This window comes from Sarcophilus harrisii, chromosome 6 (assembly GCF_902635505.1).
Source record: "Sarcophilus harrisii chromosome 6, mSarHar1.11, whole genome shotgun sequence".
Taxonomy (NCBI): domain Eukaryota; kingdom Metazoa; phylum Chordata; class Mammalia; order Dasyuromorphia; family Dasyuridae; genus Sarcophilus; species Sarcophilus harrisii.
The window spans coordinates 25,687,153-25,759,241 of NC_045431.1; positions in this window are offsets into that span (position 1 = coordinate 25,687,153).

Here is a 72,089-nt window from a genome sequence, read left to right on the forward strand (position 1 = left end):
GTACAGGTTTGATAACAGGACTGATCAACCCAAGTCTGCCACTGCAAAATACAGAAAAACTCACCAGCTAATCTTTCATCCATATGAACTCTCTACGGAAACAAAGAGGCAAAAAGGGTTACGATCTTTATTGGTGAAAGGGGCAACCCCTTTCTGAAAATCAGGGCTCACTTGAAGTATCAATTGATATAAAAATGCCAAACTGAACAATTACTGGACCTAACCAAGTGGATATCATCAAAATAACCCTGTGTCCCTGAGTCATAGTTACCCCTGATGAACTCCTGTGATCCAACAAAAGTATGAGTTGACATTTTTGTGCTACAAAGACCTTCTTTCCATCCAGTACCAATGAAGAAGATTCTGCAGGATCCTAATTTTTACTATTGAGCTGGGAATCTGGGTACAGAGAGATAAAATTGGGAACCATGAATCTACTGTGAGAGTTTTTAGACTAGGTCTACCATCTCTCCAGACTGCCCAAAGATGCAGAGTTCTCAAAGATCTCAAAGGCAAGAATTCACTCATTTATGCTTTAGCATTTCTGAAAGGCAAGATTTTCATGAATCCCACTGCAAGTGACATTAAATCCAACACTAAAACAAATCTCTATTAGATGCCTACAATGTACAAAGCACTTCTCGAGTCCCTGGCAATACAAAGACAAAATGAAAACATTCCATGCCCTCAAAGAAATTACATTCTACCTTAAGAATAACACACAGTATGTAAATGAGTGAGACCAATGACAATTGGGGAGACAAGGAATGGTTCCCAGTGGAATCCCCAGTTCCCCCAATAGGGGAATGCATGAACTGAGCTTTGGAAGAAACCCCAGAATTTTAAAAGCTGCAGATGAGTATGGACATGGAGTCCTAGGTTCAGAAAAGAGCGAAGAGATTATTTGACTTTATTAGAATATGTAATGAGGAGTAATGTTCACTACATCTGGTTGGAGTCAGATTATGAAAGGTGGCAAATATCAAGTTATGGAGTTTGTACTTTTAGCCTTGAAATAACAGGGAGATATTGAAGCTTTTAGTAAAGGGTAGTGACATGATCCCCATGCCTTAGGAATAATATTTTGGCAGCTTTTTGGAAGAAGTATTAAAGAGGAGACTAGATAGAAGGTATCTAATTGCTAGGGATAAACTAATGATCATCTGTCCAAGACTGATGGCCACATTCAGGGAATGTTATAGAGCTAGAAGCAAGTAAGATGTGACAACTGATTGGATATGAGGAGTGAAGGAAAAGAAAGAGTTGAGGATAACTTCAAGATTATGAATTAAATGAGGAAAGATCGGGAAGCAAGAGACCACACACTAAGGCAACAAAGGGAAAACAGGGCAAAAAAAGGAAGTCTCAACATGGAAATGCTCCCAGGGAGGCAGTCATGAAATCAGATAGTTTCCCAAAGCTTCAATCACATTTGTGAGAGAAAGGCAGGGATGTTCTTATAAATGTGTAGCAACTAGCTCTTCAAAAAAAATTACCTACTGCAAACTTTTAAATTTAATCTGCATTATTAACATTTTCTTCATAATTTTCTTATATTGAGAAAATCAACAAAATAATTATGTTATTCTTTGTTTAGAGTATATTAATTTCAGGATGTAAATTCTCAATGTGAAAATTTAACAATCAGTTCCTGGGAGGCAGGTAGGTGGTGCATTGGGTAGAGTACAGCCCTAGGAAGAGGAGAATCTGGTTTCAAATCAGGGCTCAAGCCTCTAAAAAAGTCAGCTTTTAATCTAATAAGAGGTGACTCCAACATTTTCCTGGTTATGAGTGTTGCAGCTTCTACCTCTCACTGCTAATGTCTCATTTCCTCTCTGGGTTCAAATCAATCTGATGTTTGACCATCTCAGAGATGATTTCATTGCAGAACTTCTCTTTCTAATCAACTCCCCTTCATCCCACTTCAGCCTGAGCTGAGGAAAATCTCTTCTTCCTTTTGATTGACCTTCATCTCTCAGTTCCAAACTATATTCTTATGAGCTTTGTTTGAAGTAACTATAAATAAGTATGCATTTTAATAAGAATTACAAATTGAATATAAATACAAATAAGCAAATAAAGGAATAAGCTTCCACTTGGAGTATAATTGTATACATAATTTATTGTTGTTTCATTGATTGTGGATTTTCATGGGTTATTTTGTTACTTTTTAAAAGACAGAGATCAGATAAAATGTTTAATTGGATCATATCAGGTAATATCTAAGAAAACTCACCAACTTGGATATTCTAGCTGTTAGAAGGTGAGACCTGGTTAACAATATGAAGATGTTTTATACAACCAGTCCAGTTGCCTATTATAGAAAGTGATATTAGGTCCAATTGGGAAGTAGAAAAAAGGGGGGAATTCAAATTAAAGCCAGGGGAAGGCATGGACCCAAAGAAATGCATTGAAGAACATGAAAACTCAAGAGTGGTAAATACAACAAAGATCAAAACAAGAGTTCCAAGGTAAGATTTCATAATTAAGGCCTTGGCTAGCACAGAGACAAACAAACAGCAACTAGATAAGCAAGCTGCATCAACAGCAATCTACTGGAAAGTGGAATTCTTTGAAAGTTCACCAAGAATAATTCTTTCCCATCAGAAGCAGATGGTTTGTCCCTGAAAAGGTGACTTCTTTAAGTCAGGGGAGTTAATGACACATCCTCTGGCTAAATGGAACTAGAGTCTCCAAACCCAGTTTTTCTAGCTAGAAATAAGTCCGGATATCAAATGGATCTCATGAAACCAGAAGTCTTTGGGGCAAGGATTTAGGTAAGAGAACCATCTAGAAGGAGGGATATATAGATCTTCCTCAGAGGAAGACTTTAATGGTTTAGGATGTGAGATTTTGGAATACTAATAAGTGAAAAGATATTCAGAACCATAAAACCTTGACTGCTTTCATATAGTCTAGATCATCCAGAAACCAGAATGAATTATGAACAAAGATTCACATATCCACATACAAAAATAAACAAATGAAAAGTTTTTTTCTTTAATATTTCTTTCTCAGAGAAACAAGGAAGCATGGGAACCTTTTTACTTTAGACTCAGTTCAGTCATGCTCAAATTAAACAATCTAGAGCATATGTCATTTTCTTTCATATTCCTAGAAAAGTAACACTTGTCACGAAATGCCTCTCTACTGTGGTTCACTTTGGGGATATTTCTTGGGAAAAGAATCCCTCATATACACATTACTATTGCAATGCCAAGTGAGAAATACTGAGGAATTTTTTTTTTCATTTTCATCAATCTAAATCTCTTTGATGATCAAAGAGGGAAATACACACATTAGAATTAGAATAAAAAGTAATTGTGACCTGGTGACAATAATCATGACAGTAAAAGGAGAATAACACAAGTTCAGCTTTTTTTTCAGCTTCTTCTGAACATATGGTGTTATTTTCCTATCTGGAGAGCAATGTTCTTGACATTCTAGTTATCTGAGTGAGGGATGGGTGGGGACTAGAAAGGCAGTGTAGAGTGATACATAACTGAGCCCCAGCAAAAACTGCCTTTTGTTTGCCGGCTATGGCTAGTGTTAATTATTTTCTTGGAGCTCCCCCTCTTCTTTTTTGCTTAATAAATGACAGGTGTCATTTATTATTATTATTATTTATTATCTTCAGCTGTCTTCTATTATGGAAACAAAAGGAAGATGTCCTTTAAGGGTTTTAGCTAAAAATAAACTTGGGGCTTAAAGAACCACTCCCCCTCCTAAGTGGAATGAAGAGGCATAGAAGCCATAATTAGCTACCCTAGATAAATAATGCTATTGACACCCAGCGGCAATGCCAGAGACAAGTGTTCAATGATCATTAGCTTCTGGAAGTGCCAGTCATCTCACCTGAGCCAATGCATGTGGAGCCAGGAATTGGGAAAGAGAAGACATTTAATTATAGCCCCTCAGCTTCTGGGTTTACATGTATGATATTAAGTCTTGGGAATAGTTTCAAAGAATCGTATCTCATTTTGCCCTTGCCCCAATTTCCTCTAGGAAATATCAGAATATATAACTCAAATCTAGACCTATTTTTAGGGCTGCACAGATTTTAGTAAAAGTTTCCACGTGTTCTGAGTAACCACTCAAAGTGATAATGTATCCTGGGACAAGAAATTTTTTCATTTTGAGAAAACATAAAAATGACTTTCAGCAGCCTGCAATACTGATAGAATACTCTTCCTTGTCTAGTCAGTCATACCACCCAGATCCCAGAAGAACAACCCAATTCCCCAGTGCTACTATGTGACTCGGACTCCCTCCACAGGGGAAAGCAATTTTAGATTACTGGAGAAGGATTTCTCCTCCTCAATATTCCCAGTGCATTGGATTTTTAGATCTGGAATAGATACTCTACATTTATGAAATGATACTCATGGATTCCACAACTTTTTCTAAGATGAATTTAGGGTTTCCAGAGAGGCAGCTCCATCCCCAATAGACTTGCAATATCAGACAGCTTAAGCAAGTAGCAGAAATCAAGGTTCAATTCCTTTGGGTATGACAAGAACCATAAGATGAACCAAGAAGGACTTAGATTCAACGTAGCAAATATAGCAAAAATCAAGAACTCCAAGATGAGGCGGCTCATATTGTGGCTTAGTCCCTTGTTGCTCTTTTAGCTTCAGAGCCCTGTGTAAAATTTTCTTCTCTCTCCCACTCTCTGTCTGCCTGTCTGTCTCTGTCTGTCAGTTTGTCTGTTTATCTCTCTTTCTCCAGGAATCAGTTTTTAAAATACAATACTTCCTCCTCTGTCTAAGAGGATAGATCCCCAATCCCTATAGGAACTTAACCCTATTTAGAAAATTCCTTTTCCATCTTGATCCAGGAAGCAGTTTCCTGAAACTTTCAAGGATGAGTATTGCCCATAAAACCTTAACCCTTCTCTCCAGGAGTTGGGGTGATGGTTTCCTCGTCCAGAGCCAAAATCCCCTCGAGAAAAGTTATGCCCTTGCCTCTCCGGTGCTATGTCTAGGAACAAGGAATACTGGGACCTCTTGTTACTCCAGGTTGCTCTCAGCTTTCAGGTCCCAGATATCTCAGCATCTCTGAGAAATAATGCTCAAAGGAATCCAATCTTTACATGACCCTCCTTCTATAGTTCTGACCAAAGGGGTGGCTTTCAACTTCAATGGAGCCACAATTCTACAATTCAATAAAACCCCTTACCCTGGGACTTAAGGAGCTAGTAAGTTAGTAAGTTACTAAGCTAGTACTTAGTAAGGCACAGCTGACTTGCACTAGTAAATAGTCTGTCAACTGTAAAATGTTAAAGGTGGACATGGTCACACCCTACATTGGGATACACATTCCCAGCTCCCCAAAACTTGTAAACTCGTTCAGTGGATAATAGAGCTCCTCAGCCAATATAGCCCTTATGTAGCCTATAATAGTAAGGATAGGAAGAAATAATGGACTTGTGATTTCATTGTACCGGAACTCCCAGATGGGAAAAAGTCCTTTGCTAATGAATGCAGAAGGGCACTTTCTGTGCAAATTTCCCAGTACACCGAGTTAAGTATGTTGCCCAAGGTAACAGCCTGTATGTGTAAGAAATGGAACTTGGATCTCAAATCTCTGGCTCATGGGTCAGCTCTCCATTCACTATGCCATGATCCATTTTTGCTAAACAGGTATTATGTGCAGCTTTTTATATGCCATACATAAACTATAAATAAACTAAGGATCTATCAGGTCCATCACCAAATATTTAGAAATCCTATTATGTGTTTATTTTCTCTTTCTAATAACACAGTGGGCTCTGTTTTAAGAAAATCTAACATATAAAAAGCCACACTTTCCAAAGTCAGCCAATCCCTAATTCAATTTATGGTTTATTAAGTAGCTACTATGGGAGTTGCATCTTTTGCCTTATGATAGGATTTATTTTTCTGAAAGTTTTCTTTTAAAAATTACAAAAGAAGACAAAACGGTAGTACATTTGGAGTTAGTTAGGAGACCCGAATGTGAATCTTTCTTCTGCTTTTTATCACCTGTGTGATCCCAGGAAATTAAATCAACTTATGTAGCCTTCAACCTCCTTCTGTGTAACATATGCAGTTTGCTATTTTCCTACTGCGTCTATTATTTCAAAAGCCATTTCAGCCCCGTTATTTCCTAGTGTGTATTATTTCAAAGAGCCATTTCAACTCCAGACTTATGATCTCATCACCTGCTTTTCGAACACTAAAATGTCAAGGAGTCAGGAGTAATTTGAGTTCTTAACCACAGAGCTTGAGATCCCCACCCCCTCCTATATTCTGTGATTTGATTAAAATAGTCAGCCCCATTGTCAATGGATGAGCAATAAGAAACGAAGATTGATGAATCATATCGAATAGGGTTACAAAAGTTTTACATGCAAGTTCTCTGAGGCAATCTCTTGTAAATATACATACGTATTATATTTATATTCATATACACATACAATCCTATTGTCCTGGAGTGTCCCTCGAAATGCATCTAGTATCCCAACAACTCTACCCAGAGCCAGGAGCATTAGCAGCCATGGCTACGGCAGCAGCTTGACTGGGAGCAACCGGAGAGGGATTTCCTGTTCTTGCAACCCTCCCGGTTCTGGCAGCTGCCAAGTGAGCCGCCTCGCTGCAGATGCCCTTTAGTTTCTTGCTGCAAATCTATTCCAAATTTGTCCATCATTAAGGACAAGTTCACCGAGGGTGACAGCTTAGGGGAAATCACGCCATCCGTGGCATTTTATCCTGGATTTCCACAAATAGATCAGGTCAACTTCATTTCCTTTGCCAGCAGCGATCTGGAGGACAGCACTTCTTTTCATCAAGCATAAGTGGTGTCCCTGAGCACCAAGGGAGGAAACAAAATGCCCATCTGCCGTGTGTGACAGCGCCTTTTCCCTGAGAAGTTCATACTAGACGGACCTCGGCCCACCAACTGGCTTCAACTTGGCAGAATGAGGAACAGAAGGCATGACCATTGGGGGAAAAAGGCAAAAGGCACCTGCCAGGTCTGTAGGGTCCTATAGTTACACATCCTCTATTTTATAAAAGGTTTGATGTCTTTTTCAATTTCCATATTGATTTTCCTTCATTATAGAAGGGGGCAGCTATGTGGCTTTGGATAGAGCACCAGCCCTGAAGTTAGGAGGACCTGAATTCCAATCTGGTCTCAGACACTTAACACTTCCTAACTCTGTGACCCTGGGTAAGTCACTTAACCCCAACTGCCTCGGGGGATATATATATATATATATATATATATATATACACGATTCACTTACTCATACTTTTCATTTTTATTCAATTTATATAAAATAATACAAATATAAGTCTTATTATAACCAAGTTTAATCAGTTTTATCATTTTATTTTAAAATTTGTATTTTTTTAACAATCTCTCTTACTAAATAGAAATCTTCCTTGAAACAACAATCAAAAAACATAGTTAAGCAAAACAGATGGACATTTTACACATGAGTAACAATATATTTCTCATTTAATACTTATAGTCTATCTCATTTTTAGTGGAAAATGGAAGCATTCTTCATCAACAGTTGCTTAGATACAGGGAAAGTCATATATTAATCTGAATTTTGATGATCATTTTAGTGCTGGATTCCATTATTGTGTATTACTATTCTCTTGGTTTTGGTTTCTTCGTTCCAAAAAAAGATCAAATAAATCTTCCTAAATTTCTCTTAATTCCTCACATTCAATGTTTCTTATGACAGAGTTTGTTGCTGCAGGTGTTCTACTCATATCTCACTCTTTGTGGCTCCATTTGAGGCTTTCTTGACAAAGACCCTAGAGCGGTTTCCATTTCCTTCTTTAGCTCATCTTACAGATGAGGAAACTGAGGCAGACAGGGGTAAATGTATAGGGGGCCGACAATGCCCAATGCAAAGGGATAGATCTGTTCTGTCTTAGTTACTTAGTTGCTTACTGTTCTGCCAGTTGTAGGATGGCATGCCCTCTGAGGAGATACTGAGATATCAAAGAAAGCAGGGTAGCTTTGGATATTAACAGGTTTTATTTGGTTTGATCAGGTTAACTGGAGCATATGCACAAGAGCAGGTAGTCCTGAGTGACAGCACAACAAAGTACCTCCTGGATCTCCACACCAACCGCAGGCTAGATTAGTATTATTTAACAAAGAACTGTGCCCATGGGGATATAAAACTCTATGTATCCTTTGACCCCACTGTTCCACTACTAGGTCTGCCTCTGAAGGAAATCTGAAAGGAGGAAAAAGGACCCACATGAGCAAAAACATCTGTAGCTGCCCTTTTTGTGGTAGCAAAGAATTGGAAAAGGAGTGGATGCCCACTAACTGGGGAACAAGTTGTGGTACATGAAGGTAATGGAATATTATTTTTCTATAAAAATGATGAATAAGCTGATTTTTAAGAGATCTGGAAAGGTTTACATGAACTGATGCTGAGTGAAACGAGCAAAATCAGGAATACGTGGTACTTAATAACAGCAAGAATGTGCAATGAAAAACTATGAAAGATTTGGTTCTTCTCAGAGGTTCAGTGATCCAAGGAAATCCCAATAGACTTTGGCAGAAAATGCCATCTGCTTCTAGAAAAAGAACTAAAGAGACTGAATGTAATGTTATGTTCACGTCTTTTTCTATTGTTTTTTCTCTCCCCTGGTTTTTCCCTTTTGTTCCGATTTTTCTCTCTCAATATGACTCATAAATCAATGTGTATTAAAAATAAATAAATTTACTACAATAAAAAGGTATTATTTAACAAAGAAATCATAGAGTCAGGAATGGCTCAGGGTCTTGTTCCCATGAGATAGGTGGAGCTTCTTTGGCTGGGAGAGTCATAGCTTGCATTCCTATTCTGTCCTACACTCATTCAAAGTGACTTGCCCAGGATCACAAAGCTGCTAAGTGTCTGAGGCCAGATTTGAACCGACAAAGATGATCTATTTGACTTAGGCCTAGAACTCTATCCACTGTACCACCTAACTGCCCAGATAGCACAGAAGTCCTTTTTTTCTATGTTTTTGGTACCACAGAAATGCTGCCATGAATATTTTTGGACAAAAAAGAACTTGAATTCAGTTTTTTACTTTCTTGTGGATATATTTGCAGTCATAATATCACTGAGCCAAAGGTGATGAATGATTTACTAATTTTTTAAAAATGACTCCAGATTATTTTCTGAAACTCTTGGACTAAATACAGACCCATTTTGTATTTGTGTTCTCTCCTCACAGGATCTCTAACATCATTACTCTTTTGTTATCTTTGTCACTGGGTACATTGTGAGGTAAAAGTTATTTTAATAGATTTTTACATCATAGGTTTCCCATTTTGGAGTTGATTAGTCCGTATTTTCATGATTTCATGGATAATATAGTACCTGGACATCCAGAGTGTGTTGCCTAAAAGTTTTCCATTGTAGATGTGAAAATATACCATTTTACACAGCTTCCTGTTGAACAGGACCATTGCCAAAGATGCCTAAGTTTTCCATTTCCATCCTGGGAAGTAAGGGTTAGTTAATTCACTTCAGAATACACATGGAAAGTTGAACTTTATGCTTTAAACAAAGTTATTATATGAAGTCATATTGTGTATGTAATATATATATACACATATCATGTGAATATCTATCTGTTTATCTATTTATTCATTAGCAGAATGAATAGACATTTAAAATTTATCCAATTTAACTCCTCAACTTACAAAGGAAACATAGAGTAGAAATACAAGATATTCTTTCCTTTATAAAGTATTCATAACAAAATTTCTTTAAATAGCATGCTCCCCTGATATATGTTTTTTTTAATGATCCAATTTTCAAAAAATTGTTTGAACAGAACCTTATAGAAACTTACCTCTGTGGCTAAGTCAAAACTAGATTGTGTGTGTGCTGTAGATGCTTTATGTATTCAGTGAAAGCCATCCCACTGAGAAACAACATTTCATTTACAGGGATGATCTTTCAGGAGCATTAACAAGTTAAGACAAGAAGTTCAGTACACACAGTAACATAGATAATTAACACCTACACACAAGTCTGAGATTCTATTGTAAGAGTGTTTTTAAGATAGCATTGTGTGAAGAGACAGAAGAATTTCAAAATGATGGCTGCTCACTTTTGCTGAGGAAATTAGATGGTAGATAATTATGAATCATTATTTGGCCATCTCATAGATGTTCTTCAAAGGTTATAGGAAGTAGGAAAGTCAGAACTTACACTTGGATCTTCTGAATTAATCCAATATTCTTTTTCCATTGCTCTTTACATGATCCTTCATCTTTCCCCCCTTCTTTTTCCCTCCTCCTCTCTCTCTCTCTCTCTCTCTCTCTCTCTCTCTCTCTCTCTTTCTTTCTCTCTCTCTCCATCTCTTTCTGTCTCTCTGTGTGTCTCTCCATCCCTGTCCCTCTGTGTTCTCTGTGCCTCCTTCCCCTCTCCCCTCCCAAAAATCCTGATTTACTTGCTGGTCCCCATGAAATCCATATTCTATTTCCATGCTTTTGCATAACCTCTTCTTCTTGACAATTATGCAGTCCCTGCTCACTTCTGCTTTAGAATTCCTAGATTTCTTGAAGAACCAATTCAAGAGCTATGTGAGAACTTTTCTGATCTCCCTAGTTGTAAACTCCCCAGATTTATTTTCTATAAGATTTATATTTTAGGAGACAACTACAGGGCACAGTGGATTAAACATTGGATCTGGGAATCAGGAAGATTTGAGGTTAAACTGGCTTTAGACATTTAGTAGTTCTGTGATCCTGAGCAAATAACCTAATCTCATTTGTAAAATAGGAATAATAATGTAATCCAAGTATTTTTAAAGAATAAAATGATTATATTTGTAAAAATCACTTTGTAAACATTAACATGATTAAAAATCTTGTTACTATTGTTATTTATTATGATCACTGTGTGCCTATTAATTACTTAATGAAATCAAACTTTTAATTTAATTAAAATTTAAGTTGCTTGATAGTGGAGACTACTTAGTTGTTTTGCCATATTCCCAACGATTTGCACACAATAGGGTCATAACAAATACTGAATGATTGAATAGTTGAATGATATTCAAACTCAGAATATTTCTAGAACTCATTCAAATGATAGATGTATTTCTTGTAATTAGACAAGGATTGATGCCAAAAAAAAAAAACCTTAATGCTGCTGTCACTGACCATGACACTTTGAAATATTCCACTTGAAAAAATGTCCCCTTGATTCTTATTAAAATTGGTTCACAAAGTGGTCGTGAACAAACAGCTTTGAGAAAGAATAATATAAGGCAGACAATATATCAAAGCAGAACAATCAAGGTAGTAAGTACCCAACTTTCATATTTTTGAGAAAAGAACTTGAGGTTCAAGGAGTACACAAACATACATACAGATGCTTATAAATATATATAAAATCACACACAAAACAAATTCATCCCTTTTTTTAATAAGATTAGTAAAATTCCTATACTGTGCTACAGAAGTTTTTCCCTTTCATTCTATTTTATTTTTTTGTCTGTTTTAGAATTTTCATGGTATCTGGTGACTTCAGTCTCTCTTACAGTCAGTCACCCAGGGCCTCTCATCAGGATACCAAGACAAATCACCTTGAATTATGGATTGAATTATACAAACATGGAATTATACAAAGCATCTAGCACTCTCCCACTCTTGTTAAAATTAACTTTTCTGGGGGGCCTGGTTTTTTCAAGAGTCTGATCTCTGCTTGGTCACAGTGAGTTGGGAACAGATTGATTTAGTTACATGATTTTTGATTGGTAGCAGGAACATATATTAACACAGCTCTCTATAAAGCATTTCACATGTATGTCTTTATTTGATTTTCACAACTTCATGAGAAAACTGAAGATCATAAAGATAAGACTTCCAATACAAGGCTCTTTCTATTGTGCAACCCTACAGTTTCCAGAGTGACTTGACATGCTTCTCCTTAAAGGCAGGGGGACACTACATGACCTCTTTAGAATCCCTTTTCACTCTGCGATGCTTCTATGAAGTGTCATTTGATACCCTCTTCCTAGACAACAAGTCAAATATTTATAAAAGAGTGTCTCGTGTAATGATCTTATTTCATTTTATATTTAACTCAAGCAGTTGGTTTGAAAAGGCCTAAAGGTTCTATTCAAAATTTTATGAAAGCCTGAGACCTACATGTTTGTTAATTGGTTGGACTTTCACCATCAAGGAAGCAAGAAATGCTTGACATAATGTATAACATTTTGTTTCTGTACTCTCTGGGGATTCTCAAGGGCTTCATTAGCAGATGGTTCCTGAAAGCAGGCATCCTAGATTCTGGACTGGTGAATATCATTGCCCTTAATTATTCAATAACTAGTTTGTACAGGTCAGTCTTAAGGCCTGAATATTACACTCACAAAGGCATGGATAATAAATTACCACATGTCAAATTATGTTTGCTTCCTCTTCAATTAAATGCTAAGATTTTTTCATCTGAACCCATGAAAATCTTTGAGCAGTACTTACCATGGCCAGTGATGTAGTCTTGTTCAACACAGTTCTATAAACCAGATGATTTTGCTTGTACCTTGGGGACACAATCTGCATTTTTGTCATTATAACTGAAAATACTTAACTTAATTATGCATGGAAGAATCCCACCAGAAATCTCCTCCAGCCATCACTTCTGCTCAGACCAAGATCACAACACAACGCCCCCCTCGATCCTCTCCAAAATGTAATACTTGCTCTCCTTAATCCATCTGAAGGTTCAGATAGCTGGCCCCATCTCAGGGCTGGGGGAGCTTACCATTAAGTCAATCTGACAGTGACATTAGTAAGGAGGTTTCCTCCAGCGCCACCGGTTCCCACGCCCAAGCCTTATGTTCAGTTCCCAGTATCTGAACTCTCTGTTCTGCAGAGCCTACATTAACCATTTTGGGGCCCTGCGTAAGCAGTTCTCGGGTTCTTTTTTTCGCCCTGTGGCCCCTTGTGGAGGAAACTCTCTCAGCATTTCCTGGGCTCTGGGCACTGAACTGGAACTAAAAGTTTTAGCTTGGTAGGAACCACCTATCTCTATCCACGTAGTTCCATTGAGCGGAATCTGGGGCCATCAGCAACAATCTGGAATCAATCTCAGCCCTTGCCAGCTCTTTCTGCTCTATCACAATGTCTTATAAACATTTAAAAAAGTTTCACTGGGAAAACAGAATATTCCAGGCTTAAATATGAAACAAAAGTTGGGTAAAAATCTGAAATACATATACTTCCTTCCGTTTGACTTATTCCTTCATTTCTATTGAACCAAGCCAGATCCACTATTATAAGACTGGACCTAGGTTCTAAGATTGTGGCCTACATGCATAAATCTTATTTCCTTGACCTTGAAAGTATCTGTTAAGTAACATAACTATTTTTTTTTTGGTTTACTAAATAATTATAGAAACTTTCAAAATTATAATTGAAAAAACTGTCAACACACACAGCCTTAATGTGCATGGAGAAGTCATGCCCAATTACCTGTCTTGGTATCCTAGGAGGGTTTACAAATTGAAGAAGAATAAATTGACTACTTTGAAGAAGTAAGCTGATAATGCTTTCATTGCCTAGAATTCCCTCTCAAATAAGAGACAATAAGAGTTTGCTAGACTTGAAATCAGGAAGACTGGCCATCAGCTCCTGCCTTTGTGATGGTATGTGTTTAGGTAAGTTACAATTTCTTTGTGTCTTAGTTTTCTCACCTGAAAAATGGGGATAATAATACCTCCAGTGCCTACTTGATGAACTGGTTATGAAGTTTTGATAAGATAGCATATATTATTTGAAACTTTGAAGAGATAGATAAGCAATTTTACACTATCTGTATTGTATTGTATTATATTGTATACAAAGTATATAATAGCATTCAAAATATTGTATACAGATTATTGTATACAAAGCCTTATGGCATTATTACTTTGTCCACTTGACTTTTTTAGCATATGAGCATTGGAAGAAAAATCTCCTTAACATAAATCCTGAAAGGGTCATGGAAAATTAAACTCAATATGCTAATGGTACTAAGTAGTATAAGAAATTGGATGATTTATTATTTTAAAAGCTTCTTTAACCTAGCTTTTATATTCCAAAATCTTTCATTAGAAACTAAAAGCTTCTTTTGTGAATTCAGCAGTGGTCTGTTTTTCTCTTGGATTGTGAGCTGCAATTTCAATAACCAACAGATGATCCTTTTTCTTCTCTGCCTACTTAGAATTCTTACAACCCTGCCCCTAGGAACTTGTACATGAATAGAAGCAATATAATATATACACGCATGTGGCCAAAGGTACAATTTGAGAGTATGCTCAGAAAGATGGAAGCAAAGGACTGCAAGGTAAACAAGAAGTCTTGGAGACTGACCAGATGAGTAAGATGAGGGATGATAAAAAATGACAATAGAAATGACTCATATGGCATTTTATGTTTGTTGAGCACTTTAGAAATATATTTAATTTTATTTTCATTATAATCACAGGAATCAGGTACTATCATTATCTCCATTTTATAAATGAGGAGACTTAGAAAGACAAAAGTAAATTGAGTTGCCCAAGATTAAGATATCAACTAAGTGTTTGAGGACAAATTTTTAATCAGTTTTTTCTGATGATTGACCCAGTGCTCTATCTGCAGCATTCCCTAGTTGCCGTAAATAAAATAGTTTAAAACGATATCCCAAGAATTCAGAATTGAGAAACTGAACAGAGGATGATGCTTTTGACAGAAACTGACATCTAAAGTAGGGACATATTTCTGGGAAGAGACAATGAGCTCAGTCTTGTACTTTTGAGTTTGAGATGCTACCTGGATATGCAGGGTGACTTCAATAGTTGGTGATTCAAGCAAAAATTCTGTTCTTAGAACTGGAGCAATCTATTTGGGAGCTATCTGCCTAGAGGTGACAGAAGTGGGAATAAAATAGGTTACCAAGGCAGAAAAAAATTAGGGAAAAGAGGGCTGGAGGAAGAATCTTGGGAAATAACAAGACATGGGATTTGGAAAGAGAAAGCAAGAAAAGAGAATAAACAGAACAGAAATAGTTAAAGATGTCAAGAAAAACTTTGAGAACTATTTTTTGAAAATGAGTGATATCTTCAGAAACCAAGAGAGGAAAGACTATTTGAAGAGAAATGGTATCATACAAAATGAGCATAGGAGGAAAGAAGGACGAAGATAGAGGAATCACATCTTTGGATTTTCTTACAAGGGAAAAAATTAATGCCTTCTGAGAGCAGTTCCCGGTAGCATAAAAAGTATAAGACAGAGCATGTTTGTAATCAGATGGAAAGGAGCCAATGGAATGGAAGCCCCTTGTATGTTTGCTTAGCATTTCCTTTTTCTCTCTAGGAGCAAATATGTCAGTCACCATTATTCATCTTTAGCATTGTCCCAGCGTTTTTCATGCTTGTCATAAATCTGAATTCTGAAAAGTTAAAGATAAATAAGAGAGCATAATTATTAGAACAAGAGCCTGAATAAGGAAGGATGGGACATACTCAAAATAAAGATGGATGCATTGTTATTTTCAAATTTTGTTTAATTTTAACATGAATTAAAAAATGAGTTTTGAATTCTCTCCCTCCAAATCTTCTATGACCCATGGTGAAGGCAAAAATTATATAAGTGAAATCACATAAACCATATTTCCATTTTAGCCACATTACAAAAAAAGGAAGAAAAATAAAGTGAAAATTTATGCTTCAATCTGCATTCAGACTCCATCAGTTCTTTCTCTGGAGGTGGAGAGCATTTGTTATCATGGGTCTTTTGGAATTGTCTTGGATCACGGTGTTGATCAGAATAGCTAAGTCATTCACAGTGGATCATCTGAGTACTGCTGTTACTGTGTACAATGTTCTCTTGGTTCTGTTCAATTCATATTAAAACAGTTCATTTAAGTGTTACCTTGTATTTATGAAAGCATGTTGCTCATAATATAACACAATAATATTCCATCACAACTTGTTTAGTCATTCCTCAATTGATGGGCATCCCCTCAATTTCCAATTTTTTACCACCACAAAAAGAGCTGCAATAAATGCTTTTGGACAGATAGGTTCTTTTTCTTTTTCTTTTTATCTCTTTAGGATACAGACCTAAGTATGATGTTGCTTGATCAAAGGATATTCGCGGTCTTATGGCCCTAGTTCCAAACTGCTCTCCAGAATCACTGGATCAGTTCACAACTCCACCAACATCCCATTAGTGTCCCAATTTTTCTACATACCTTCCAACATTTGTCATTTGACTTTTCTGTCATATTAATCAATCAAATAGGTGTGAGGCATTTGCATTTCTGTAATCACTAGTGGTTTAGAGCATTTTCCAAAGCATTACTGATAGCTTTGTTTTCTTTTTTTCTAAAAAAAGTCTTTTTAAATCACTTGATCATTTGTCAATTGATGAGTGACTTTTTGACTCAATTCTCTATATATTTGAGAAATGATATCTTCATCAAAAAAAAATTGTTGTGATTTGCCTTTCCACCCCAATTTCTTGTTTTCTTTCTAATTTGACTTCATTTGTTTAGTTTGTACAAACCCCTTTAGTTTAATGTAATCAAAATTATGAAGTCAATGAGGTGATTTAGTGGATCATATACTTCACTTGGAGTTAGGAAAACATAAGTTCAAATCTGACCTCAAACACTCACTGGCTCTATGACTCTGAACAGGTCATTTAACCTCTGTATGTCTTTATCTACTAATGAAGGAAATGTCAGACTACTCCAGTATTTTTGCCAAGACAGGCCCATATGGGCTCATGAAGAGTAAGACATGACTGAATGATTAAACAGCAATAAAATTCTCAAATTATCCATTTTATATCCTACAATTTCCTCTATCTCTTGTTTGGTCATCTTAGCTTATCCAATGGATTTGATAGAAAAATTTTTCCATGCTTCCCAAATTTGCTTATGACGTTACTTAATTGTGCTTCCTTTAATTATGTTCAAGACTCTGAGGTTCCTAAAGCTTTATTTCTTGCCCAAATTGAAATACACTACCTTTTTCTTGAAAGAAAAAAAAAGTTTTCATTGACTTTTTTTTGCAAGGCAGTTCATTTCATTATATGGAAAATTTGCATGATAAGCCAGGTTTTGATTAAAAGAATCATCTATGGATCATGGCAGGCCTATTTAGAAATAACTTCCTGACAGATTGAAGAGAGATGAAGAGAGATGACTAGAAGCAAATGTGACATTAAACAATTTTCTTGAGGGGATTCTTGGGTTTATCAGTCACGCCTGAGGGGGACGTCTTCATAAAAAATGTCCAACCTTGAGGTGAACATTGCAATAAAAGAGTTACAGGGCACTTGTTCTACAACCAAATGAACCATGCTAACATGTTTGACAGCTCATCTCCTGAGAAAAAGGCAAACAATGCCAGAAGGAATGATCGATAGAAGCCTGGGTTTTCTTGCTTAATTAACTTTGACTGGGATGCTCTCCCTTCCTTACCTCTCTATTTCCCTCTCTACTACTGGGAATTTCTAGATCCATTTAAGATAAAAATGTATGTGTCATCTCTAAAATAAGACCCGTTCTAATCTTTCCCACCCCCTCCCCAAATGCTAACACTGGACTTCCCCATTAATCGCTTTGTATATTATTATTTGCATGTATATTTCTTGTTTTCCTCCAATAGAACTTAAGGTCTTTGAAGACAGATACCATTCTCATTCTTGTTTTGGTCTTTCTGGCACCTAATAATGTACCTCGTGCAAAGTCAGTGGTTAGTAAGGTTCCGCTGCACCCCTGGGTAAAGCAAAAATAAGGAAAAGAATGAATTTAAAGAGTTAACTTATTCTTGACCAGGTTTCTGAATAATATATTAGGATAGGAAGGAAGAAATGATCATCTCTACCATGGACCAAGTCTTTTTATAAGGAAGAGTACTCATTCTGTAGCTTTCTATAAATCAACAGCAAAAATTAATCTCTAGGAATATCTTTCATGATGATATTGCTTATCAGTCTTGAAGAAAACCCCCTTTGGCAGTCAAAATTGGTGAACAATAATGTACAATTTCAGAATGTGTGTGGAATATTCCACTCTGCATGACATTATAAAAGAACTATTCATTATTACCCTAGAAAGAAAAGATCTCTAATAATCAGGATCGTTTAGACTTTAAAAAGGAAAGCTTTCTTTGTTCAACTCATACATTTCTTAAAAACACACACACACACACATATACACTAACCTTTTAGATTATATTACTTCTCCCTGCTCAAAAACTGTTATTAGAAAGAAAAAACCTAGATGTCTCAACTTGGCATGGAACTCTTATGATAGTCTAGTGTATTATCTTGTACTTTTCCACCAGAACAGTCTTCATTCTAGCCAGATTGAGTCTTCTGTATCACACACAGATTCCCAGTACACAATGGACCTGGAATATCCCCATCAAATCCCCTCAACCTATTCAAATTTTACCCATTTTTCAAAGAACAGTTTGCTTCTATCCAGGTCTTTTCTTTCAGGGGCTGTAGGATTATACTTTTTATTTGGCTAAATGCACTGTTTTGTACGGTTACTGAAAACAATTTTAGACTTTTTCAATTAAATCATCTGTTGAACAAAAGTGTAGTGGTGATTCATACTTTTGCTCATTCATTAAAGATGAATGCATTTTTATAGCAGATTAGGACACTGATTTACCTCTAACCTAGAAGTTCATTTTGTCTGCTGAACTTGATCTTTCCCCTCTTCTTAGCCCGCTTCTTAAGTTACTGTCACTTCTCAGCAGAATTATCCAGGAAAGCAGAGCCAGCCAGTACAGGTCTGAAAAGGTTCTGAATCATCTCTACTTTGTAGTTACTGATTTGGAACGTTCAAGTTATTGCAGGACAATTCCCTGAAATAAACAGTATCCCCAGAGCCAGTGACACCAGAGATAACCCTAGCTTGTCATTGGATTGGGAAGAATACCTTATATCTAGATGCAATTGTGCCTAGAATTAGTTCAGATCCAAACTTACCTTATGGGGTGAGTCTCTTGCAGGTTTTTCTAGTGATTCATTCATCCTTTTAAGTGAAGGTCTGATATTTCTCATTTCTCATTCTTAGTACAGTCCCAACAGTTTTTATCCCTGCTCTGAAGGTTGTCAAGCCAGCTGGGTCACAAATTTACTTTGTGCTAAGTAAATCTAGAGAAGATTTTTAAAATATAAATTATCTAGTAATAAAGTTTTTAAAAAACACAATGTTTCTCAAACTCTATCTCCAAATAGATTTCTTGTGTTGCAGATGATACTTCTTTCTTTGGGAGTCTACAAAAACTGATAATGAATTCTTTCTAATCCCATTTTTTTGATGTATATAATATTCACTTTCAAAAATGGACAAAAAAGAGAAACTTCTGAAAAATTTTCATCTCTGTTTATAGAGAGGAAAATAGGATCCCTTTCATATTCAGTGATCTGCTATAATTTTACCTTTTGTGATATGCAAAAACTTGATCTATTATTTCACAAGCTCTTTATGTATTTTACCAGAAAGAAAAGCAGGAATTTTTAGAATTTCTCCATAAAAAGGATACTGAAGAATATAACTTAAGTTTTCACAAGCAATAAATCAAAGAAACCATCCTGAGGTGCAAAATCTAACCTTTGCCTGAACACCTTTAGGGACAAGAGGCTCAATACATCCTGACACAGCTCATTCCATTTTCTGACAGGTTTAATTGTCAGGAAGTTCTTTTGTAAACTGTAATAAAAAATGCCTCCCTGTGACTTTCCTATGTTAATCTCACTTTTGTTTCCTGTGACCAAGTACAAGGTTTTTTTTTTTTTTTTATTCCATATAAATCCTTTAAATATTTGAAGACAATGAACATGTCCCTCCACATCCTCCTTTGTTCAAGCTAAGCATCCCAATTCTTTTAACAATTTTTTATATGACATCATTTTGAATAATCTTTCTTTTATTCATAAAACCTTTTACTGGACATAATAAACAGACAGCCTATGAATGCTATTCTGAACATTTAGACCCAACACATGAAAAAAATCCTCCCAAAGTGTTCTGATCAGTATAGTGGGACTACTTACTGTCTTTCTAGTCCTAGAAACTACTATAATCAAACAAAAGTAGCCTAGGATTGAGTTAATCCTTTGGACAACTGTATTATCACACTGCTGACTCATTCTGTCCTTGCAACTAGAGCTGTCACCTCCAAAATCTTTTTTCAAACAAACTAGTCTTAAGTCATGTGGCTTCTATAGGATATATGTACAAATGATTTTTAAGTTCATTGTTAGATAGCTTGGGATCTTGCACATGCAGCCTTACTATAATGTCATACATATTTCAAGCTCTCGGTGCTATGTACTCCAAAATTTTCTCTTACATCAAAGACCATGTCCTAAGAACATGTCATTCAGATGATCGAGGCCAGTTCCAGAGATCTTGTAATGAAGAGAGTCATCTATACCCAGACAGAGGAATATGGGGACTGAGTGGGGACCACAACACAGAATTTCATATTTTTTTTTGTTTGCTTGCATTTTGTTTTTTCTCATTTTTTTTACTTTTTTGATATGATTTTTCTTGTGCAGAAAGAAAATTGTATAATTATGTATACAGATATTGGATTTAACATATATTTTTAACATGTTTAACATATATTGGATTACTTGCCATCTGGCTGAGGAGGTGGAGGAGAAAAGAGGGAAAAATTTGGAGCACAAAATTTTGCAAGGATCAATGTTGAAAAATTATCCATGCGTATGTTTTGAAAATAGAAAGCTGCAATAAAAAAAGAACATGTCATTCAGATGGCTGTTCACTACAGAATCTAATCAGATTCTCAGCCTTGGAAGCACTCTACAAGGAATGAGGAAGTGGAAGTATTAAGACTCAATACACATCAAATCCCTTACCTCATACATTAACATTTACACCATGTTTCTGAGGATCCAATGGGACTGCCAATGCCAACCTTGTACTCATTGCTTTGCTTTCCTCAACCCACCAAGGCCCCAAGCTCCTGCATACTCAATCCCATATGTCAATTCTCATAAATTCTCTTCCTTTCTGACCACGCTTGAACTTAAATGAACTGCTGAAGCTTCTAGCTCCTAGACACTCCTGCTCTCCAACTTCATCCCTCAATTTCTTACCTCTTTTCCATAACTCAGTATCAAGTCCACTCTTATTTACAAAATTTGTCTTCTCTCCTTTTAAAAATGATAAATTAGCCCCTCCAGTTTGGAGACATCTCTCTGATTTCCTAAAATCCTGGTCCCTAAAAGATCAGAGAAACTAATTAAAAATAACATTTATGAGTAGTTTCAGGATTCTGGGAGGAGAAAGTTCAAATATAAACCAGTAATTTAATATCTATGGGGCTGTGGCAACTCGGTATACTGCTGTGTGCCCATTTCCTCATCTATAAATATGATGGTTTGGAGTAAATTATTTCAAATGCTCCTTTCACTTCCCATTATTATTTGTCTAGCTCAGAAAACAAATTCATTTAGCATCATTGTTTTTTTTTTCTTTCTGCTCATCCATCTTTGGTTACATTCCCTCTTAATCAAGTTAAATTTGACCTTTGTCTTCTAAAGATCATTTTTCCTGCTAGAGAAGCTGGAAGCAAAATCACAGCTGCATGTTTCTGCTTTCTCCATTGTCCTGGCAAGTTCAAGTAGAATATCATTACCTCTTTCTTCTTTATGTATGACTGACTATGTCTTTTAAAAATCATTCTGTTGTTCTTCACATTTTTTACCCTTTCTGGGTCATCTTAGGCTTTAGCATTTCTGACAAATGCAAACAAAGGCAACACAGCTCACAACAGCACCTGAAAGCCCTTCTCCTCAAAGGAGAGACAGATGCAGATGTAAGCATCTTTAGAGTATTAGGAATAAAGAAATCATCTCACCCCCTCCTACCCCTGCTGGTGACACTCAAGACTTAAGAGATGACAAAAACCTGTCTCTTTCCCCCAAGACTTGTTTTAAGTAACTATAATTTTAGGATTACATCAGATGTTTACTTAATCAATTGTGTACAAATGAACTTCATTAAGGTGAAAAACATTTTTCTTCTCAACAGTTGCCACAGATAAATTCAGGTGTCAACCTAAGCTCACAAAGAATGAAGCTGTTGCGATGTATCACTTCCAACAATTTTGTGCTCAAATAATAATTCCATCTTCAGGACATCCATTTGTTTCTATCCACTTGCTTCCATGGTGGTTTTACCTATTTGTTTTTCATAAATGACACTGAATTCCAATTCAGCCAATGAATTTAGAGTTTTGAGAAGCAGCTTGGTATAGGGAGCAGACATCATTCTATGAGTCAGAGACTTAGTTTGGATAGAATAGTTTAGATAGCCATGGAATTGAGGGAATCATTTACCTTCTCTGAACCTCACTTTCCCGAGCTTTAAAAACAGCATAATAACACTTGTTTTCCCTGCTTCCGACTTATCAAAGAAAAGTATTTCATCAGCTATATAAATACAAGTGATTATGAATATTTGAAGGCTCACTAAAGGTATATACATGCATCGATTGGAAGACAGCTGGACACAAGACTCCCTGGATAGGATGTAATTTACACTTCTAAAGATTCTCTCCAAGAGAGTCTTCCTGGCTCTTCTGTAATTTCAGCAGAAATCAAGAAATATCCCTAACCACCAGAGATGAGGAAAAGCACTAGTTCTTTTTGGATAGCCTGATACACATTTCCTCTGTGTCAAAGGAATAGCTAGGAAATCTACAATATCAAGAAGCACATCTACTATTAGCTTTAAATGGAGTCATGCCATTGTCTCAGCTCACAAGGAGCCCATTTTCACCCCAACTCATGACTGTTTACAAACATATCCCCTGTTTCAGAGAAACTACACAATGTTCCTGCATCCATGATTTTATGAATTTAGTAACTATCCCCCCTGCCAGCCCTGGGGTGCAAATGGCACTCCTTGATATCTTATTTGACTTTTGCCCATGTGCTCCTAGAAATCCTCCATATGGAGGATTCCTTCTGCCCCATCTCTTCAAATTGTGCCTTTAGAAATAGAATTCGTAGGGTTTTCCAGTTATTCCTGTCTATTAATACACAACTGGATTGTCTCTTTTTATGGCAATACATCTCTCTAATCACCATTTTTAAAACAATTTCTGTGATTTTTCTCATAAGTAATATACAGCAACATGCTATTACTCATCAGGTACCTCTCCATTTTTTCATTTAGAGTACCCCATGATTTTAATTTTTCAGAGACTTTAACATCCCATGACTCATAGCCATATATCAGGAGTATACTGATGTTTTTAAAATAGGCCTTTATCAGGGGCAGCCAGGTGGTGCAGTAGATAGAGCACCAGCCCTGAAGTCAGGAGGACCCGAGTTCAAATTTGGTTTTGGACACTTAACACTTCCTAGCTGTGTGACCCTGGAAAAGTTACTTAACCCCAACTGCCTCAGCAAAAAATAGGCTGTTATTAATCTGAAACCACGTTCCCGAAAATTGTTAAAATATATATCTATACTCTTTGATCTAGTGATACTATAATAAGTAGTATTACTACTAGTATTAAACTAACCTAAAGAAGTCAAAGGAAAAGAAAAAGGGTTGCTTGTGAACAAACATATTTATAACAGTTCTTTCATAGTGGCAAAAATGGAAACTAAGGGGATATCCATCAACAATGGCCAATAAATTATGGTATATGAATGTAATTGAATAATATTGTGTTATAATAAATAGTAAAAAGGATGGTTTCAGGGAAACCTGGAAAGACATGCATGAAATGATACAGAGTAAAGTGAGCAAAACTAGGAAAGCTATCTGTATAAAAACAATATATAAAAGACAAAGTACTTAGGAAAGCCTTAACGATTCTTATTCAATGTAATTGAATTGCTAACCACAATTCCAGAGGACCCGGGATGAATGGCATCAAAGGATAAAATGGCACAGCAAAGCCAGAAGTAGATTTGTAAATCATAGGACCCGAGTTTAAATCTGATGTCTTTTAATTACTATATGACTTTTGAGTAGTCATTCACTAAGTTGACTAGATCCTTTCTCCTCCTTTGTAAGATGAGAAGAGGATGACATCCATAAGTTCACCTCAGCTCTAAATTTAGTCATATGAACAAAGTACATCTATCCATACTTTCTCTTTCTTCATAATTTTCCTCCTTTCTTTTTGCCTTCTCACCTTCTACATTCCTATCGATTTTTAATTACTTTCTATAATTAAAAAACAATTTTAAATTTAAAGAATTTCTCTTCTCTTTCTTTGCAGCAATTCTGCAACTGCTTTCTTAGAGCATTGTGTGACCCCAAAGATGGTCCAATAATTGCTAATATTTGCCCAGAGGCAAGTCTTGATTGGTACCAAGGCCTGTAAAAGTTACATGTTTCCTCATTTAAGGAGTTTTTGGTCTACTCAAAAGATATACACAAAGTTATGAATAAATCTATAATTTATATCAAATACCACATCTACATGAATTTAGTGAATTTAGTTTTCTATTCACATTAGATTCAGTGAAGGCTTTTAGTACATATTTTGAAATTATTTACCAAGAAATGTATACTGTAGATGATTTAAAAAACCTGCTTCAAAGCTAATAATTTATTACCATCACGATAGGGAAAGAAAACACAATACAATTTTGCTAAACATGAAACCAAAAGGATCTCCTCACTTTAAAACTATTTTATATGAATGTTTCCCAACTATTTTTAATGTAGAAATATAAACAAAATACTATAATACTCCAGTGGATCTGGGATGTCATAGATGTAGATGTTTTCTTCAGTATCAAAGAATATAAATGATCTAGGCTTGCCCATTCCTTGTGTCTTGTTCACGTCTTTCTTTTAAACCTATCACAAAGCATCAGCTCAACCTGATGGGAGCCTTTCTTCCATTAACTTAATACTAGGTGGATGTGAATGGGACATACAGGTTAGATAGAACATATTCCTTGTTCTCACTTTGCAACCAGTGCATCTTTTTCTGTGGTCAATAAAACCCATCAAAAATATAAGAATACATATATCACACAATCATTGATGGTTACCACTGTAGACTGACCCTTCCAGCAAACTCACCCTGCCAGCCATCATAGCCCATGCCTCTGAGATCTCTCTGTTATGTATAGGGCTTATTCCTTAATGAAACAGAGAAATACCATGGCAATTCTTTGGATTTTCTAAGGGAGAGGAAAGAGAATCAAGATTAATCAAAGCCATATGATTAAAGAGACATAGATTGAAGATGATTGAAGGAGAGGACAAATGGGATTTTATAACAGAAGTACCTTTTCAAAGTTAACTGTAGCTATTGTGAATGCTACAATTATCCACTTAGTGTCTCTCTGGAAGGGAAATTTCAATTATATTTTCACTCACTTATTTAGGTTATAATTGTTATGCCAAGGGTTGGAGCTCAAAATGTCCTAGTCTTAAAAGCTCATACAATATTTACCTATAGTTATCCCTGGAGGATGGTTCTGTCTAAACTACTACATTCATCTTTATAATGGCATTTCTGAATTGTCACCTGTGTTAGGGTGAGAGCTTCTGAATAAGACTCTGGAGTCTATCTAAATACCACAAATCCCATACCATATACCAGCTGAATAGCTGTTAAGTCTTGTGAAGGATTTATCTGTTTCATTGTGCTTGTACTTTAGCAATGTACTTTTAATAACAAAATGCTCTTTTATAATTGATGTAATTATACACACACACACACACATACACACACAAACACACACACACACAAACACACACACACACACACACACACACACACACACACAGTCTTTCCTGCTCCTGAACAAGATTACAAAACTTAATGTGAACTTTTTGAGTTCTGTATTAGGAAGGGTTTGATATATTTGGAGAGGCAAGTATAGAGAGAGTAGCTTAAATAATGCAAATTCAAATAAGTAAAGTTTTAGTGCAGAAGAATACTCACAGTTGTTCAGGGGGAGTTGAGCAAAGCCTTGTATGCTATTGTGTCAGGGCACAACAGGAGCTAAAACTAAACTACCCACCCTGGATAATTTTTTGCTTATCCTTATAAGTCATTTATCTGGGCCTCCAGCTGGCCAAGCTGGACATGAGTAAAAAATGATGACTTCCTGGCTACCAGTGATTACTTTTGTCCACCTGATGCTTTTTTGTGCCAAATTATGGGGCAGTCCCTGGTGGACATTAAGTGCTGTGACTACCCAAACATCCCCATGTTTTTAAGGTAGTTATTAGAAGTAATGTTGATTTTATTCATCCTTTGTTCTTGAAGAGAATGTTCACTTACTAACATCATGAATGTAATATCCGAATTCGCAAGTCAAGTCAAGAGTTAATATTAATGGGCCACGCCAGAGTTCCTGTAAGTAGACATTTAAACTAAGAAACCATTTTTTCCTCAATGTTTTTATGACTTGCCAGAAGTTAAGACCTCAGAGAAATGGGGGAAGTCTCATTAGGAAGCTTCAGACAAGCAGCAAACAATTGGGTCTATAAGTTTTTATCTCATTCTTACTCAATTCTCCTCCAGGGACTGCCCAGAATTCTGTGTTTCTTGCCGATATGGCCACAGTCCTACAAGATCAGTGATGCTCACATGATAATACCTCAGGAAAAATACTGTCCTAATACAACACCAGGAAGACAAAACATTTGCACAAAAAAGAAAGAAACTCAGTATAACCAACATTATCCTGAAGGTGTTGGCTTGCTAATGAGGGAGAAAGACCTTCCAACATTCTCTTTCACAGTCACCCTGTACTTTACCTTGCTTCTTTTGCATGTTGTGAGCTATTGGAGATAACAATGGAAACCAAATAGCTGAAATAGCCAAATAATAACTATTCTTTCAACCTCAGTTTCCAGGTGAAGCTTGCTGACTCATTGACATTATTCTGAGGCCTTTCTTGCCTCCAAGGTCATAGAACTTACCTTTGCTAATGATGGGTTTTTTTTAACTTGATTTGTATTACTTACTATACTGTAATTGTGCTAAACGTTTCATGTGCATTTATTATTATTTATACAAATATATACTAAGCTATTCAGAGCAGCTCAGTGGTAATGGGTTTCAACATCAAAACCTGGATTCCAGTTTTGTTTCTGTTACCTACTACCTATGTGACTTTAGGGAAACACCTTAACCTATCTGTCTACTCTCCTGTAAATTGTGTGGTTGGGGTTTACCGGCATTTAATTTGAGAGGGGATGATGGAGATATTTACTTCAGAGATGTATAAAAAGCATTCAAATATTATTTCAACATCTCAAGGGCATAATTCCCCCAAACATACAATCTCCATTTGAGAAAAGGGGAATTAGGTTCTCAGTTTATCCCACTTCCTATACAGTATCAGACCTTCTGCGTTCAAGACCAAAGACGTAGTTTCTGCTGGGTTGAAATCCCCTCAGGAATCTGATTGCAACATCTGGCCTGAATTTTGGGACTCCTGAATCCCTATGCCTCTTGATCCCTGGCCAGATTAGAAAATCCACTCCTTGTACCAAGAATAGAAAATACACATACTAACAACAACAACTACCACAACCACCACCACCACCACCACCACCACCACCACAACAACAAAGCATCAATCTCATTTTTCATCCTCCCTTTTACATGGTACAAGTAAAGTCCTTCACCTTCAGATAAAATGCAGCAAAATGCTTAGTTTGTTAAGAAGTCAAACTGTTTCTTAAAAGCTGATCTTTCCAACTACCCCCAAAATGAAAAAAGACAATGCTTTCAACCACAGGGTAGGGCAACAAAAAAGTTCACTCAGCTCTAGTCCTTCAGTGTCTTTGATATTGCTGACAGCATATTCAGGGGCTCAGGCATTTGCCAAACTCCCAGTGTAGCAGTGACTCAATACAAACTTGTTTTTGTTTAATTATTCTAGGAAGTTATCCTCAAAGGCAGAGTCCACTAATTCTGCTAAAGTAGGATATATCACGTTTTGAGGGTATCTTTTTTTTCTTTCTGGATAAGAACATTCAACCTTTTGAACAGGTCTTATAACTGTGACACTGAACATACAGATAAGAGCATAAAAGAATAGTAGAAAGATGAAGATAAAATGGACTATGAAGATCATAAAATTCATTGTATTAATTTTGTAGATGATGAAATGGAAGCCCAGAAAGGGCCCGATTTTACTTAAAATAAGTTGGTAAAAAATGAAAAATGAGCTGCCATCTATGCCATGGAAAAACTGGTGGACAAGTGAAGTTCTATATACTTCAAAATGATTGTGGAAATCACTTTTAAGCCCAACAAAGCTATTAGGAAAAGATTATTGCTCTTCCTTAACAAACAGTTATATAACTCAAAATATTCTCAATTTCCTGTGTATTATGCTAATGGCGTATATAATTATTTGATGCTGAATGGTAACAGGGAAAGAAGAGTATTGTTTTTCACAGTTATTGAAAGGAGTAATGAATAGGAATGAGAAAAGAAATTCAATTAAATTTTACTTAAATATTGGACTTTTAAAACTTAAAAATAGATTGAAATCTTGAGGACGAAGGCAAGAAATCCTCAAGAATTAAAGATTACCAAAGGAATAAAATCAAAATAATAATGTTATATAATTTCTTTGAAAAATCAAAAACATTAGAATAGAGAAAGCAGTTACTATGGAAGCAAAAGTAATATGACATCTAGGAAGACAGCAATGTTTCTAAACTTAAGCATTTAATGAGAGTAAGAAGCTCTGATACAGAAAGTATCCAGATAGGTCAAGTATAGTATAAGAGCAATATCTTTTATAAAATCATAAAAGAAATAGATGGAAGCACTGGTTACCCTACTGAAGAAGACTTCTAAATTGGATAGTATTGTGCACACACAAAAATATTTCACATGTGTATTGAAGCTCAGAGTATTTTGCTTAAAACAATCATTTAAGGTAAATCTCAAAAATATTGTTATTATCATTTCACAGATGAAACTAGTACTTAGAGTTTAAATGACTTGCTACAGTCCATCTAGGACCATTCTCCTAGGACCATGATTCTAAGATCAGAGTACTTTCCATTGAACTGCACCTAAAGGTATATAAAGAAACATCCACAGAAATTTTTTTCAGGAAGAGAAAGTATCTTAGTTTTCCTCAAATATTTTAGAAACCCATAAATCATGTCATGGTCAGACAAAATCTGCAATGTTATATTCAGTTCTGGTTATCATGTTTTAGCAAAAAAATTTCAACTGATCACTGGCTTTTGAACACAAGAACATAAACAATATGAATAAAAACAAAGGAATCATAAACACATGAAATGTATACAAGGTTTACCCAGTTATAGAGGAAAAAAGCAGTGCTTGGCTTAGGCCCCAAATAAAGTGGGAAAGATTAGGTGAGTCTATGTGGGGCTGAGATGAAAATGTCAGATATGGACCAAGGGAGCCAACAACATTAGATAGCTCACAGAGGCTCAGAACCAGAAACTGGGTTTCCTCTGGATTTATCACTGCCTAGCAGAACTCCTTAATTCTTGTAGGACCACCACGGCCCTTTGGATCTGGGAAGTGAATTATTTTAAGAGAGAAGGTTCTGGATCATTAGAAATATACCAGAAAGATTTGGATTAAATGATTGTTCACTCAGAGAAATTAAAAGACTGAAAGTTAAATTTGTAACATGTAGTGAGTGTAAAAATATACATAAAGCATTTTAAAGTTCAGAAAGATTTTTTTTGGCCACAATAACCCTGAGAGATAAGTACTAACATTTCCATTTTACATTTAATATATTTAAATCTTAGAGAGATGATGTAGCCAAATGCTCATAGAAAATAAGTTTTAAAGCTAGGATTTTAACCTCAACTTCCCCACTTTTTAATCTGTGAAAAAACTTCTTCATGTAGTGGACATAGTGGTACATGATAGGGCTGTTTAAATTTTTTCCATTAGCCACCCCTTTTCATCTGAGAAATTTTTATGTGATTCTGAATACATAGGTATATAAAATATGCATACAAATCAAACATTTACAAATAATAAAACATAAAGAAACATATTTTAAAATGATTCTTTGACATACATATAATTTTACTACTTATTAAAGATGAAAGCAAATTTGTAAACTAATGGGATAGATGTACCTATTTATTTTTACACCAAGAATTAAATCTTGGTAGAATATTTGATACCTTTTACTGCTGCCAATTTTTTTGCAACCCCCACATTCAGTTACATGATCCCTATAGGGTCACAACGCACAGTTTAAGAAGCTTTGGTGTATGTAAAAAGGAAATCTTTCAAAAAGAATTTTAAAGTATATAAAATAACTAGGAGTGGATTGGCCAAAATATATACAAATTATTTTAAAATCTATTAGAGTAATCTTTATAAAAATAAAGAGATAATAACTTCATTCTTTTGATTCATTTAAATGTACAAATAATTGTATAAAGACCATTCATAGTTGGCACATGTCAATAAAATACAAAATTATAATACTAATAAAATTGAAAAATATTTAATACAATAATGAAATATTGAAGGGATACTTTAAAATAGTCAAAAACTATAACATTCAACTGGAAAAACAAAAAGTCTATAAAATGAAGAGAAATCATGAGAAAAAAATTATGACTGGAACATAGCAGTACTAGGCTTTAAGACATATAAAAAAAGCAGAAGTCATCAAAACTATTTAGTGTGTCTTAAAAATTATATAGAAAAAAGGAATATGGCCCAGTTGTCAGAATCCTAAACTCAGAATTACAAGAACCTACATTCAAGTCCTGTCTGATTTATATTATGACCCTGATCATGTAAGCTACTTACTTTTTATGTGCCTTCAAGCAGCAGTTTAGGATTAGTAATCATAGAGAAAGTTCTGATCTGAATTGACATAAGTTCTTCAGCAGTAGCTCCTAGAATCAAAAAAATCACAGTTCTGATCAAGAAAAAAAAAAGCAATGAAATAGAGAAGTAAATCAAAGAAGAAGCCCAATAAGCAAGAATGAGAAACAATTAAAATCTTTAACTAAAGTTTTGTTAAATGCAAGGAAACATTTTAGGGAATTATTTTTTATTTTTTATTTTTGGACAAGAACTGTTGGAAAAATAGAAAAGCAATCTGACAGAAATTAGGTTTGAACACCACCTTACACCATATAATAAAACATTATATATGCATATATTTATATATAATATGTATGTATATATGTCTATGGCATAAATCCTAAATAAAATGGAAATGATTTCTGGTACCTTTTGACAACTATAGATTCCAAAAAACCCTTGACAAAAAAAGAGGGTGTAGAAGAGATAAAAGTGATTAAAAGATTTTAAAAACAGACATATTATAGTACATAAAATTTTAAATGATTTTGTATGAATAAAATCACCAAAACAGAATTAAAAGAGAAAATACAGAATGGAAAAATGTTTACATCAATTACTACCAACAAAAATGAAAATCCAAAATGTACAGAGAATCAACATAGCTATATTACACCAAAATCCAATCCCTACTCTGTCCAAGGATTCAAGCAGTTTTCAAAAGAATAACACACTATGAATAAACCCATGAAAATATATTCCAAATATTAATGCAAATAAAATTTAAATTTAAAAACTATGAAGGTTCCATTTTACACCTCGTAATCTGACAAAAATGACCAAAAAATGCCGAAGAGTGATTGTTGAAGGGACTTTGGGGAAATAACACAATGATGGCACCATGGATAATAGTACTGTGGAGAAGCCCATGCCTTTTGAATCTAAATTTGGATTTAAGTAAGAACAGTGACTGAACTCTCAATACTCAGTGATGCAGTCACCCGCTTTCTGGGCACCTAGTCAAAAAAGTTAGTATACAAAGTCCAATATTTAACAAAATACTCATAGCAACACTCTGTAAATGAACAAATCTAAACAAAGTGGGTGTCCATGGATTGGGAGATGACTCAAAAAGCTATAAATGAATAAGAAGTAATAATGTGCAGTTCAAAATGATAAGTATGAGCAATTCAGAGTAAAGATTCATTTTCATGAATTCCTGGGAAAGAAAATAAACAGAATGAAAGCAACAATAGAAATGTGATTTTGTTGTTGTTGAGTCATTTTTCAGGTATGTCTGACTCTTAGTGATTCCTTTTGGGGTTTTCTTGACAAAGAAACTAAAGTAATTTGCCATTTCCTTCTCTTGCTCATTTTATAGAAATTGAGTCAAACAGCGTTAAGTGATTTGTCCAGTTCGCACAGGTAATAAGGGGTATCTGAGACCATGTCTGAACTCAGGAAGGTGAGTGTTCCTAATTCCAGCACAGGTGCTCCCTCCATTGCACACCCGGCTGCCCTAAACTAGATTACAATGTAAACAAAGATCACTGTATATATACTGTAAGTAGCTGGAACATCAAGGAAGGGTTAGAAGAACAGAAAGAGAAAAATGCCTCCTTCGTGGCAAAAAAAACAGAAAATACGATATACATTCTTCAGATACAATGATAACAAATGATTTGTCATAATGGAAGACTAAGTTGAGAGGAAAGTGAGAAATGATTATTTCCATAAGAAATATAAAATAATAAAAATAATGGCCATTATTTAGTACTTTGGGGTATGCAGAACACTTTAACCATGTCATCTCAATTTATTCTCATAACAACCTTGGAAAGTACATGCTATTATTCTCATATCACAGATGAAGAAACTGAGGCAGGTATTAGTTATATGACCTGCCAAATATCACACAGCTAGCTAGTGTTTGACTGAGATCTTCCTGACTCGAAGCCCGTCACTTAAAACACTTTGACACATCTATTCAATTTATTTAAAATTGATCAAATCAGACTGGAAGAATATATTAGCATGGTGGATGGAGTGCTGAAGTTGTCATGGAAAACTAAAATTTTAACATGTCAATTTTAACCTTGGGGACTTAGCTAACTAGGATAACTATGGTTGCTTATTTAACTTCTCTTAGTCTCATTTTCCTTAACTGTGAAATGGGTATAAGAATAGCTTCTATTCCACAGGGTTATTTTGAGGATCAAAGAGTATATGTCAGTTGCTTTGCCGACACCATATCATTATAAAAATTATAGCTTCAATTATTAGTGTTAATGGCAGCATAATGTATATAGAAAGCACTAAATAAATGAAACAAATAAATTCCAAAATATAATCCATCCATATTTTCATCTCTTTCAATCTTTACTTTGCTTCAAGATCTGAATCCAGGGAAATCTCCATAAAGCCTGCTCTGATTGCCACAGATGATGGTTATTTTTTTAATCCACATTTCTTTGTATTAATTCTGTGTTTGCCTTTGACACATTCCACTATGCTTCCTCTTTCTTTACATTATTTCTTTTCCTCCCTAGCAGACTCTAACTTCCTTTACTGGGACAGCATTATTTTTCATTTTTGGATTCTTAGAAGATGGAACAGGATCTTGAACTTAAAGAAATGTTTTGCCAAATTAAGCTGAAAGGTTGAATAGCATCACTTAATCTCCAGGATGCTTAGGATTTTGGCTTTTTTCACAAGTTTTACTTCCATAAGCCTTATCACTCTGTTTTCTTTCTATATAATAAGGATGGAAACTTTGAGAGTTAGGAAAGTCATTTGGTGGCTTGCAGTAACAAAGAGGTAGTGTTGATTTAAAAATATCCCACCTTGATTCCAGGCTTAAAATGTTTGAATAGGTGTCAAATAGAAACGCAACACGGGGAAGCTGGATTTCCTTGGGTACTATTTCTTTGTCCAGCTTTGGCTTTAAGCATGACTGACATAGTGATTTCAATACTACTTGTATTAGAGGAAATGTACAACTTTTATGTTGAGCTGCAAAAGAGCATGCATTACAATCTGAACAATTGCCAGGAAAATGCTCGGAGAATTGTCTACTTGAAAGAGCTTAGCAAAGGAGGACTGGGTAAGAAAGTTCTGTGGATTTCTTTTTTACTTATATTTTAGAAGGAGAAACTTGCAAGACTGGAAATATTTGGAGGTCTTCCATTTTGTTTTTTGGTTTGGGTTTTTTTCTGATTGTAGGACAGAATGGTCCCAAAACACATCATGTCCCCTCTCCATGTCCTAGGGCAAGAATCAGTACCATAAAATTTCAGTACTTGCACATGGTACCTAAAGCAGTGTTGTAAGCTATCTTGAGCTTTGGCCATTGGATACTTCTGATTTTATTTCTTTGCCTCATCATATCTGATACAACAGATATTCTAAGAAAGCTCTTGAAGGAGTAACTACCTCAGAAATTAATGTGTTTCTCATTTGGTACCAGTCCCTCTTTGCAATTAGGTCTTTGCTTCTTGGAGAGATAATTACCAATAGATGGATGAGTCCAAGCTTTGGTTTAAGTCATCAGAAGACGTGGACGCTGAGGGACAGAGACTGTCAAAGATAAAGCATCAACTCAACAATACCAACAAGGGATCCATGCTTTGATGCTTTAAGCCTTGGCCACTGGGATATAGCAGCACCTAAAAGGAGGTGATCACACCCCCCTGACTTCTCAGGAAGGGAGTGCCTATAGTATTGTTCTTATTCTACTTTTGTAGTACAGAGAAAAAGTAACTATTATACACAAGTGAGCACATACGTGTGCACACATACACACAGTTTATACTATACATGGGATACCTCCCCATTGCTGCATTTTGGAGAGAATTAGCATGATCTAAATGCAGGATTTGAATAATTATGCCCAAGTCTCTGGGCTGGAGGCATAAAGGGCCAAAGATTATGAGAAAAAAAGATCCTCCACCTTATCTTTAGGAAGCCAGGCCCCAGCAGATCTAAATCTGGTTCAAATTTATAGGTTCAGAGATTGGTTATAAAGAGTAGTTCAGGGTTACAAACAGAACATATGGCCCAGTTCTCAGCAATGGTTTTTGTGTATTGTTAAGAATTCTACTTGGAATTACCTCTATTTCAAAGGAGGAGGCCTGGACTTATAGATCTTCTCCCCCAATTTTTGTTTCTTCCTTCCATAAACTTCCCTGTTCATAGAAGGAAAGTTGCCAATCATCTCAATCCAGCCTCCTGTTTTCATATAGCTCTTGGCATCTTATCAACTCTTTACTCAACTTCCTTTGAAATATGTGTATGGGGTAAAGTTATTTTGGAAGGAGTAGAGTCTTGAACCCACTTTATAAAACTTTCTCTGGTAGAAATTAACTTAATTTTAGGGCTATATGAATAGCCCATATGATGAAGTGAGTAGAACATTGGACTTAATATAAGAAAAATTATGAATTTGAATTCTGTCTTGGAGATTTACTAGCTATTTCACTTGGCCTTCTCAATGACCTCCCAGTCTTCATCCAGCTATAAGTTAATGATCATATAATCTTATGATCTAATCATGATAGTAGTGAGGAAAAGATTTTCAAAATATCTCAAAAAAGGAGATAATACCAAAGACCAGAGTGAGAAAAATATTCAGATTATCATATGCATTTAGTCAGCTCTTAAAGCCAAGTACATCATTGTATGTATCTTGCTTAGTATATAGAGAAATAAAGAATTTAATAGAAAAGCAAGCTGAAATATATTTGGAAAAATTAAGCAGTGATTTTCAAAAAGGAGAATATCTTCCTGGAACATTTTTAACATTAATAATTTCCAGTCTGTTTATCAATATGTATTCATAGAAAGCACAGCTTCTGAAGAATTCAAGTCATGAGTACACAGAGAGCAATGGAAAATCACCTAGTATGCGGAACTGGACAGCAACATATTACCAATGCAGAAAGAAAATGGCATGGGAACTTCATGTTGTGAAACCAAGAAGGGCTAAAGGATAGGTGACTCATATGCTTCAGTAATGTCTAGGCAAAAGAGGACCCTCAGCACACTGAATGGACTTCCTGTAAAGAATTTATGAAAGCAAATAGACAAGACTAACACTAGATGAGAAGTCATGGTCAGGTGATAATCTGTACCACTAGAAGTAGTGCTCACATGGAAGAGATTACAGATCCACTAAATCAAGTACAGCCAATAATCAATTCTTGGTCTCTCATTACTTGATGTATTTATCTTGTCCTCCCCAACTATAAATAAATGAATAATACTGAACTTCACAATTCTATAGAGCTCATGAGAAAAAAAACAACAATGTAGAATAAAGGGCCTTCCCTTTTGGGAACATACAGTCTAGTTGTAGAGAAAAGACATTCACACAAGCAATAATTGGCAAACAGTACAGGGATATAGATAATATTGTGGTAAATTGTGCAAACCAGACTTCAAATGACATTAAAATGAGTGGAGAATGAAAAAATATCTTTCCCTGACCTCCCACTAAGCTCAATGATTCCTTCTCCTGAACTCATTCAAGGAGTCAACAGAAGAAAATCAGGATACAATGAGAAGAGAACTATCCAAGGTACTTAATTTTTCTAATACTAACAATAATTATAACTCTTATTTATATAGAAGTGTAAGGTTTATAGAGTGACTTCCATGAGATAGGTGAAGTAGAATTCTATATATTTTCCTAGAAAATACTTGTTCATATTTGATAGTGACATGTTTCATTAATGATATTTGCTCATGAAATTCATATTTCTCTAAGGAGAGACAAAAAATACCCTTTGATGTTGACTGGACAGGGAAAGGCTGACTATTTGAGATAGATTTTTTTTTATCTTCCCTTTTTATACTTTCTAAAATTAATAATTATTGTCAGGAATGAATTTCATTCTAACCATTCAACACAGAAGCTTATAACATTCCACTTGCTTTTTCCAAAACATGAAACATTAATATGAAAGCTTTTTCTTCATAATGTAATATATTGAATGCATTTCTTACAATTTTATATCAAGTAACAAGAAAATTTGCTTAGAACTTTTACATAAAGTCAGATCCCATTAAAGAGTAAAGAATAAATATAGATTTATTTTATTTGCAAACATACTAGTGCTTTCTTTTCCCCTTATAATTCCAACTAAGCAAAAATCAGGTTGAAGCTTTGAAACTCCAATCAAGCTTCTTTAATCTTCAGTAAATGCTATTTATAAAATGAGGAATAATGTTGCTCCAAAATGACAAATTACAATTTGGAATTTATTAAACCAATTAACAGTCAATATATTTTAGAACATATAGGTGTTAGGAGAATGGGAGAATAAATTTTAGTTATTTATTGGCAAATCAGAAAAGTACTCTGTTAACAAGATTGCAAAATGGCTTGGCATGTTTGAATACTGTGGATGGTGAGAAACTTCTTATTTATATTTACTCATTCAGATTTCTTAGACACCTGGATCAAATCAAATTGAATATTGATTCAAAATGATAATCTCAGCAGAATTCCACATACTATGGGAATTTTAATTAGCTGTTATTTCCAATGATAGTATATGCTAGGAAAATCAGTATTTATACTGGTAAATAGGTAAATTTCTATAGCATCCCTTTTAGGCTCAGTCTCCTAGCCCCCATTTGCACTGGCAGGTTGAGTATACAGAAAGTGGCTGACTAATTCTCACCTCATGGTAGGTCTGCTTTCTAAATATGCAGTGGGGAAAGTGTGCCTCTGGTTCATGTGGAGGGTGTTTTTGTAACTTCTGTGTTGCTATGGCTTTTCAGATAATACTGTCCTTTAAAAAGCTGTTTGATATCAGCTGGTTAATTAAACATTAGTAATACCTCAGTGATGGAACATAAAAGTTATTGTTCATCCTTCATTCTTGAAGATGACCAATGACATTAGGAGGTTGATGTCTTGACTTGCAAGTGAATTGGATTTAAGTGAAGCGGGACTGTGCAGTGTCATCAGCCCTATTCTCTCCTCCAAAGTCATCAGAGTCCAGTGGCAAGACATAGATCAAGATGACTGGTGATAACCCAGGATGCAGTGGGAGACCTTGACCTTTTTAAGCTATGGTCTTTCTCAGATCTCAGTTTGTCTGGGTTTTTGATGAGTGGAGTGAGTGTAAATAGCAATTATTTCTATTCTAACAAGAAACTGCAAAAGTCTCCTCCCTAATTGTGAAGGTGAATCATAAAGGATTATGTTAGAATCCACAGTCCCTCAGGATTATCCCTTGACCAGAAGTGTCAAATTGTCTGCAATGCTTTCAGTGTAGCCAGAACCAGATTAAAACTTAATTGGGAAATATTTAATAAAATACATAAAAATACAACAATATAGATTCTGTTCAGATGTGGTTTTCTAAATCAGCATGTAGTGCACAAAGATCCTTATGTACATGATTTAGTGGACTTTGTTTCCATTTGAGTTTGTTACTGCTGCCCTGTACCCTGGTGTAAGGACCCCATCTGTAAGAGTGGGTAACAAGAAAGCAATTGAAGAGGGAGCACTACATTGTAAATGATAATGAGTTTTACACTCATGAATAAAGATCCAACTTTAAATCTCACTTCCAATATTTTTGTAGCCTTAGGCAAGACAAAGAATCTAAGCTTTTTAAGAGCCCTTAAAAGATTAAGTTTGAAAAAGAATCCTCTCTTCAGTAATCTATCCTTTCCCCATTTAGCTTTTTTTTTTAATGGTGTCAATGAGAAGATGCCCAAGGTAATTCATTTCTGTAATCTAATTATTAGGATAGAGCAACGAGGTGATCAGGAATCACAACTTTTTTCCTGAGTTCAAAATTCAACTTCAGACACTTATTAGTTGTGTGACTAAACAATTCACTTAGTGCTATTTGCCTCATTTTCTTCATAAAATAAAGCTGTTTGCAAGATTATATGATCAATTCTTATGGATGTGACTCTTCTCAATAATGAAATGATTCAGACCAGTTCCAGTGATTTTGTGATGAAAAGAGCCATCTACACCCACAGAGAGGACTGTGGGAACTGAGACAACATAGCATTTTCACTTCTTTCATTGTTGTTTCCTTGAATTTTATTTTCTTTCTCAATTTTTTTTCCTTTTTGATCTGATTTTTTTTGTGCAGCATGATAACTGCATAAATATATATGCCTATGTTGGATTGACATATATATATATATATATTATCATTTTAACATATATTGGGTTATATTGGATCCCCATCCTTGCATATGTTTTGAAAATAAAAAGCTTCAATAAAAAATAAAATAAAATAAAATAAAATAAAGCTGTATTATAAGCTGGTGAAGGACATGGCAAACCAGGACCTTTGCAAAGAAAACCCCAAATGGGCTCCTGACCAGGCAGGCAGGACTGAAATAACTGAATGATACCATTAGGTTAACTTTTATTTTTTAAGCTCCATGAGTATCAGTTTTTTCACCAATTAAATGAAGATTACATTTGTACCAACTCATGTTGGAGGACTGTTGTAAGGATCAAGTGATGAGGTGTGAAAAATGTTTTGTTATCTGGAAAGCACTCTCCAAACATGAGCAATTATTTAAATCTTCCCATTATTACTTGAAAAGGTTTAACCCCCCCCCCAATGCCTGCTTTGATGCTTTGTAAGTGTGTTGCCATATTCTTGAGGCACACTGATAGAGTGCAGACTCTGATACTTCCAACCAAGATGGAAAGCTCTCTATTTTTAGTCTTATAGTCGATTGTGTCATCGGAGGATGAAGCTAAAATAGTTTCATCTCCTAGTAGTTTAGCTACCAGGTAATGACTTGGTTTTGACCTTAGAAACTCATGAATACCTTGTATTAAAGAGTGTAGGAGCTGTAATATGAGTTGATAGATTATTTTCCCTGGTGCTATCAAGTATAGTCTAAAGTATTAATTTATCAGACAGAAAGATTCTTATTTAGAGAGAGCTTTACTTCAAGGACTTAATTTTGTCTTGTAAAGAAAAGAGTAAATAATAGTTTACACATAGACTTGGTGAACTGAACTGAAACCTCATTGCCCAGGAACCCAATCAATCTTCTAACTATAATGCAATGGCTTCATTTATTCCTCTCAACCTTTTGAGTGCCTTGGGCTACACTGGGCTTTTCAGAATAGGAAAGGAAGAGGTTGGGAGAATAAAAAAAAAAAGGTTCAGGGAATGCTTATTACTTTTAAAATAGAATAAAAAGAATAAAGAATAAAAAGATAATATGCCTAGAACACAAGTAGTATATCCGTACATGTATATATTTTAATTTAAACAAGAGAAAATAAGTCTCTTATAAGACTGTATTCAAAGTAATAAACCCATTGACTTTATTAAGCTAAGCTCCAAAAGTACTCCAAACAATTAACGTTTTTATTAAAGCTTTTTACCCTCTTTTATGTAAAAAAGAAGAAGAAGAAGAAGAAGAAGAAGAAGAAGAAGAAGAAGAAGAAGAAGAAGAATTTGGGGCTGCTTATAGATTAAAAACAGCATAAAACATTCCAAGATAAAATTCCACAGCATTCGTATAAAAAAAGAAAAACAAAACAGTGTGAATGCTTTTAAGGGATAGAATTCAGTTGATTATAAAACTTGGATAATAAATTTGGCTCTGAGTTTCCTGGCAACTAAGGCAAGAAAGAAACATGTCACGTTTTATAGTTTTTATTAGTCAGAAGAAAATATAAAATTTACTGAGTTAAGTTTCTTCTGGAATAAGTTCAAGTAGAAATTTAACACATATGACCCTACAATGTCCCCCTCCCACACACCCATACAGAGGAGTTCCATTGATTGCATATCCAACTCCATATCACAGTCTGGACAACAGACATCCTTCATCTTTTTGGTTTTTCCATGGTGGAGAATTAGGCCAAATGAGTTGTTACTTTAATCCTATGTTGGACCTCATGACAGAGTATCATATTAATGCTACTTTATAAGGGAATATTTAAGGATGTGAGCAAAAGACATGGAGAAGTAGAAGGAAAAAGAAAACCAGCTCAAGAACTAGAGATCATCTCCATCCTGATGTCATGTGGGCCGGGAAGAATCAGGCTTCCATTTGCCTCTGCACTCTCTGATCTCTTCCATATAGAGTCTAAAAGTGGATGTTCAGAGCTGAGGTTGTAGTGGCTCATTGTACCAGGTCCCTGGTATGCGGACAGACTAAAACAGATGGAACTATGATTGGTGAGACCTTGTCCTGGTGTCCTCTCTTCTTATTTCTGAATTAGGAATTTCTGAGTTAAAATTCTGGAAACATTAATTCCTATGAAATGTGTGTACTTTTCTCTCCCTGAGAGGGGAGAAGGCAAGGAATTTTAGCCTGGGAAGTTGCCTTTGCTCTTCCTGTCAGAATCTCTAAGCACTGGCTACTATTATGTTCAATGGACTGTATCGTCCAGTCTTTCATGATTTCTACCTGTGTTTTTCCCTATCATTTATCCTTCTGGTATATACAAAATATTTGAGAGTTCTCTAACCCTGTTTTATGTTTTGATTGCCCCTTTAATGGTAGCTCTGGAAAATAGGGTCATCTGGATAAGAGCCCAGGACATTTTTAGTTTTTCTTTTCCTTACTAAGAGTGGAGAGTTTTACAGCAATGGGCTCTTGTCAGGAACTCACAAACCTAATGGTACTGCCTAATAGCTTTCTAAGCCAGTACAAAGTAAAATATATGAGGAATAAAAGCTAAGAAAGAGATCTGCTGAACAATAAAAGATGCACATTCCCCAAAGGACAATGGAGGAGCACATCAGGGATGTGAGCAGGCAATAGCATTTTACCGATAAATAATTGTGTTGGGGTGGTGATGTAAAAATATACTCAGAAACATATGGAAAAGGCTAGGGACCTGTCCTGTAGTGAGAGGGAGTGTGCTCCATGGGCATTTCCACAATACCCAGAGATTCAGAGATGGTCAGCAATATTTTGAGCAGAATTCATCAATATACTGTTTATAATATACTGGAAAACACTTGAAACATAAAGATGCAAACAGATTTAATAGAAGAGGCTGAAGCACAAATCTATAATGCTCCAGCAGAACTCCAAAGGGAGTAGCAACTGCTCTCTCAAAGTAAAAGCAAACTTGTGAATTAATTCCCTCTCAACCTAGTTAAAAGCAAAACAAAGAAATTGCATTATGTTTAAAAGCACCATAGATAGTGAATTGATATAAATACTTACTGTGTATGGCCAGATTGCATCATATTGAAAAACTGAAAATTAAATGAATCAAGGGAGAAATAGGGAGAAAAAAACTATAACCATGAGAAACTCTTCCAAACTTGACACACCTAAAAAACAAACAAACAAAAAACCCACAGGAAAGAAAGACCTGAGTTAAACTTTGGAATAGTTACTTATAATATAGCCCTAGTTCTTCTTGAATGAGGATAGAGCATATAAGATGCCAACTGTACATGGCACCTTTCCAAGAGCTGACCTTGTATTAGGGGATAAAAATCTCACAGACAAATCCAAAAAATCACATTCTTATCTGACTACAATGTGATAAAAATATATTTAGTAAAGAGATATTGAAAAAAGGATTAAAAATTAGTTGGAAATTTTATAACTTAATCCCAAGGTTTTATTGATCAAAAGGTAAATTATAAACAACACATCATTTTAATAAAGAAAATAACAAAATCGTCACATCATGCCAATTCCAAGTATCTAGGGTTAAAAAAAAAAAAAAAAGCACACCATTTTTTTCATCATAAAAGAGCAAAAGTTCAGATCAACAAATTGGGCATGAGGCTTGCAAAAAATTAGAAAACCACTTTTAAAACTTATGTACAATTACAATCAAAACTCAAAATAGAAATTCTGAAAATCACCAGAGTAATAAATAAAACTAAGAACTAAGAAAACACAAAGAAAATCATTATACATTATTTTACCCAACCACATGCTAAAACAGTTAGTAACTCAAATAAAATGGATGAATATTTACAAAAATATAAAATGCCAAGATGAATGCCCAGCAGGCAGCAAAGTGGCAAAGTGGGTAAAGTCCTGAGCCTTAAGTCAGAAATACCTGATATCAGATCTTGCCTCAGACACTTATCAGTTATGGAAACCTGGGCAAGTCATATAATCTGTGTTTGCTAGAATTTCCTTACCTGTAAAATAGGGACAATAATAGGACCTAGCTCAAATGAAATAATAACTGAAAAGCCCCTGGCAAATAGTAAGCATTATATAAATGTCAACTAGAATGCTAACTATATGAAATAAGAAATAAAAAATTTTAATAACCTAATCTCAGAAGAAGTTGAAAAGGGCATAAATTAATTCCAGAAAGGGAGGAAAAAGAGACATAGAAATAAGGACCAAATTGAATTTTACCAAAAAAAGGTTCAGACAATTAATTCTGTTATTACCTAAACTTTGTAAAAACATATACAGAGAGGGAAAGTGAAGTCCTCCAGATATTCCTATTTGTGAATGACTTTGTGTTGATTTCACCAAATTCAAATAACATTACTGAGTACCCTGAAAGAAATCTTTAATCATTCAAAAAAGCTTCTCCTGTCCAAATAGACAAGAAATACCAAGTGCACCAAGAATGTCCCAGATTTCAACATATATTTGGGCAAACACCCTCTAGAGCTTGACCAATGTTTGGAAGACAGAACCAACTGACAATGAGCTAGGTTGATCATTGAAAAGGAGAAGGAAATCATGTTGGATTGCTTTGGCAAAAGACAAAGTTCTTTTACTGGTTCCCACAATTCTTAGCACAGTGAAGGTCCATCATTTAAATGCTAACTGTGCCACTGTTATTATATGACAGTAATGGGTCATCTCTACAGCCTATGAAGAGCTAAAAATGAGTTATCACATGGAGGATATTAAAAAAAAAAAGTAAATGTTGGCAGTCTATATGAAGAAACAGTAAATGACATTCAAATTGTATGATAAACAGTGCCATTAGAATGGTGGTTATTACAATAACAGTGCCTATTCATACAATGCTGTTAATTTTGTGAAGTCTTTACATATATCATTTCCTCTGATCCCCATAGCAACCTTGTGATGCTGATATTATTACTTCATTTTGAAAATCAAGAAACTGAGGCTGAGAAAAGGGTAAGTGCCATTCCCAAAGGAAGTACCTGAGGAAGGATCCGAATTCATGTTTTCCTGAGTTGAACATCAGCACAAAGTCCACTAAGCCATATACACTAAAGCCCATTCACATTCTCTTGAAAGAGCAAGGCAAATAAAGATAGAAAGCTAACGTGTTCCACTATATCCTTGTAATATAGGGAGAAAGAAATGAAAGCCATCACCATGTTGGGTGGACCCTCACTGTGGAACTTTTGGGAAGACATGGATAAGGGTTTCACAGGAGGGATAGGTCAGCACAAAGGGATTGCAATCTGTTTTGTTGGAAGGAACTCCCAAATCCATGAGATCATAGATCTGTTTGAGCCTTTAAATATTAAAGTGAACAATATAATGAGAAATTATAGATTATGGTGAGCACCACTGGAGGAAGTGCTCATAGTAATGAGATAGCACCTTTACTGAGATATCCAAAAAAAAAAAAAACAAAAAAAAACCCAACTCATGTGTCTAAGAACTGAGCTAGCTCAGTGACTTGCCTGATATCATAAAACTAATGTCAGAATTGCTATTCAACCAAATTCTTCTAACTTCAATTCTATTTCTCCTCTACCATAGTGATTTCTCAACTTGGTACTATGATGCAAAAGAAATGGACATCTCCCTATACTAGTTCTTATTATATGAAAAAGCCCTAAAAATCACACATTGATCAGGAATGAACTAATGCATGTGAATACATTGAGCAGGAATAGACAAGTGGGATGTACTGGAATAAACCATACCATTTGGGTTCAGAAATCTATAGCTGGAAGGTACCACAGAATTAATTTAGTTCATCATTTTACAGATGAAGAAACAGAGGTAGAAGAAGACTAAAGGTCACCCAAGTGATGAGAATTGGACACTGGATTCAAATCCATGTCCTCTGCCTCTAGATCAAGTACCCTTTACCTCATACCCTAACTGCTTGTTATTCAAACAAAATAAAGTGTGTATAGAGTGGAAGAGAGGGGACCGGGCAGGGAATGACATGGAATTTGCATTAATCAGGAAATTTTAACTTCTACTAAAGTATTTGTTTCTTTGTGTTATTAAGCTGTGTCTTTAGAGGAACTACTGAATCCCCAGTTGATTCTGCATCCCAGCTGCAGCAGCTGTGATTAATAGAGCTTCCAGATTGTATTAGGATAACCTGCTGTGACTGGGATTGCTCTGAGATCATGTCAGAGGGTAAGCTGATAGAGAATTTATCAACTAATTGTAGCTCAGATAAAGGTAAAAAGTACTTTGTTGTTGTATTTGTTTTTAAAGTAACTCAGATAAAACTTCAACATACTGATGAATGATTGAAAAACTATCTAGTACTTTCTGACCACTATGGTCATCATTAAGTTACAGGACTGGTTCTGATGATCATAAAGTCTAACTTAAAGACACAAGAAGCCATTTGGGAGGAAGGAAGCCAGCATCACTTGTTGAAATATGATTGTGGAAGAGAAAAAGATCTGGGAAACTAGGATATTATTGATCACACTAAACTTGCAGAACCTGAAAATAACTCTATGCGACTTTGCTGACAGGAGAAGTGATTTAGAAACAACTAATCAAGAAGCATTCATTAAACTTTTATTAAATGCCAATCACAGCTAAGCAGTAGGGATAAAATGAGAAATCCAACAAAGAAAAAAATGATCTCGAGTTTCAAGGGGTTTACATACTATCTTTGTTGCTGCTTTTGGTTTGTTCACTCGTATGTTACTCTTTGTGATCCCATTTGGGGTTTAGTTGGCAAAGATACCGTAGTTGTTTGCCATTTCCTTCTCCATCTTATTTTGCAGATGAAGAACTGAGGCAAACAGCATTAACTGACTTGCCCTGAAGTCATCAGTACCCTAAAAGGTCCATGCTCCATGAGCATCTCAAAGATTCTAAGCTCATGTGGGGAGATAGATCTCAAAGATCCCACCTTCCTCAGGAAGCACTATTTGATCAGGACCACTTCAATTCTCTCCTACACTAGTTTTTCGTATTTTGACAAGACTACCACTCTGTACCAAATCAGCGGGACTGTTATCTTCCCCTCCTGCCCACGTTACTTAGCAATGTGCAGTTCATTGAACACACCTGTGATTGATTTTTGATTATGGGACTCAGGTGTGATTTCTCCCAGGATCCATCTCCATCAGTTATACAAATCTGAATAATAATTATACTGATAATAATACAGATAAGTATTAAGGAGAGAAGCTCAATGGTAGGGGATAAAGAGCAATAACCAAAGAAAAGGCAGCCCCCCAGAATTCAAGGTTATCGCTAGAACCCTGAGAAGTATAGTTTTGATCCAAGCCCTCAACTTGTCACTACATGTGAGTTGGGATGAAAACTCTAAGATTTGGATGTGCCTCCCCGGATCCCTGAATAATTCTTATTCACAATTTCTTCAGTAATATTTTTCATCACTCTTTAATTGATTTATGTCTGCTTTTTTCTTAGTTATTTTGCTACTACAAAAGTATTGCCATAAATGTTCTGATATGTGTGAATCCATATGTGTAGATATTTATATCTCTCTATCCTTCCATTGGATCCTTCTTCAAACTTTGAAATCCTTGAAATATAGCCTTAGATGTGGGTCAGAGCTTATAAACATTATACTCTTGTGACTATTTTAGATTATGAAGAAAATAAATGGAGAGAAATACCCTGAAAAAGTTGGTTCAGATTCTAAAAATGCTAAATGTATATATGTGATCCCAGAGTTGCAGAGACAGCAACAATATGGATTTTCCAAATAAATTATGAGTGAAAATAAAATTTCTTTAGGATCTGGCCTAAAATGGAATGTTCCTTACTGCCAACATGATGCCAGTTCTGCATGTGGATAATAACCTTCAATTATCACAGCAACTCCCAGTAGGGTCATTGAGCAAATATTTCAGCATGATCAAGTCTTCCATCTTTGTTCCTTTGCCTGGGAATATTTCACTCTCTGTCATTTTAGAAGAATGAGACTTGAAACATGACAAAGTGCTGCTTTACCTTCTATTTAATTATGCAAAAATAGTTTTTCATATTTGTGAATTTTTATAACAGGATCTTAACATAACTGTGGGTATGTATACTAGGTCTTCTTACTATTTCATCACACATACACACTGATACACACTGATTATTCACTCAATGGATTTCCCAAAGTACATGTCATAATCTGGACAACATTAATTCTCCATCTGTTTGTCTTTTCCTGTGCAGGTTGCTACCTACTTTCCCAAGGAGCTATAGATCACAATAATGAGGTCCTGTAATATTCTTGGATTTTAGCATAATATGATCTACAAAGTACAGAATTTGGACAACTTCATCATCTACAATTAACCCTTATTTCATTTGGGAATCATATTATATATATTCTAGGACAAGAGTAAACCCCACTGTCTAACATTCATTTCTACATTTTATGTCTCAATGGGGATAGGACCAAGAAGAGGGTCTGGTCTTATGGATTCATTGGCATTGGGAACTCATGGAAAAAGAAAGACCTATTGAAAGGATCAAAAGATTGTACACACATACATACATACATCACAGAGATAGGGAGTCCGACAGAGATACAACTAGGTGACCCAGTGGAAAAAAATTGGCATTTTCTTTTCAACTTATAGTCTAAGAACAAGAGTCCTTAAGATAAATTGTGACCTAGACCTCTTCCGTTGAAATCCACGGTTATTGTCTCAGAATGATATTTTTAAATGCATAAAATAAAGTACTTAAGATTATATAGGAAACCAATTGTAATGAAATACAGTTGTCAAATACTTTAGGATTAATGACCCCACATTAAGAACCCCTACTTAGAGAGTTGTTTAGTGAAATTGAGAGGTAAATTGATTTTTTTGGTATGTGTCAAGTGTAAGAATTTGAATCCAACTCTTCTTGGCTTTCAGAGCATGTTGCCCCTCATATTTCATTTGATATTAGTCAAATTCATCACTGAACAATATTTATTTTGTGATTTGTTCTTTTGAGGAATCTAGATCATGTTAATATAAGTAAAGGCAACATTTTTATTAGAAGATGAACAGTAAGGCTGTATTTTATTCTACAAAAATAAAGTCATCATTACGTTTTTAGGCCATTTATACAAAATTTTTATAGAGATATAAATTTGGGTACAAGGGTTAGTAGTTGTTGAAATCTTGTTTTTGGAACAAGGTAATTATATAATGTTTTTCTTTCTGGAATGTCGTTTCAAATCGCATAGGGAAGATTTATTACTATTCACAAGATTCTATGTCAAAAACTGGGGAAAGAAATACAAACACAATAAATGGGCTATACCCTTAAAGGACTTAAATTCAAATGGAAGATGCTAACACATAACAGGGAGCTGGAAATCTGGAATGAAGAAGAGAGGAAAGCTTTTGGAAAGAGGAGGAAAGTTTGAAAAGTAAGAAGTGGAATAAAGTGAGCAAAACATGAGCATCTTTTGTGACAGTGGTCTGGGTTCTAGACTTATGAATCAAAATAAAAGGTCCCACAGTGAAAGTTTCTCCAAGGGCTGAAAGAGTACAGATAAGGAAGTAGTAAAATCTAGTGATGAAGTTGTAGAACCAGTGAAACACCTGAAAGCCTAATGTCTCAGTGCTCAAAATTGTGTACTCTTCAAAATGGACATCTTCAGGGAACATTTGGTCTAACTTGGAGGCTCTTCCTTCCTCTTCTCAAGTGTTCTTTTGATTTCTTTGTGGAAGATATGTACTGAGCTATGGAGCCCAAGAACATATTCATTTGTAGCTTGCACACAGAAACAAGATTTCTCACAATTACCTTTGTGTTTGGCCTTTCTCCCTCCCTAATTCTGATCCCGTTTTCCAGCATCCTCCCTTTTGTTCATCTTTAAAATGAAGTCACCAAGTTAACTGACTTGATTTGAAGGCCCTTATGGAGTCCATAATTTCTTTTCATTCCGTGCAAACGATTTTGCTAAATAAACTACAGGTATCTTTAGGGCAGTCTTTTTTTCTTACTCTCTTTTTGAACAGCACATGATAAATTTATCAAATGTTCAATCAAATGATGCTTCTTCCTGCCCTAGGAAGCATGATGAAATGCTTTGTTTCCCACTCCAGGGAGAGCCGTGAGCCAGCTTCCCTTTCGCCTGCAATTTTCTTATGTTTTCTACTTTGATTTTTAGAGAACATGTCAGTCTCATTGTGGCTTGTTTTCTTCAACACCATCCAATTTGTTGCTTAATATAAAAAGAATTTTTAAAATTTAAACTAATATTTAACTTAATTAAACATTTTAAGCTAACAGTTAAATTAATGCTTATAGTTCTAAAACTGTTTCCTTTTCCTGGCACTATCATTACCACTGTTAAAACAAAAAGGGGTTACATAAAAATAAAGATTATGTTGTATTTCCCTTTGTTCCTTAGGATGTCATAACCAAAAAATTCATCACTGGGTATCCAACACATTAATGATGAACTTGGCCCTGGTGAAAAGTTTCTGTCGTTATGATCCTTTTTGAACCCTTTTTAACTTGGTAGTCTTGTAGAGCTTGTCGTCAATAATATAACCTTAAAAAATTCAGTGTCACTGCTCAGTTAAACACAACTTTATAAATCTAGACTTTTTATGATTTTGGAAATTATGCTTGCAGCTACCATCAGGTATGGGTGGGAGTATAATTTTGCATAGGCAAAAGGTTAAACTCATCCAGGTGGTATATAACTGAGAATGAGACTACATGATTTCATTTCTTTCTGTGGAAAATGTATATATATTTTAAAACGATTAATCATTACACTCTTTATTAAAAGTATCATGAAAAAATAGCATAAAGAATTTTCTCCATGATTTTTTTTTTATTCCCACACTCTTCCACCTGCTCACCCCAATTAAAATGATCTTTCCTTTCCTGACCATTGTGTAAAATATATATCTACCTTGGACTTTTGCAATAATCTGTTATGCATTATAATTATTAAATTATTATAGTAAAGCTATATTGTTTCATATTCCCTTCTTAGCAGATTATAAATTCAACAACAGAAGATACCTTGTCAATTATTTTTATAACCCCAGAAGCAACCAGGGGCTCTGAGCTTTGGAGTCAAGATCTGAGTTGAAATTTTGTCTCTCTTAGTACTGGCAGTGTGACACTAAGCAAGTGTTTTTCTCTTTCTGCCCCAGATTTCTCAACTGTAGGTTGGGGATGATAATAGCACCTACCTCACAGGATTGTTGTGAGAGTCAAAAAAGATAATATAAGGAAGGTGTTTAAAATAATCCCTGAAACATAGTAAGTATTTCCTAAATGCTTGCACATCCCCTCTCCCCATCAATGCCTAGCACTGTGTTTTGCATATAACAGAAACTTGACAAATGGTTGTTCAATGAATGAAAATGAATCTCTCAAGCTAGACCAACTAGTTTTTAAAATGACATGATAGAGTCTCCTTTGGAGAGGAATGCCAGGGAGAAGAAACTTGATGAAGGACCAAGAGAGGTATAGATAATGATCTCTGGAGGAGGAAATACAACTTTCTATGTCAGTATCCTGGTGCAAAGCTTAGGTTACCCTATCTCTATAACTATTCTAATTAAAGGAAATCAGATTTCAGATGAGATGACATTTTAGAGACCATATGACTCAACTTCCCCACTTCATAGGTAAGAAAGCTGCTATCAAGGGAGTTAATTGATTTACCCAAAGTCGTTTAGATAGTAAATAATATTTTTTTTAAAATTCAGATCTTTTAGTTTCAAATCCAATGCAATTTCCTGAATACCATAGTGTATCCTGAAAAATAAGTCTGATTACAATAGACTGCATTCAGGCTTTGTTACAAGCTATATTCACAGGAAATTGTGGACTAAATTTGGATTAATATCACAATTTCATTTTTCAAAATATGAACATTTGTTCATGTTTGCCCAGTAGCACTTTGGCTATAAAAATATATCATCTAACACCAATGTCTTTCTTCAGTGTGGGAAACAGAGAAGGTGGAAGAAAGGACAGTACGGGAGACTTCTTTATCTCTTGTCAATTCTCTCTTGGTTTTGAGGATAAAAGAGAGGAAAGCACAGAGAAAGAGAGGAGGAAAAAGAAGAGAGGAAAAAAGAGGAGAAAGCAAAGGAAAAGGAAAGAGGGGGGAATAAAGAAAGAAATAAACTTAAGAAAACTCAATAAGAAGGTGCTCTTAACTAGAGTGTGTCTCTTCACAGTGGGCCAATGAAGAAGAAATTACCTATATGTAATTATGTCATGGAGATCTTTAAAAATTATTATTAATATTACGTACTGAGGCAGAGCATCTGTGAGGTTCCTTCTAGCTGAGATTATACAGTCCATGATCCTTATCAATTCCCTATATCCTGCCCCTCCTAACCTGATTGCCTCTTCCCAGATCCTGCCCCCTAAGCTTTTGGGGGACTTATTACGAGGATGCAGAGAAGAGAGACTTTAAATATTTACTAATGTTTCCATTTAGAGTTTAAATTAAGGAGCGCTGGTTTGGGGTGCCTAGTCTATGCCTTAATTATTGTTTTGTGATCAGTAATATCCTGAGTCAATTTTCTTTTATGACCAAAAAAAATGATTATAGTTACCCTTTGAAGAATTTAGAAAAAAATACCATTCACTTGGATTCTCTGGATGTCTTTTCGAAACATATTCAATATCTCATTTTCATTATCAGGTACATGAAGTAAAATACAAGCTCATACAAGGCCAGGAGATGCATGTCAATATTATTACTGGACTTCATTGTGCAAAGCATAGAACACTGAATTGTCCTTAAAATTAATTTCCCCTCAAATCTACAGCTCTTTCTGAAAGAGCAAATGATGAAAAATAGCCTGTTTTAATAAATCAAGATTAATTTCTTTGTCTTGACTGCCTAATATTCAATTAAGTATAATATAGTCACTGAGAAGAGCAGATTCATTTCACTGTGCTGTACAAAAAAAAAGCAGAAGCAATGAGAAAATCACAGTGTAGTAAGTCAGAGGTCATCTTGTCTTGTTCATAAAGGAATAGAAATCTCCTCTAACAATGGCTATCCAGTCTTTCTGAGGACTTATATTCTTCCCGAGGCAGAGATTTCCACTCTCAGATAATTCTTGCTTTTAGGAAGATGTTTTTTTATATCAAACAGACATCTCCTTATTGATTCTAGGGAGGCTCTCTTTTCCTTTTCCAAATTTTTCTCTATTCAAAGACTGAGAAAAACAATTTATCAATTAGTTATATACTCTTTATATTGTCTATTGTTTCACATGTGTAAGTCTTACTTTCCAAAAAGTACATGAAGTTCTTCAGGGATAGCATTTATGTCTTATATTCTTTCATATATATTATATAATATCTTACATTACTTTCTCTTCCAGCGCAACCACATTTGTTATCCTCTGGCCCATCCTCCTCCTCCCCCTTTTCTTATTCCCTGACTATGTCATCTGGATTGGTTTCACACACAAAAACCCATAATGAGAGCTCGGACAACATTTTTCTTCTATTCTTGATCACTCCCTCTGCTATCTTGACAATAAGCACTGTTAGTCACCAGAATTTGACGCCATTCATATACACTGTAATATATTGCCTTGCTCTTCCCCTCTCCTCCCATACTCGAGCTCCAAGGTCCCAATTCCAAAGTACCTTTCAAATTGAAACATGTCTCACAGCGCTGGCTGTTCTTTTCTTCCCAATAAGCTCTTGGTATCTGAAGGAAGTAATATTGAAGAGAATGCCAGAATGATCAATCAACTCGTTCACTGAGACGTTTTGTCAATCAACAAGGATCAGGGCCAAAACTAGGTCTGGACCACCTGGGGAAAGAAAAGATTTTCCTCCCAGGGCAAACACCATCTTCCCCATGTCTCAACACATGGGATGCTCCTCTCAATATTCTTTCACCGTGGTTCTACTCTCCCAGGAATTGAGTCACCCTGATACCCAACACAACCCCATGTAGAAGTAAACTAGACTTTCTGTCATAGGAGCCAATTGATCTTCCAGAGCAAGGGCACTGGAGGCTGGACTGTCCTAGATTTTACTTCCTTCCCCTACTCACTCATCTGATTTTGATGTAGAAACAAGAGTCTCTAATTACAGCTCTGGAAAATGGGTCTTCTTTGTAAGGTTTCTAACACTTCTAGGTCACCCGCCCTGAAAATTGGACTTCAAGAGTCGTTAACTGCAAGATTATATTTATATTCATTTGCATCCTAGCACATGTCATCTAACTTCCCTTTACTTCCCCATGTCCTTCGCTATAGTTTCCTAATTTCAAAATGTCTTCCTAACCTGCAGTGGATAATAGCATTAAGACAAATTAGCAATGGGCTGGAGAAAGAGGGAAAATTACTTTTTTATGTGTATTATTCAAAAAAGTAAGGCTCGATTTTATAGTAACATCTCATTTTCAGATTTATAGTCACACCTCACTTTTGAATAAGAAACAGCTTTTTTTTTTAACGTGGTAACTAAATGACATGTATGTACTTCCAGGATATAGTAAATCATTTCTATTTAAAATCTTAAAATTAAGGGGAGGGCATTGCAGACTCTGAAGACAATTCTAAATTAATGTCAAATTTGTTTTCAATCAGAAGACTAAAATCAAATTATTTTCCAAGGAAGTGAAATTATAAAGGATTGGTATTCATTTACATATGCAAATGTGTCTTCTTTCTGGAGTCTTCTTGTTTGTTTTTAAATTATTTGATAAATTTATTAAATTATTCAATTAATTCAACCTTTACTAAACAACTTACTATGTGAAAAGTATTGTGCTCTGTGCTACATTGAGAACATAAATAAAACAATCCCTACCATCATTTTGGAGTTTATAATCTCATAGATAAATTCATATACAAATAATTATGTTACAAAATAACCCATGGCAAAAGCATCTGACAGATATAACAAAACTACTTTGTGAGGTCCAAGTAACAGCATTACTGACCCGTTGAATCAGTGAAGACTTCATGGAACAGATGACAACTGAATTGTGCTCTAAACACTAGACAAATGAAGTCGAAAAAAAAGAAAGAAAGAGAGAGAGAGAGAGAGAGAGAGAGAGAAAGAGAGAGAGAGAGAGAATGAGTGTGTCAGTCACAGGAATGGGAGGAAATATTTGTGAAAGCGTGAGGTTGGGAAAATTTGGGACCTAGTTGGGAAACAATCAAATAATTTTCCTTAAGCTAAATTATATGAGAGATATCTGGAAAGTTAGAAGATTTACAGATTATGGAATTCACTGAATTGCAGATGGAAGTGTTTGAACTCCACTCAAAAAGTAACAAAGAACCAGGGAAAGTTTTTGAATAGGGGATGATACCTATGGGCCAAAAAGGCATCAATGCAATCTTTGTTTTTGTTTTTTGGGGGGTTTTTTTTGTTTTTTTTTAATAATGTTACATTAGCCAGATGGTTTCAAAGAGACCTGGAGAGACTGAGATGAACTGAAGCTCAGTGAAGTGAGTAAAACCAGGAGATCATTGTACACGGCAACAACAAGATTATATGATCAACTGTGAAGTGGGCTCTTTCCAACAATGAGGTGATTCAGGGCAATTCCAACAGATTTGTGATGGAGAGAGCTAACTGCATCCAGAAAGACTGTGGACTTCATAATATTTTTTTTGTTTCTGTTTCGTTGCTTTTTTTATTTCTCATTTTTTTATTTGATTTTTATGGTGCAACATGATAAACATGGAAATATGTTTAGAAGAACTGTACGTGCTTAATGTATATTGGAATCCTTGCTGTCTAGGGGAGGGAGGTAAGGAGAAGGGAGGGAGAAAAATTTGGAACACAAGGTTTTGCAAGCATGAATATTGAAAACTCTCTTGGCATGTATTTTAAAAATAAAAAGCTATTATTTTTTAAAAAGAAAAAAATAATGTTAAAAAAAGAAAAAATAAGGAACTAAGATTGGGACAGGTTAAGCTTAAAGGTACAAGTGAAACATCTGGGTGGAGATTCTCAGCAGTCTTGGTTGAGACTTCTGATATGTGGATAGTTCTATAGAATATTATTCAACAATTGTTATATATTATATATATATATGTATGTATGTATGTATATTGTTCTTTCTTCAGTAGATAAAGCCTACACTCTACCTCAGGTTTGTTTTTTTCCTGGTAATCAGAGCCACAGCTACTGCTGCTTTGGGAGACCTTTCAACTTCAAAGGCACTGTTCCAAAGCCCTGCTACTTTGGAAGATTAATAAGTTAGTGTTAGTAAGAAAGAAATTATTAATGATACCATCAAAGAAGCTATTAATTTCCAAACTCAGAATTTTATTCCGCTTAGACTAAAAGAGTAAATCAACCTTTCCCTTAAAGAGCATTCATCATAAATATTGTATATTTTGGTAAACTACTTCCAAAGATCTGTTCTCATGTTTTTATGGTTGTTTGTAACTGATTGCTTGCTCTGTTTTATTGAGATTTTCTTCCCTTCTGTTGCAATAGGTCACTATTAAAAATTTTTGTTATATATATATATATATATATATATACCCAAAATACTTTCTAAGAGTCATTATCAATATCAGTGCAGGGAGAATTTCTGCCTAAAGAAGAAAAAACACATCTAGACCTTACTCTATCCCATCTCCCAATAAAATTTTTTAAAAATGAAAACTTGGGGCAGTTAGGTGGTGTAGTGGACAGAGCACCAGCCCTGAAGTCAGGAGGACATGGGTTCAAATCTGGTCTCAGACACTTAACAATTCCTGGCTGTGTGACTCTGGGCAGATCTCTTAACCCTAATTGCCTCAGTATAAGAATAATGAAAACTGAATAAAAAGGAGAGGCAAGTAGATTCTATTGCATTGTTGTTGTGTAGTCATTTCAGTCACGTCTGTTGGGGTTTTCTTAGCAAAGGTACTGGAGTGGTTTGCCATTTCCTCTGGAGCTCATTTTAGATATGACTAACTGAGATAAATAGGATTAAATGTCTTGCCCAGAGTCAGACAGCTAGTAGCTGAGCCCAGACTTGAACTCAGAAAAATGAATCTTCTTGATTTCAGTCCTAACATTCTGTACTACTCTATTTTTACTCTCTCCAATCTACCAGTCCAAATTCTATGCATTAAAAGTCTATAAAAGACACAAAAGCAAATTACAATCAACTGGAATAAATATTTAAAGAAAGAAATAATCAATACCATTATTTCCAGTTGTTTTTTTTCAATAAAGATTCAAATAAACATTTTATTTCTCTTCTAACAGTTCCTTATGATGCTCATTCAGAATATTTCTCCTTCATGATGCTATTATTTTTCTGACAACAAAGATAGGTTCTCTATTTAGGCAGATAGGATTTATTTCCCCTATATTATGTTTCTGATTAACCTTCTGTGTCATTTTTGGCAGAAAAATTCTCATCAACTTTGACTGTGCTTGCTCACTAAAGCCTACAGAACCAAATGCACAAATGTTCATTAGGGCAGAAGTTTCGTCTTCTGGGAGGTCAGCAAAACTTTATAGAGTATTCAACTAAATCATGCATGATCCTATGTCACTAGGAAAGCTAATAAAAAATACACCTCAATATATCTCCTAAGCTTTCTATGATTTACTTTCATGGCTAAATCCAGAGGAGTGTAAATAATTAATCCCCTGAGGTGGTTTCATTATTCAAATTTGTACTACATATCTCCATTGGGCTGGAACCAATTACAGTGGATCTTTATATATTCTATATTTGTGAGTTTGCTTACTCACTAAATTCCTGCATAACCCCCAAATCAATATTGTTGTACTCTCTCAGTCATTCATGGACATGCACAGAGCTGTGAAAAATTTGAGTCATCAGACACACATATTCCAAGGTAAAGTCGAATGAGGCACAGATCGCTCTGCTTTCTTGTTTTAGCTTTTGTATAATAAGCAAATGCCCTTTTCATGGTCTATTTAATGTCATATTTCTCACATTTTTGTGCTTTTTTTTGGTGATTTTATTGTTTGAAATCCCCCCCAAGCAAAGGCTAAAGTGCTATCCAATGTTGTGATATGCTTTATAAAAACAAACACACAAACAACAACCAAAAAAAAAAAAATTAGATAATTTTTGTTCAGGAGGGAGTTATGGTGCTATTGGCTTTCAGTTCAATGTTAACGAATCAGCAATGTGGTTGATTACCTAAAAAGGAAAAGGAATTTGTAGATTCTGAGCTGAGAAACGCTAAAGTAAATGCTGTGACCACAGGCTCACCAAAATGTAATGCTTCATTTCCCCTTGGAGCAATGGTTCAGGAATCAATAATTCAGTGTTTCAGGCAATTTTATAGAACATAACTACCATGAATAATGGGAACAGACTCTGCCATGTTTTATATAATTATCACTCTTGAGTAGTGTAAATTCAAATACATGTGATACTTCAGGAGATTTATTGTTCACACTGATCAGGACCTAGCTGATCAAAATCAAAGATTTGGAAGAAACTACTTGAATGGTCCATATATTAGGACTGTTGGGATCAATATTGCAGTATATATGTAAAACATTCTACAAATGCTTCTATTTATCAATTCTTTCTCCAAATGCAGATATCTTCTTTCTTCATATGTCCTTTGTAGTTAATGTGGGTATTTATAATAGTCAAAATGACTTACTTCAACTTGTTCTTAAAACAATGCTGTTGCCACTCTATAGTGTGTTCTCTGCATTCTGCTCATTTTGCTCTTCATTTTTTTTTTTTTTTGTGCAAGTCTCTCCATGTCTTTTGAAGATCTTCAAGCTCATCATTTCTTAAAGCATAGTAATATTCCATCACAAACAATGAATGGGCATCCGTGAAATTTCCATTTCTTTGCCATGACAAAGAGAGGTATTACAAATGTTTTAGAACATATAGGTTCTTTTCCTTTTCAGCTAATCATCTTGGGAAACAGACCTACTAGTGTTACTGCTATGTCAAATGATGTAGGCAGCTTATTAACTCTTTGGGCATAATTCCAGGTGGCTTTCTTAAATGACTGGATCAATTCAAAGTTCTGCCAACAGAGATTTAGTGTCTCAATTTTTCTACATCCCCTCCAATATGCGTTGCTTTTCTCTTCAATAATTTTAGCCAATCTGATAGATATAAAATGATTTCTCTATGTTATTTTAAGGTATATTTCGGTATTCAGTTTTGAAGCAAATCGGGAGAATTTAATGTGGCATTTTTCATATGACTGTGCCTTTTAACAATATATTTGTTTGTATATATACATATGTGTGTATTCCCATAGAATTGGAGTATTTAAAAAAAATCCTAGTTACGTTTTATGCTTGGTATAGCTTAAAATGACACAAGATTTTTGAAATATTTTGTTTCCTTTCTATTTCTATTTCCATAATTTTCCTCTTCTTCCAAAGTTATAGAGTTACTTTGGTCTTTGGAATAAGATCTGCATTGTCTCATAAAATGTTAGCTCTAAAAGGGCCCAGAGAGTATTTATTTCAAACTACTCATTTTGCAGATTATCAAATTGAGAATCCAAGAGCTTAAATAGCTTGTCCAAGAACAAACCAATTGGTTGAAAATTTAGTACTAGCACCAAATCATCTCAGTTTCTACTACTGTACCATCTCCATTATATTTCTTAAATATCTATTTTCAGTCTTTCAATCATTTTTGAGAAATGTCTAGATTGATTTTAATCTTTATTCCATTATCTATATATGTATTCAAAGAATTCATATTTAACTTCTACGTATTCAAATCACCAATATGAATACACTGAAAAAAGAAATTTTACCCCCTAAAATTAATATTTATTTATAACTGAAAAATTAATTTTTCAAAAGGTGAATTAATAACACAATATTGAGACATTAAAATAATTTTAATATGTAATCTTCATTCCTTTGATAGTGACAATATAAAAATCAAGTCACTGTTTTCCAAAGGGAGGATGCCTGATTGTGAGTCATTCTTTCTGTAACTCTGGACCTTTGTCAAGCAATTAGTAAGATTGCTTTCTTCTCATGATCCATGAATTCTTCTGTTATCCCGGGTTAACAGGAAAAGTACTCTTATTGCATATTACAGGAAGTTTGGAAAATCCATGTTACTAAATATTTTAATACAATAAAAAATCGTAGTGCTATCCAAATGCTATTTCTTGTCCCTTCCATTTTTCCTAGCAAAAGACAATTATATAATAAGATATGGCACTGCCACAAGTTGAAACTAAGCTCTTGGAGAGCATGAAAGAAGCTGTCACTTTTAATTTTGATCAGGAAGGTTTTTCTACTTCTTTGTGTTCACCAGGCATTGTTTACTAGCCCTTATTATCCTTAGAGCAGTATCTTGTGGGCAAGAGTGTGAAATTTAAGATTACCCCCAAAGAGACAATAAAGAATTACCATTTCAAAAGGACAAAGGACAATTCTGTGAGTATAAAGCAGAAGATGCTTCTCAAAGAAAGCTCTCTTTTCACAGCTTTCTATTTTCTATAACAAGGTATAAAGCAACTAGGACAGATTTGGAACATTACTATCTTCTTTGCAAAAAAATAAAAACTAGTTCTTAATTAGCCTGACCAAAGTTTGGATTTTCTGGTGATCTTGGAAAAGCCTGGAGTAAGGAGATGAGAAAACCAAGAATTCACTTCATGACAGCATTGAATCAAAATTATATCAGGGACCCAAAGTCTCTTACATTATGTTGATGATTATAATGGTCAGGAGACACTTTGACCCAAAAGGACTTTTAAAATTTAAAGTTTCCTTCAGCATCACTGTCAAATATAATGAAAAAAGATAGATCTGTTAAAACCTTAAATCTTTTAGATTACATTATAGATAATTTAATATGCTCAAGGGGGAAAGAGATATAGAATAGGAGGTCTAGATGGGCCTCCATAGGGAGTCTAGAAGAAGAAAGAAGAAACTGGAAAGAAGAGACAAAAAAACCAAGTCTAGAACTCATTAGCTTTTAAAATGTAGGTCAACCACTGACGCAAAAATGTTTGCAGTAGCGTTTTTTGTAATGGCCAGAAACTGGAAAATGAATGGATGCCCATCAATTGGAGAATGGCTGAATAAATTATGGTATATGAATGTTATGGAATATTATTGTTCTGTAAGAAATGACCAGCAGAATGATTTTAAAAAGGCCTGGAGAGACTGCCATGAACTGATGCTGAGTAAAATGAGCAGAACTTCAACAACAATACTATATGATGATCAATTCTGATGGGAGTGGCTCTTTTTCCCCAACAGTGACATGATTCAGGCCAATTCCAATGATCTTGTGATGAAGAGAGCCATTTATACCTAGAGAGAGGTCTGTGGGGACTGAGTGTGGATCACAACATAGCATACTCACTCTTTTTGCTGTTGTTTGATTGCATTTTGTTTTCTTTCTCATTTTTTTCCTTTTTGATCTGATTTTTCTTGTGCAGCAGGAGAATTGTATAAATATGTATGCAAATATTGGATTTAACATATATTTTAGCATATTTAATATATTGGATTAGTTTGCCATCTAGGGGAGGGGGTGGGGAGGAAGGAAGGAAAATTGGAATTTTGCAGATTTTGTAAGGGTTAATGTTGTTATTAATTGTTATTAATGTTATTATCTCTGCATATGTTTTGAAAATACAAAGCTTTAATAATAAAAATAAAATATGGGCACAAAATCATTGAAACTCATGGATTATCTTTTTCGAACTGTCACTTGTTTGGAATCATGATGGAAGTTTGTACTTTTCATGGGAAAAATTAAAAGATACAAGATAATGTGGGCATTTTTTCTGGAGGGTGTCGAGTTATGAATATAAAATGCCAGTGAGTTTAGCCAATTTCTCTTATGACTCAGATCCTGTTGTATATCAGCTCACAGAGTTATCAAACATTTGGAAAAATTATAAAAGCATCTTTTGTGGTGGGAGGGGATAGAGAATTAAAGAGAGGAAAATTGAAGGGAAGTTTCATATTTTCAGACTAAAATTTAGGGCTCAATGAGGTCAAATAAGTCACGCATACCTCCCCCTGATTCCTAGAATAGAAGTAATCTCTTCAAAATGGAATCATACTTGAACAATCCCTTATTGGCTATCACCCTGCCTCCTAATATATTTCTTACCTTTTTGTAGCAGAGAGAAAATCCTGCAAGCCTTTCCTTGATATTAAATATGAAATTTCCCTGGGTGTCTTAGGCCCCTGTTTCACGTTGGGTAAATCTGAGCAGCTGGCACCTGAGTTATTGTGTTGCCTATGAGATCATGGATAGACTCACTAAATTGCAAAAACAGATTGTTTTACCCTTTGAAGACAGAATCAAGAATAGTGAGGGTTACAAGTGCCAGTAGCACAGCGGGTACAGCATGTGGAGACATAAGAGTTTTGGTAATAATGAGGGAATCAAGGAAAGAAAAATTAGGGAATTTGAAGGCATAGAGAGTGAAAAGCAGAAAGGATATATTTAAATACAAAAATTTCAGCTAGATAGATACAGCTATAATTAAAAATATGAATTTCACATACATATAGATATATAAGACCCCAAAGGAGGAATTGCAGCAAACAATGTTGGGGAATGTAATTTTTAGTCAGGAAGAAGCTGGAAGAAAACTGCATTTCACAAAATGCTTTGCATCATTAACCTGAAGATATATATATTATTCCAAAGTCTTACTATACACACACAAATACATATATACATATCTCTAACTGAGAAGTTAAGATAGGCTTATGAATACAGAATAGAAACAACGGAAGGGAGTACATGTGTAAGCTCCAAAATTAGTTTAATCTTTTTTTTTATCAGTAACTTGACTGAAGACATATTTGTCACATTGATTAAATTGTCAGATGGAAAAAAAGAGAGATAACTAACATGTAGAATAATAGAATTAGGATCCAAAAAGGTAAGAACAATAGGCTAAATCAGCCATGAGGAACTTTAAAAATGCTAAGTGAAAATCCTATCATTAAATTCAAGAATTAAACATAAGTACAAGAAGGGGGAAAGAAACATGGACTATTCAGTAGGTGCCATAAAAGAGTGTGAATGGACAAGAAGCACAACTAGTATGATAGGTGGTCAGGCTCTGCACAAGGGCCATGATGTCAGTTCTATTATTCTCTGTCCTGGTCAGATCACATCTTGAGGGCTTCAATCAGTTCAAGTATAGATTTAAGGAAAGACTGACAAATGAAAAAATTTCCAGAGGGAGGGTAACCAGAGGAATAGGAGATTATACTGTTTCAATGTCAGTAGAAAGACCTAAGGATATTCAGCCTAAAAAAGAGAAGAAAGTGGAGGTCTAATATCTATTTACAAGTATTTCAAAATATCATGTAGAAGATGCCATTGAACTGACTCTGCTCAGCTCCTGTCAAAACGAAGTTCAATAACTTAAGCTGTAAAAAGACAGATTTAGCTTCAAGCTAAAGAAAAACTTCCTAATGATGATCACATCACTTACCAAACATGGTACAGGCTGCCTTAGAAAGAGAATTCCCTATAAGTGAATATCTTCAGCAGAAGTTGGATGACCACTCTGGGGCGAGGGAATCCCATCAAATATATCTGATTTCTCTTCAAAACTAAGTTCAATTAGACCAGTGATTCTTAAACTTTTTCCATTCATGACCCATTTTCACCAGAGAAAAATTTATTTTTACCAGATATATAGGTATATAAAATAGGTAAACAAATCAAACATTTACTGGATATAAATCATAATTTTATGACCCCATATTCAGTTATATGACTCTGTATGGACATGCAACACACAGTTTAAGGAACACTGAATTAGATGACCTCTTGGATTCCTTCTAATTCAGAATTTCTGATTTTCTTTAAAAACTGGTCCAAACAGACATTTTTATATCTTTCTCTTTTGGCAGTATTCTTTATGTTAGCTACCTGGACAAAGAGCCATGTTCACTTTGGACTTGAAACGAAATTTGGATTATTACAGTTGGGCAGAATACCAGTAGGAAGATGATCCAGCACAGAAAGAATAGAAATTTGAGTGGAAGAAGGGGCTTTAGTTTGATACTTAGCCTTTTTATAGAGAGATTTATTATTTAAGGCAGTTAGGTGGAAAGATTCCTCTCTAAGCCAGACATATACAATCTGTGTGACTCTGGCCAACTCACTTAAGCCTGTTTCACTCAGTTTTTTCATCTATAAAATGAGCTAGAGAGGTAAGTGGCAAATCACTCCAGCATCTTTACAAAGAAAAACCCAACAAGGGTCATGAAGAGCCAAACACAACCAAAAGCAGCAACTGTCATCCAGCTTCTCCAAGAAAACTTCTACTTGTGGGAGAAAAAGCTACTTCCTTAAGCAGTACATTCTGTTGATAGATTGCTCTAATTATGAGGAAGTATTTCCTTCCCTTGAGCCTGGATCTATAAGTTTGTAACTTCTTATTGCCCTATTTTTGCCCTCTAGGCCCAAGTAGAATAAATCTAATACTTCCCCAGAATAATCTTTCAAATGTTTAAAAACAACTATTACCTTCACTGAGGCTGAAGAGCTAAAAGAGACTTAGAAGTCATTTCAAGACTAGCTCAGATTTAAAAGTAAGAGAATTTATTTTCTTTTACTTCTTTTTTGTAGCCTACCCTTCTTTCTCCTCATTTCCTTTATTCTACTGAATAGACAGCTCTAAGAATTTAATGAGTTCAAAAAACATTTCCCATCTGCTTTAATTTGCTTCCCAAGAAAAGAAAATTACATTAATCTCTGTGTTTGGGAATATTAAGTCTTACAAACTCCCTACATTATTGTGAGCCTTACTGAAAATCACAATCAGATTTAATCCAAGAATTTCTCCAGCACTGATCATGTTCTGATTTAGTCAAGACTGGTCAGGATGTTCTAATGCCTCTGGCATTAACCAGCCTTTTAATTGTGACTTTTTATCCAAGGGAATAGATTTCCTGATTTTGAGTTGTTAGGCCTGAACTACACCTTGGTAGAGATTTTTTTTGATCCAGGTTAAAACTTCCTGAGGCTATAGGTAGCTAAAAATGGGAGACTATTACCATTTATCACTCTTCCTGAGTGACTCACCCATCTGATTAGTTTAACACGCATAGTTAAAATGGATTTATCCAATAAAAATGAATTCTATTGCATTAGCTACCATAATCCTGACTTCTTCCTGAAATTGGTTTATTCCATTAAGCCCTAGTAATGTGATAGTAATGTGACCTTAGTATTATGGCATCAATCTCTCATGGAATTTTGTGGATTTGTGGATACTTCATATAATGTTTTAAACTTTTTTCACAGAATCACTACAAGAAAAATTTTAAAATCTACAACAAAATATCTCCCAGGTAACTGCATTACCCAGTTTCTCTTATATCAAGGCTACCAATAGACAACAAATCGGTATGGGTTGAACTGATGATTGCAGAAAGGTCACCATCACTCTCTGTGGCTGACATCTCAATAGCTTTGATAGTTCCTTGCTACCTCCATCAGACAAATCCTCAAAGGTTATAATCCTTTAAACTGCAAAACTTGCCTCCACCTCCATTCTCATGGGATTCATTGCCCACAATTTCCAGCAGGATTTATCAGTGCTTCTCTTCTTCACTTCATTCACCACTCCCTGACCATCGTGACAGAATCTTAACTTCCCTTTCTTCTCAATACCCCTCATCCATCTCCAGTTCTTCTGATTGACCCTGTGGGATACCATGGATGCAAAACTTTGGGAAATAATGCTACATTTCTTATACACCTTTATCTGTGCTCAGGAATGAATGTCGAAGAATTAAACAACTGAATAAATAGATGAAAAATCATTTCTTAAATCCTTACACTGTGTTAAGTTCTAGGGATACGAATACAAAAGGAAATACTCCCTTGCCTTTAAGATTAAAGTCTCTGGAACTGTGAACCTATCTCTTGACTACTCCTGCTGTTACAAAACATGGGCCTTGAAGAACAGCCTGGTGCAGCTGTTATCACAATAGCTAGCCTTCCTTTCTCTCTCCTGCAGCAAGAAGCAGTCATTTCCACTTGCCCTAATCAACCACTCCAAGAGCAGAAAGATGAATTCAAAGGCAAACTTCTGGCAGAGAAGTCCCTGTTGCCACCATTCTATCTAGCCTCTTGCCTTTGAACCTTTCAGTTCCCATTTCTAGTGGCTGAGAAGTTTGTCACATTCCCTCTTAAGCTTAAATTCTCCTTTGCCTCTTGGGTTTTCTGCTTTGGATCACAGGCAACCTGAAGCACAGAAGTCATGCAAAGGATTCTGGGTCAATAATAAATTTAATTTACCTTCAGTAATTTTCATAAAATATAAACTCCAGAAAATGTTCCCTGGAAGTATGGCAGCCAGAGACACACACAATACTAATCCAAGTAGCCCACGAAGAAGACCACATCCAAAGCTTCTCAGTCACTCTGCTGAGGGACTGGGAACCCACCTAAAACAATGAACTCTGAAAGCAGCAAACACTGGGCTGAACGCCTACTCCTTCATTATCAGGGGAAGGGGGAATCCTTGGTGTTTTTTCTATGGTCCCTAACCCCAAGAATCATTGCTAACAACCCTATGAGAAGGTAATTGGTAAGGAATATGACCAAGTAGGGTTGTCTTTCAGCAAAAATCTTACAGGTGGGGCAGTTTGTTTCGGGGATACTCTCATTTATTCCTTACTTCCTTCTTAAATCTCACCGGCACCTACCCTATTTCTGTTAAAATGTCAACTGTGTTAAATGACAAGTACATCAAGAATAGCTAACAAGACTCCAAGGAAGACTGTAATGATGGAAGGGCGGCAGGGGGTTTGATGATTAGGGCAACCTTGATATGCCCTCCAACCATTTAATAGACTATTAACTTTATCTGCTTCTAAAACTAGCCTGGGGCCAAAGACTTGACAACTAGGAAGGACAATTAAACTTTGAGGGAAGGCTCTAATAACCAAAGGAAATACATATAACCCACTTGCAGAAAGACTGGGTATTTAAGTTTCCATCAAGCTTCCTTGTTGCTCATCTTTCACTCTCGAAGGACCATGAACTTTAGGAAGAGGATGTCTTGACTTGAAAGCGAATTGGATTGAAATGAGACAAAGCTACACAAAGTCATCAGCCTCACTTTTCCCTCCAGAGTCATGGAGTCTATAGTGGCAAGACTCAGATCAAGATGACTACTGATGGCCCTAAATGCAGTAGGGAATCTTGGTCTTTTTAAGTTAAGGGCTCTATCGGGTCTTAGTTTGTCTGAGCCAAGACACATTCAGTAATTAAAGGCTGTATAATAATTGAAGCAAAAGATGACTTCTTCTGGGAGTGAAAGACCCTGAGTTTCTGGCCAGAACGAAGACAACTGTTATTTCCTTTTCATCAAACTAGAAAAGCCTGGAAGGACTATGAGTCCATTATCATGGGAAGAACATGAACAAAGTTCAGAGAGAAAGAGTTGTCTTTTGTTTTTTGTTTTTTTTTAAACACCACATTATGAGACAACCTGATAGATATCAAGGAGTTGCCAAATGACCTAGTGGAGAGAATAGGTATGTTTATGAAACCAGAAATCTTTGGAAGAAATGTAGAGGCGACAGATATAATAAGGAATAGCAAGATTAAGAGAATCTAAGTACTTTCTCTTATTAAATCTCAATTATTCTCTATAACAATTTATACTGAACCTATACTTTTTATATTAAAAAGGCAACTTTTCTCATTTATGTTTTGGGAAATGCCCCAAATCTCCCATAGTGTTAGGACTGACTCACAGAACAGACACAGCCCATTAGATAAAAAAAAGGGGGGATCTTGGTAAAGGGAAAATGGCTTCCAAAGAGCATCTGCACAGTAGCTTCTAGCTTTGGTGAGATCTCAGGAAAAATCACTTGAATATATTCTATCTATGTCATGAGAATCTAGTTGTGGGCTATGGTGAGTAATTTATGATGTACATGTAGTCTCCTTAGATGTGAGGCAGTCCTGAGTCAAAAATATATATATAAAAAACAAACTGGGAAGTCTATACCCTTTTCAAAATCCTTTAGGAAAGCATGAAGGATATTGCCCCTGTGGTCACAGGCAACATTAACCTTATCTTGCCCCCACTTTGCATTATCCCATAGCCAGTATACCACATTGCTAGTTGTGGTTATATTAACAAACTTTCCCTACTTCATCCTTTGCAACAGTTCATCTGCTACCAATTTGGTCAGTTGCCATTCATCTGGGAGATATTTTATGTCCCAGTTCTTTTTTTTCCACTTCATTTCCATTGATGGTTCTCAAATCATATAAATGATATATAACATCTTCATACATCCTGTTGTTCATGTAAAGTTTTACTTTTCCACCAGAAATCAATCTCAGTCTAACCATCAGACAAAACATACAAACCCTTCTTAGAGTAATACTCACCATAGTCTCATCTGTCACAAAAAAAAATCAGATTGACTGAGAAAAGAAATCATTCTGCATCTCATTTAACTTAATCCTATGAAACACATTTATTTCCTGAAAGCTCATCATACCATCCTGATATTTCCACATCTTCTCTCTCTTGCCAGCTTCCTATTTACTTGGGATGCATTGGAGGTGAATTGTTTTCTACAAACCAATTTCCTGATATCCTGATTTCTGTGATATCCTGATCTGTGATATTATAGAGACAAATTCTGCCTTTGCACATAACCATCCCATCCAGGAATCTGGCCAACCAGCACACAGGCCAATCCCAGATAAAAGGCCTAATCATTCTTGTGAGCTAGCAGCTAATGCTACCAGTTTTCTTATATTATTGCTCTATTTTCCACTTGTCCATGCTTGAATCTGAATATATTTGGTATGAACCAAATATATTACATCTATTCCTTCTGATCATGAATATATGTGATAAGTAATTTTATTATTGAAAAAATCAAGAACTTTGGAGGCACCAGGGATACTTGTAATAAAGACTTAATGGTTACCAGTTAATTTCAGAATCTGAAAGTTCATTTGAAAATTTTGGATCAGGGATTATTCATCTTTGAGGGTCATGGAACTATCTTTCAGTCTTTGAAAGCCTATGAACCCCTTCTGTGAATAATGTTTTACAAAATAAAATTTAAAAAATTACAAAGGAAAATCATACTAAAAGACAGTAAAAATAAAATGTACTTTTAATGTACTTAATGTTGCTAGAATTAATGAGAAAAATATTCCACCAATGTGACCCCACTAATGGGATTCTTTTGAGAGAGGAAAGATATCAGAATTGGTTCATAGCAAAGCTAGAGTCCCAAGAGTAATAACTGAAATGGAAGTAAAAGTATGCTTAGATTTTAGGATCAAAATTTTGGAGATGGCATGTACCTTAGAAATCATCTTATTTCACTTCCTAATTTTATAAGACCTTTTACAACAGGTCTACATTTTTAAGAAATTAGGATTTGTTCTCATGGCTTTGTTTCTTTGTTTTAAACAATCTATTGATTGTTTAATCTATAAATCTATAAATAGATTATAATTATTTAGATATATATTATAGATATTATATTATTATAGATATATAATTATTTATAGAATCTATTGACTCCTGACAGGAGTCATAGGGAAGCATATCACAAGCTCCCAGAAGTCCAGTCTCAGTTCAGACCTTAACCACCTTCCTTTATAAGTGATGTCAGTACATTTACAGTTGAATTCCAATTTTACCTGTCTATAACTCTGAATATAAGTTTAGCCACTACAAATCCCATTTTTCAAAATATTTTCTTGCCTTGTATTTGCAGGGAATGTTGTAAGGTCACAGATTCCCTTAGAAAAATCATGGTAAGAAGATTAATCACTGTAGGTTTAGAGTTTGCTATGGGCACAGTAGACAGAGTTCTGGGTCTGGAGTTAAGAAGACCTAAGTTCAAATACAACCTGAGACACTTACTAGTTATGTGTCTTTGCCCCAATTTCCTCAACTCTAAAGCGGCGATAATAACAGCTCCTAGCTCACAGAGTGCCCAGCACATATAAATACTTATTTCCTTTTCCTTCCTCCTCCCTAGAAATAACATTGAAACTGAGTAACAACTACAGTGTGATGGAGCTAGCTCCAACTCAAGAGAACTGAATGTTTCAGGGCAAACATCTACACCGTGGAAATTGGCAATTCTTAGTCAGGATTTGATTTATTATTTTGTGAAGTTTATCATTAAGGAATCATGGAGAAAAAGTTGGTGAAATAATAATACAATGGAATAACATGGATTAAACTTTAAAATATGGTGGGTAGAGCTTTTGGAGAGCCATTAAATGTTTATAACCAGTGGGCACTTACCATTTAGATACTTAAAGGTAAACATTTGAAGTGAATTGGTGTTAGGAAAGAAAGTCAAGACAGGGTGCTGGGGCTAGATTTTTACTCTGAGCAATTCGTGAAGAATTGTTGATGCACTTATAATGTCATGAGTTTACTTTTTCCTTTTGTTTAAATTGTGTTTTTAGTTTCATTCTTGACAGCCCAGAGGCAAAACCCTTGTGTATTCTGCATTTGGGGAACATCTATTGATCATCGTTAGAAATATGACAAGCAGAAATAATTGACTAAACTGTGAAATCATTCATACTTGAATAAGCAGATATCCCCCAAAGGTACAATATAACTTGTTCAACATGCAAATCACAAAAACACACCGCTTATAGAATTACTGTGAAATTATCAGGATTACACGCAAATATATCATCACTTTGTAAAAGACCATGCATATTTCCTTGCTTCCTGGGACATTAGTAAATCAGGAAGACTAAAGTTCAAATTCTGATTTAGATAATTACTAGCTGTGGGATCCTGGACAAGTCATCATCAGCCTTAGTTTTTTCTTCTGTAAAATGAGGATTGTTGGCAGGATTAGACAGTTTAAAATATGTAAAGCATTTTGCCAATCTCAAAGGATGATAGAAATACAAGCTATTACTATAAGTGCTTAACAAATGGTTTTTGATGAACTCATTGGATTGATATTTGTCATGGTTTTTTTCTAACCAAGAGGAAGAAGTACATGATCTGAGTAGGATGATTTCCACCCCATAGAAATTTCTAATTAAAAAAAGAATGAACAATTTGAAAAATCAGTGTTTTCCCAGATTTCTCTTTCAGGCATGCAAAGAAATATTTAGTCAGTTAGACCAAAGCTTCTTAAAATTTTTTCCCCTTCTGACCCCTTTTAGCTTGAGAAAGTTTTATGTGACCTCGGGGTATATAACATAGGTACACAAATCAAACATTTACTGATAATAAATCATAATTTATAATCTCCACACTCTTTTACAATGCAAGGTATATCACAAACTATAATTTAAGAAGCTGGGTATTATAGAATATTTAACTGATACCCAAATGTTATGATTCTTACAAGATACTAAGATAGTGGAATTGATCTGATCCTACAAGGAGATGTTATGGGCCAGAACTTGAAACAAGGTACTAAATGGAATTGAGGAGACAGTGGTTAAATCTAATTTAGCATCGATTTAATCCTACAACAAATAATGGTTTCCTAATGATGTAATGATTGGAGTATACTCAGTGTACAGCATATAAGCAAGGGGCTCCCATAAGCCCACAGACACCCAGAAACCCACTCTCAGAGGCAAGACAGATTCATTCCATAGTCGACCTGTGTGCTGGCTGGAAATACTCGGAGGGAGCTCTTGGAACCAAGGAGAGAGAGAGGCCTCTACTAAAGCCAACCGGGCCCCAGGAAAAGATTCAAGACTTTGAAGGAGAAAATAAAGGATTTGGATTTTAATTCCTGGCTGCATTTGAGGTGATTGTTACACTAAACTGAAACTAAGGCTGCCTCCAGAAGCTCCCCAAGTAATCTGCTCCCAGAAAATACTACATTTTAGAGAAGAGAACATTATACCCAAACATTCAGGCATAATATTGTAGAGCAAAATACTGATGATGTATCACAATTCAATAAAGCAGGAGTCCCAGGGAAAGCCCTGATTTGAATAGATTACACTGTTCTTTTTGAAGAACTTTATTTTGGTGTATCTGCTGCTTTCCACTGAGTAGGCACAGGGCAAGTAGAGTATTTTGTGTACAATATTTTCCTCCTTTTAAGGCTAAATCTTTTTATTTGAACAATGAGAAATAGAAAAACTGTACAGTGCTACCCATTGATACTTCATTGTGATGAATGAATTAGGTTATACATGAAAATAATCCCCTTTACCAAGTCTTAAGACTATTTTTAGACCATAGCAGAACCTACATTCATTTATAAAACCTTAGTTTGAGCTTTTGTTCAGGAATATGAAAACACTTGGGAGATGTTATACTTGAAGCAGTGCATGAATGTAGAGGCACAGAGATTCTAATCACTTTCTATCAGCTTTCCAGCAGGCAAACATTAAGCATCTAATTATTCTATTACATAGGTAATATCTTTAAAAGTATTAAGCCTTTGAAAGAGAAGAGTACATATGTATATAGAAATGAAATAAATAAATATATCTACATATATACAATTGTAAAATAATGCTGTGTGCCCTTTGGATTGTTCAAGATTAGATTTTAAAAAAAATAAACAGTATTAGGAGGCAAAATTAGTGGAAGATCCTTACCAAATTAAAAAAAAATTTAAAAAGTTATGCTACAGGTTTATTTATCATTTGAAATCACATGTTCCAGCAGTAAAAAAAAAAAAAAAAAAAAAAAAAACTCATTTGTATACAATTCCAAATGAGAAATGGTCATATCTCAGAAATGGTTCTTGATAGTCAACGAGTCCAACTAGTCTAAGTTTAGAAGGACATCTATTATCTCTGAGATTTGTTTGAAATGTAATTCTCTCCCTCTCCCTTTCTCACCTTACAAACTAAAAAAACAAAAACAAAAACAAAAAACTTTCCATATAAGCAATACAGGAGCACAGTAAACAGTATACTTCAGAGGTGGCAAATACACAGTCAACAGGAACCAATTTGAAATATAATAGAGAAATATTGAATAAAATGAATAACAACACAATAAAACATAAATGATATGTGATGCTTTAAGATAATATGTACTCTCACAGATCCATTTGTTTCATATGGTTCAATGGCACCCATTTCTGTTTCATACTATTGATCTACTTGTATTCCATTCTATCTTGAGAGTCTTGCATGAAGAACATTATTTAAATATACAATCACAGGAAGATTTTGGAGTGAACTCCATAGGTTTGTTTCATTGAGTTTTGTGTTTTAAAAATGTT